Source organism: Malania oleifera, chromosome 6 (assembly GCF_029873635.1).
Source record: "Malania oleifera isolate guangnan ecotype guangnan chromosome 6, ASM2987363v1, whole genome shotgun sequence".
Taxonomy (NCBI): domain Eukaryota; kingdom Viridiplantae; phylum Streptophyta; class Magnoliopsida; order Santalales; family Ximeniaceae; genus Malania; species Malania oleifera.
The window spans coordinates 99,825,443-99,886,490 of record NC_080422.1 but is presented as its reverse complement, the minus strand read 5'-3'; the positions used below and the strand labels follow the sequence as shown (position 1 = coordinate 99,886,490).

The following is a 61,048-nucleotide window of genomic DNA, read 5'->3' as shown; positions in this document are numbered from 1 at the left end:
TTACTCATCCTTCCTTTTGTGTGTGTGTGTGTGTGAAGAATACTTAGTTGGCACACTAAAATCTAAGTTTAATAATATTATATATACATATTAAATACATATGTATTTAAAAAAGATGCTGCACTTATTTCCAAATCTTATTAAAAATTTTAATTTGTTAATAATAATAATAATAGTGACTTGTTTGGCTTTGTTGGTAAATTGCCAAATGCAACATCAAGGAAGAGGATCACACCATGGAGACTGTGCCCTAATGCACCAACAGTGCTTGGACCGTCTTCCCCACCACATATGATTACCTCTTTTATTCTTTCTTCTGAAAACTACATTCCACATACTTCTTTTATATATATTGCATTTACTATCCAAACAAGTCCCAACTTGGCTGATCAACAAAATTAATGAACTTATCCTTCTTCTTTTTTTGACAATTTTTCTTAGTTAATTTTATTTGCGTCTTTTTCGACCAATCTCATGAGTTCATGAGATAACGGACCGTTTTCTAAATAAATATTATTTTAGTCACTTTCAATGGATATAATGGAGTTACCAGATAAATTAATCGTTCATTTATTAATTTTTGATAATTTTTTAGTTGATATTATTCACATATCTTTTAATGGATTTGATATATTTGTCAGATAAGTTGATCGTTCATTAATTTCTTTTGTTCGTATCCGTATTAGTAAAACTCGAAGAAGTTAATGTGTAATTGACTAAAGGTTTATTTTGCTTAATACTTCTAACTTGTTTTTGAAAGTTTTGTACCGTATATAAATATATATATGACTTACATAAATTTAAATAAAATGTAACATAAAATACTCAATTTCATCAAAATTTTTTTAAAAAAATTGAATATAAGGTCACAAATATATGTTTCCAATCACAACCTTAATTTAATATTAAGAAACAAATTTTAATCATAATTTGAAGGAGTTCTTATTAATATTCATGAACCTAGCAAGTCAAATTTAGCTAATGCAAATTTAAATCATTTATTAAATAAAATCTATATATTACGCTAGAGTTTAATTTTTTTAATTAATCAAAAGAGAAGAAATAAATTTTTACTTAATTAAAAATTTTTTATTATAAAATTAAATATAAAAAAGTATAAATTATTAATTAATCATAAATCTGAACGCATCGGAACAAATACAAAAACAGGACTACTCTGCCGACGGGAGTAACCTAAAATCACCACAAACGAAGTAGTACAACAAATTCCGCGAACAACGTAGGGAAGACAACCATGAAACGTTTTTGAACCCGAATATTATTATAATTGAAAGGGAAAAGGGATGATATTCCTTTATTTATTTTTCATTTTCGCGAAGCGTTATCTTCTTCAAAGAGTTGCGCAGCTTTTAAGCTTCCGAACGAGCAGGTCGAGAAATTTTCAAGAATCTTACTGAAAAAGTTTCAGCTTCTGTAACTCTTTGTGGCTCCTGGGGGTCTCTGGTCTCGCATTCATGGCTCAGACCAATTGGGAAGCGGACAAAATGTAAGATTATCTGATTAATCAGTTAGTAATTTGTGCTAATTCATCTAATCCCTCCTCATCTTCTCTCCTTTGGTTCTCATTTTTCTTTCGATTCCCTGTAAAATTAGTTTTTCGGTCTCTGATTTATTTCTATTTTGTGATGGGATTTTCTGGGTATCCCATTTTATTGTGGGTGCCATGTCATTTTCAATGCTCAAATATGATTTGATGATTTAAGAAATTTTTTCTTTTCTTTTTTGAGGATGGAAATCCATCTTTTGAGTTTTGGTTCTGGGTCTTTGGGTTTTGGACATTTTTTAAAGTGGGTTTTGATTTTGGTTCAATGATGTTGAATTATTTTTGTTTCAAATTAATCTTCTTTTTCTTCTTCTTCTTCTTCTTCTTCACTGCTGTTTAATTGTTTGCATCAAGGTTCAATTAGTATGATCTTTCTCATGGTCTCGCTTGCTGGGGTAATAGGTTGGACGTGTACATATACGATTATTTAGTGAAACGGAAATTGCACGCATCTGCGAAGGCATTTCAAGCTGAAGGGAAAGTATCTACAGACCCTGTCGGTATGATTAATGGGACATGATCAGCATTTCTTGTGGATTTTTTTTTTGTTGTTGTTTTTTTTTTTTTAAATATTTTTTTGCCCTTTTGAGTGGATGCTTTGATTTTCAATTGTGGAATGCACTGTTTTGCAGCCATTGATGCTCCAGGTGGTTTTCTTTTTGAATGGTGGTCTGTGTTTTGGGATATATTTATTGCTAGGACAAATGAGAAACACTCGGAGCCAGCTGCATCTTATATCGAGGTGAGATTTTTGGCCATGCACTAGAACATAAATATTTTTGTATGGTTAACGCCCTAGACCTTTTGTTTGTTGTCTACCTTGATCTCGTGCCCTTTTTTAATTTTACAGATTTTAATGTTTGTCTTGCCTCTAGGTTTTATTTAATTGGCCTCATGTCCAGCTTATACTTGCTGTATTATGGCAAGAATTTTTTAGGGGTTTGTAGACAAATTTTATTTGTTGCCTGATATTAATGAGGTCTGCATAGTAGGTGAGTGAAATTTATGATGGGGAATGTAGGGTGTATGCGCTGGATTAATTCCTATGGGCCATCCTAGCACTGAATAGGGAGCCCCCCAATACACCAGCTGCGCCTAACATATGAAATGGGTTATTTTATTTTTGGAAATCGTTGCTTTGGTTCAATTAGGATCTTTGGATTTAGTTTGCTTGCTCCCCAAGGCAAATAGCCTATTATCATATTTAGTGCACGATTTTTATCAGTTTTTGGGAAATTGAAATTAGTTTTGGAATTACCTTGTTTGGCTCTTTCAGTGCGCTCTGCTTCATTTATTTATTTATTTATTTTTTGGATTTAATATTCTATCACAAGAATCATTAGACATTGTAGCAAGAAGTTCAAGTATATTTTCTATGGAATTTGGATTTTGTTACTTAAAGTGTAATTTGCTGGTGGTAAAATTTCTAGGTGTCCAACAAATATGCCATATTGGGTTTTCTAGTTTGAAATTTTTCCTGATTTAGCATTTACAGTAACCATGCTATCCTAAGAGTTGAAGAGTTAATATTTCTTAGTTATTGCTAAAAATGCCATTTTGTATGGAATGCTAAAAGTTTGCCATTTTATTGATATATAAATCAATGTTTTAGAAGGCTCAATCGAGGCTCGCCTTGAGGCTCAATCTAAAATACCAAAACTTGAAAAGGCTAATTGATGTAGGACAAGAACCAAAACCTTTGGAAGGTCCTTGTCCGAGAATGATTAAGAAAAATTGGGTCAAAGGATTTTTGGATTTAATTAGTAGTTAATTAAGTGTTTAATTTAGGAATGTGTATTTGGGGGCTTTTTGTAATATTTGTGTATTCTAAGGATATGTTTGTAATGTAATATAGTTTTAGGGGTATATGTGCAATTTCATCTGTGGAGGCTTTCTTATGAATAGTGTGTGAAAGCCATATTCTAAGTAGATTGATGAATTTAAATTTGACGTGTGTGATGTTGATGTTGTCATCGCATCATGCATTAGAAGCTGAGGCTTATGCATTTGTACAAAAGGAGCGCCTTTTTTTTGTGCCTACTTAGTTGAGGTTTACGCATTGAGGTGTGAGATTCTAAAGTTAGATTTGGTTAGAAAATTTTAACTATGGGTTTGTACAAAAGGAATGTTGTGATATGAGTATATTTCTAGAATCCTCAACTCTCAACTTTTCCTAAATAATTGAGAATTGTATCTTGGATCTTGAAAATAATTTGAACTTTTTAATGTTATAGCTATCTCTATCTCTTGTCATGATATACGTAATGAATTCAAGTTAGCAATTTTTCAATGGCCAACAAGTAGTTTATGTTTGATTTTTATTTGTGGTTTTTTTCTTAATTTTTATAATATATGTAATTTATTTACACATTTTTATCTAAAAATCAAATTCTCAAAATGCTTATGCCTCGCCTCTTAAGGGTTAAAATGCCTCGCCTTACGCCTTCGCCTTTTAAAACATTGATATAAATAATGTGTACTTAATCAATCTTATGTGGCATAATTCCTATGGACATCCAAAAGTTCATCTAGAATAATTTTTATTTTGGACTTTATTTTATTTTTGGAAACTGTTGTTTTAGTTCAATTAGGATTTTTGGAGTTAGTTTTCTTGCTCCCCAAGCGGGTAGCCTATAACCATACGTGCAGGCTTTTAATCAGTTTTTGGGAAATTGAAATTAGTTTTGGAATTACCTTGTTTGGCTCTTTGAGTGCGCCTTGCATCATTTATTTATTTAGTTTTTGTATTTAATATTCTATAGCAAGAGGGCGAGCCTTGGATCAACGATAAGGTTGCTTCTTTATTAGTGGTTGGTCACGGGTTCATGTCCAAGGAAACAGCCTATCTACATAATAGTAGGGGTAAGGCTGCGTCCTCCGTGAGAACCCTCCCCTACCCTTGCAATGCTGGGAGCCTTGTGGCCAGGGGACCCCCTTTAATATTCTATAACAAGAATTGTTTGACATTGTAGCAACTAGCGAGAAGCTCAAGTATATTTTCTTTGGAATTTGGAATTTGGATTTTGTTACTTCAAGTGGAATGTGTGGGTGGGGTAATTTCTAGTTGTCTGACAGATATACCATATAGGGTTTTCTAGTGTGAGATTTTTCTTCATTTAGCATCTGCAGTAACTATGCTAGCCTGAGAGCTTAAGAGTTAATATTTCTTAGTTGTTGGTAAAAAAACACTATTAAGGAAAGCTAAAAGTTTGCCATTTTAAATTACATGCAATCAATCTTGTGTGATGTTTCAATTGGTATATTATGCTGCTTCTATGACATTATTAAAAAAAAATAATCAGCTTTTATTTATTTCCCGTATTCATGAATGACATGGCTGGTCTCTTGAGTTCTATTCCTAAGCGCATAAAAGGGGGATGGGGTGGCAGGAATTTCCAGGCTCTGTAGGACATTTCGTCCCTCTAGTCATTATTTGTCTGGATTTTGGTGCGTTAAATAAGCTTACAATTTATTGGTTCTGAAAATGGTAGACCCAGCTAATGAAAGCACGAGAACTGCAGCAGCAGCAGAAACCTCAGCAGCTGCAGCAGCAGCAGCAGCAACAGCAGCAGATGCAGCAACTCTTGTTACAAAGGCATGTTCAGCAGCAGCAGCAACAACAACAGCAGCAGCAACAGCAGCGAAGGGATGGGACTCAGCTTCCAAATGGCACTGCCAATGGACTGTCTGGTAATGATCCTCTTTTGAGGCAGAACCCTGGAACTGCAAATGTCTTGGCTACAAAGATGTATGAAGAAAGATTAAAGCTTCCGGTTCAGAGGGATCCTTTGGAGGATGCGGCTATGAAGGTATTCTATTTTATAATTGGTGTCCGACAAAATTGCTTCTTTATGTTGATCTCCACTTGTACTTTTTTAACATATTCTGGCAATCTATGCAGCAAAGATTCAGTGACAATATGGGCCAGCTTCTGGATCCAAATCAGGCCTCAATGTTGAAATCAGCTGCAATAGGTGGCCAGCCTCCAGGGTATAACTCTTTATGTTTCAACATCTATTACTGCAATCCACAATGTTATTTTGTCTGGACATGGTCTATTGTCTGCTTTGGCCTGTTGTTAGTTTGAAACCTTTGGAGCTCATGTATTTCAGGCCAGCACTGCATGGTGCACCAGGAGGTATCTCAGGGAACCTTCAACAAGTTCAAAATCGGAGTCAGCAACTTCCGATGTCAACACAGGTACATGTTTAGTTTTATTTTTATGCCATCTCTGTGTTTTTTTTTATAATTTCCTTACGTTGTTCTTTCATAATTTTTGTACTGAAGCAGGATATGAAGAGTGAGATGAATCCAATGATGAATCCTAGAGCAACTGGTCCAGAAGGATCCTTGATTGGAGTTCATGGTATTGATTGTGCATATTTTTTTTATTGACTTGGATTGGTATTTTCATGCTCATACTGATCTTATACAAACAATTAAAAGGGGAACGAATAGGAGACAATAGGTTTTTTTGCATATGGAATGTTGATATGTTTTTGTTACTTGACCTCCTATGCTTTTGTTATTATTTTCAATGAAACATTTTCTTCTAAACAATATAACATTATTCAAGTGCCAATATTAAGTATGTCATGTGCTAGGAAAACATTTTTTTATTCTTATTTTTCATTTTTTACTTGGAAGAAGTCAAAATTTTAAATCTCCTCTGTGAACTTTTATGAGCTTTGAAATACAACAAGAACAACAACTACTGCAACCAAGCCCAAGCCCCGCTAGGTGGAATTTGGCACTTGAATCTTCATCCGTTGTTTTGCAAGATCTAGGGCAATATCCTCCAGCAATTGGAGTGCTGTCAAATTCTTACTATGTCATATCAAGTTCTTCTATCTTACGACTCTTACCTTTCCCCCTCTTACTATGGCTAACATTAAAACTAGCTCACTCTAGGTGTTATTTGGTCTTGCAAGTGCCTAAACTATCTTAATTGCCCTTTGACTATATACAGCTGTTACACCTTGTTAAGCATCCCGTGGAGTATATAGAGTCCAAAGGGGGGGTGAATGGACTCTTTTCGCGTATATTAAATTTCTTTACGAAGTAAAATCTCTTGACAAGATACAAGAAATTATATCACAATATAAATATAAAACATGCACAAGATATAAAGTAAAGAGTGTAAGGGAGAGAAAGAACATCACCAGTATTTTTCCGTGGTTCGGCACTAAGCCTACGTCCACGCCTTAGCACCTTCACTAGCGGAGAAGCCTTACAACTCGGGAACAAATCCCTACACTCGGGAATAAATCCCTACCGCGCTCACCAGGAGCCACAAGGATCACCAAGCTTGCAAGTTCGGTTCACAAAGAACCTTCACCAAGTTGGTTCACAAAGGAACCTTTACAACGAAGATGATATACAAAGAAATGCTCCTCAAAATGAGCTGATATGAAATACAATCAAATCCTCACTCTTATCTCTCAAGGAATGATTCACACAAGATCAATGAGCAAGAGAGGATTGAGTACTTTGTGAATGAGTAACTAAAATGCAAGTGCAAAGTGTTAGGTTTCGGATTCAAAGTTATTTTTCACAAATATGATCAACAATAATCAAAAACCTCTTAAACAAGTCTAAGAACTTGTATTTATAGGAAAAAATGGGCTACTAGCTGTTTTATGGCTATTGAGGGGGGGGGGGGGGTGGGGGTTATTAAAATACGATTTTGAAAACTAGCCGTTTTTCACCCGTTGGTGTTCTGTCACCGTTCCAAACCGTCGACGGTTTCCTGCATACGTCAACGATTACCCCAAATCAAAAAAGTCATCAACACGAAAGTTGTGGGATTTTTTCGTAGCTTTCCATAGACACCAGGATCTTCCTTTTTGGAGTTTTCTATCAAAAGTTATGCCCCAAATACCGAAGGGTGTTCAGGACTCGAGGTAGCACTATGTTAGTTGACGATTGCTCTATGTTTTCTTGTCAAAAAGCCTTTTAATAACTTAAAACATTCTTGGACAAAAGTATATGAAATATATTAAGTCTAATGAAGAATAAAACTTGTCCAAGTGAGTTTCCACTCAAATATAAGATATCTTCATTTATGAAAACATATTTGAAAGATCATTTGATATCTTATATGCTTAGAATGTCCTTTATAAAAAATATTCGACTTCTTTGAAGTTTTAGGACATTAACCATGCTTTGATAAGACTGGGACCAAGTATGAAAATGATTATGAAACCAAGATGTTGAAAACTTGTCCCTTTGGAAAACAAAATTGAGTTTATGATTGTTTTGACAAACTCTTTGAATTATATTTGAAAATTATAAATTTGAGTTTGTGACTTAAGTGAAAACCTATAAACTCAAGTGTCCTAATATGCATATGCAATTTTGCTCAACTCTTGCTCAGAAATCATGCAAGAATCAAAATCGCAAGAGTTACAAAATACACTACCTCAAACACACACCCATTACATATAATTAAACAAAAAGCTTCCTTTGGTTGTGCTTGAGTCCTTTTCGAGTGAGTGTCATTTGATCTTCCTATTCGAATGTCAATTCGGTCCGATTTTTGCCTTTGATCCAGTACTTCATGTACGTTTACCTGTATTAACATGATCTGCAAAGATGGAAGAACACTAGGAACGACATATAGGTTAATATCATCAAAACATATAAACCATGATAGTGTAACCCCCAAAGCTAACATTCTCTCCCTTTTTGATGATGTCTAACCTATTAAGAATCTACTTAATCTTTGCATTTGTATTTATACTAACCATGGCTTGATATGCAAAGATAAACTTACCTAGAACCACTAATGGGTTGTTATCATCAAAACAAGACAATTAAGTTCACGTAGCCTAAGACTATCGTTCTTCCCCTTTTTGATGATGGCAAACCATTGGTGTTCTTCTATAGGGTATAATTTAAAGCTCCCCCTTAATTTATGCATATTCTAGAATCGGACTAAAATATGCTCCTCCTTACTATATGCATATCTATAATTTGCTCCCCCTTACATTATGCATATAAGGTTTAACTATATTTTTTCATATCTATTAGAGCTTTAAACATGCACACCATAAAATAGAAAGTTCATTTAAGATAAGACAAGTAATAAGCAAGTTGAACTTTCATGCAACCATATGCATTCTTCCCCACATGCATTTCACTTCTCCCCCACACATCTTGTTCCCAACAAATGGAACACCAAATATTCTCCCCCTTTGATCATCATCAAAAGGAGAGGTACAATTCATATAGCTAAAATAATTTCTCCCTCTTAAAATTAGTTTCCATGGTGGTGAGGTGAGTGTGTGCTAGACAAATAAACCAAATTTTGGTGCTAAACCATAACAATTGAAAGCCTATATTGGCTTCCTTACTTACACATGAATGATGATTTTTAAGAAAAATACTATATGTTGATTGATCAAACATTCAATGTAAATTTTCCAATTTTTGTTATCATTAGCTTTCACTAAAGCTCATCTTCATGAATGGCATATGTTATGTTATGCTTATATTTTCTACAATGTATCTAAACAAGAGCATATATCATCAAAACAAATCATAGCATGCTTTTGAATCAATAATTTAAAACCTTAGTAATTCATATGAGAAAAACAAAGTTTTTTATTTACTACTCATAAATTTAATTCCAAACGAATAAGCTTTGAGCACATGCTATTTCATCCCATTAAGCAAAAGCCAACATTTTCAAAAAGAAACCAATTGATAAAGATATGTATACAATTTAAGCATCACATTGGTTTTATCATTTCGGCTCAATAATATTGGCATGATTCAAAAAAAAATTCCCATCTTATTCCCTTTTTGTTTAATATTAAACAATTTAGAAAGCATAAGCTAGGATTTTATACCTTGAGCACATCTTATTCCTTTTTTGTTTTTACCTAGGTATCTACCTAAAAACCTATTTCCTAATCCTAGGTCCTAAGGAAGCACAATTTACAATTCATGTAATTCTCCTTGGTACACCCATTCTTCCTTGGGTCCCGATGGGTTTTTCTTCACTACCCATTCTAACTTCTTTTGTTTGCCTCTGACTCCTCTATAAGGGCAAAAGTATCGTATGTGACCCTTTCTTTCACAATATAAACAAGTTTTGTTTTCGTGTGAGGGTCTTGACTTATTTGCACTATTTTTGCTTGTTGAGGCATAACCTTGTGATTTATAAGAGGATTTTGAATTCTTTTTGAAAACATTTTTTTCTTAACTCCCAAAGATTTCTTGGAGTTTTCTTTTCCTCTTATGACTTTGCCATGATTTTCATTTTTCTTTTTCAAGATAGCAGTTTCCTTTCAAACATTTTCAATTTGACTTTTCAAAATTTTTACCTCAACTTGAAAAGATCCATGGTCTTTTTTAGCCTTTTCTATAAGCTTCTCAGTTTCCTTTTTAAGGAAAACATTTTCCTCTTTTAAGGTAGGACAAAGACAAGGTTCCTTGCCTTTGCATTTTAGCAATTTATCTTCAAGGCTCTTTATTTTTACTTCTAAAGTTTTGTGCTCTTCATTTTCCCTTTTTAGGATTCAATTTCTTCGTTCAAAGAGAATTCTTTTTGTTTTTACAAAACAAGTTCTTTCTCAACATTTTTGTTCCTTCTTTTTGCTAAAACAAGTTCATCATACAATTTAGCACAATTTTCTGCTACTTCGTCATAAGAAGGAATATATTCATTATTATCATCCGAATTTACATCCTCTTCTTGTTTGTTTGCCATGAAGTAAGGATGTGCTTCTTTCTCATTTTCATCATCGGTGGCTAATCCATTGATTTGATCCCAAGTAGCACCATTTATGGCATTATGATCCCCATTTAGAAAATTTTCTTCATTTTGTTTTAGGGGGCAATTTTTCATATCATGCCTAGAGTTATTGCAAAAATGACATTCAATGCATGACTCTTCTTTTTCTTTTTGTTGCATTCTTTTGCTTAAGATTTTTTTAAGTTTTCTTGTGAAGAATGCAATATCATCCTCACCTAATTTTTGGTGATTAGCACAAAGTGTATCTAAGGTAAGACCATTTCCTATCTTAGGTTTTTCTAGATTTCTATTTTCTTCAATGGTCATTGATGACTTGGGTAAAGATTGGAGAATTATTTGAATATAATCTTCCAATGAAAAAACTCTACCATGTGCCTTTAAATTGTTTATGAGGTGTGTGAACCGAGTGAGTATGGATGAAATTTCTTCATCTTCATTTAATTTAAACATCTTATATTCTTTAACTAGCATGCATATTCTTGATTGTTCATTTAGTGATGTGTTTCCATAGATTTTTTCAATTACATCCCACATTTCTTTTGCTGTTTGACATTCGCAAATAAGACTATGTACATCATCATTTAAACCACAAAAAATAATATGCTTTGCTTTAAAGTTTAGTTCAACTAACCTTTTTTCGGTTGGTGATTGTTTCAATAAAGCCTTTGGAATATCCTCATTTTTCTTTGTGATTGCAAAGTCTCCTTTGGAGATGATCTCCTACAAATCCAAGTCGTATGCTTGAATGAAGATGGCCATTTGATTTTTCCATGCGTGGTAGTTTGTACCTTCAAGCAATGGTGGTGCAAAAATGAAACGTCCAATGGAAGTGGAGGTGTTTACCGAATTCGCCATTTTGATTGTTTATGCTCTGGATTTTACTCCGATAAATTCAAGCGCCTCACTTTGATACCACTTGTTAAGCATCCCGTGGAGTATATAGAGTCCAAAAGGGGGCTGAATAGACTCTTTTCGGGTATATTAAATTTCTTTACAAAGTAAAATCCCTTGGCAAGATACAAGAAATTATATCATAATATAAATATAAAACATGCACAAGATATAAAGTAAAGAGTGTAAGGGAGAGAAAGAACAACACCGGTACTTTTACGCGGTTCGGCACCAAGCCTACGTCCACGCCTTAGCACAAAACCAAGGATTCCACAATCCACTATGATCTCCTTCACCGGGAGAGAAGCCTTACAACTTGGGAACAAATCCCTATCGCGCTCACCAAGAGCCACAAGGATCACCAAGATGCCTTGCAAGTTCGGTTCACAAAGAACCTTCACTAAGTTGGTTCACAAAGAACCTTTACAATGAAGATGATATACAAAGAAATGCTCCTCAAAATGAGCTGATATGAAATACAATCAAATCCTCACTCTTATCTCTTAAGGAATGATTAACACTAGATCAATGAGCAAGAGAGGATTGCGCACTTTGTGAATGAATAACTAAAATGCAAGTGCAAAGTGTTAGGTTTTAGATTCAAAGATATTTTTCACAAATATGATAAACAATAATCAAAAACCTTCTTAAACAAGTCTGAGAACTTGTATTTATAGGCAAAAATGGGCTACTAGCCGTTTTATGGCTATTGGGAGGTTTTATTAAAAAATAATTTTGAAAACTAGCCGTTTTTTGCCCGTTGGTGTTCTGTCATTGTCCCAAACCGTCGACCATTTTTTTGGGCTCTCTGAAACCGTCGACGGTTTCCTGCATACGTCGACGATTACCCCAAATCAGAAAAAGTCATCAACACGAAAGTTGTCGGATTTTTTCTTAGCTTTCCATAGACACCAAGATCACCATTTTTGGAGTTTTCTATCAAAAGTTATGCCCCAAATACCGAAGGGTATTCAGGACTCGAGGCAGCACTACATTAGTTGACGATTGCTCTGTTTTTCCTTGTCAAAAAGCCTTTTAATGACCTAAAATATTCTTGGACAAAAGTATATGAAATATATCAAGTCTAATGAAGAATAAAACTTGTTCAAGTGAGTTTCCACTTAAATATAAGATATCTTGATTTATGAAAACATATTTGAAAGATCATTTGATATCTTATATGCTTAGAATGTCCTTTATAAAAAGTATTTGACTTCTTTGAAGCTTTTGGACATTAACTATGCTTTGATAAGACCAGGACCAAGTATGAAAATGATTATGAAACCAAGATGTTGAAAACTTGTCCCTTTGGAAAATAGAATTGAATTTATGATTGTTTTGACAAACTTTTTGAATTATATTTGAAAACTATAAACGTGAGTTTGTGACTTAAGTGAAAACCTATAAACTCAAGTGTCTTAATATGCATATGCAAATTTGCTCAACTCTTGCTCAAAAATCATGCAAGAATCAAGACCGCAAGAGTTACAAAATACATTACCTCAAACACACACCCATTACATATAATTAAACAAAAAACTTTCTTTGGTTGTGCTCGAGTCCTTTTCGAGTAAATGTCCATTTGATCTTCCTATTCGAACGTCAACTCTGTCCGATCTTTGCCTTTGATCCAGTACTTCATGTATGTGTACTTGTACTAACATGATCTGTAAAGATGGAAGAACAGTAGTAACGACATATAGGTTAATATCATCAAAACATATAAACCATGATAGTGTAGCCACCAAGGCTAACACACCTAACTTATCACAAATGTGTTCATTTCTTAATTTGTATTTTAGAGTTATACCAGCCATCCATCTTAGCATTCTCATTTAAGCAACTTTTACTTTTTTGATATGCTGTTTCTTAGTCGTGTCCAACATTCTAATGCATATAGCATAGCTGCTCTTATGGTCGTCCTAGAACTTTCTTTTTAATTTTATCAATATTTTCTAGGATCACACAACACACCCAAAGCACTTCTACATTTTACCCAACCTACTTTGATTCTTATGTATTACACTACATCTTCTTCAATTTCTCCTTCATAATCAATCCAGGGTATAAAAATTCTTGATCATCAAATTTAATCTTTTCTTCAATATTCCTCCTAAAATGACTAAAATCACATTTCATGCATTTTATCTTCTTTCTGCTCATCTTAAAACTTCTAGATTGTAAAGCTTCTGTCCTTAATTCCAACTTAGATTCTACTCCTATAATTTCTTCAATCAAGACAATATCATCTGCAAACAACATACACCATAGAACCTCATTTTGGATATTCCTAGTAAGTTCAAAAGACCTTTGATGCACACCTATTCTGATTTGTGATTGAAATTGCCTCGACTCTTCATTTCTAGTCATAACACTAGTCATTACTCCATTTTACATGTCCTTAATGACATATGTATATGTTTGCCTTATTGCATACTCCTTTCTTTCCCCATTTCTCTAGAACCCACCATAGAGCTTCTGTAGTATTCTATCATAGGCTTTCTCTAGGTCTATAAAAACAACCATGTGCAATTCCCTATTTTTCGTTTAAACTTTCCTATTGATATTCTTAATAGATATATGACTTTCGTTGTTGATATCTCTGGCATAACCTAAATTGATTTTCTGAAACCTTTGTTTCTAAGCTTAGTCCTTTTTCAGTTACTCTTACCCAAAGTTTCATTGTACGACTCAGTTTAATCCCATGATAGTTATTGTAATTTTGAATATCTTCTTTATTTTTGTAAGTAGTTACTAAAGTGGTTTTCCTTCCATTTATCTGAAATTTTTAAAATTTTTATAATTGTGTAAAATAAATTAGTAAATCGTATTATTTTGTTATCACCTAGGCATTTCCAAATTTTAATTCGGATGTCACCTCATTCTTTAGCTTGCCCATTTATTATCTTCCCTAATTCATACTTCTTTTGTATCTTCTTCTTTAACCAAACAGTATCATCCTTATTTTTTTTTATACATTTGCTCTTGCCTTCTAACTCTAGCAAGTTTAAAATATGCCATTTCCCCCCTTCTTTGGTATCTAGTCTAGTATATATTATTATATGCTCTATGTTTAGCATCATTGACACCTTTTTTTCTTTTCTTGTCTCTTTATATTTTCATTGTTTTCCAAATTTCCATATTTTTTTTCCATGTTTAATTAAACCACATTTTTTTTTTTACTTACTGTTTTTTGGACATTTTGATCCAACCACCCTCTTTCCTAGCCATGCGTGATTCACCTAAAACCTCTTCTGCAATCTCTTTAATAGAACTAGCTGTCTTACTCCAAATAGTGGGTATGTCATCACAATATTTTATCATTTTATCTTTTTATTACTCTATCTAGTTCTCTTACATTAATCTATGTTTGCTTTTAGCTTCAAAATGCTAATACAAAATCTTTTATGGTATCTTAGAAATCAAAAGAAAGGAGGATTAAATCATATGAAATATCACTATTTGGTGGGATTCATGTTTTAAGTTTGTAGTTTAGACCATGAGACCAAACGTTTGTTCTTCATTGCATTTGACTCATTCAGTAGGGTGTCAAGATTGATTGTGGATTTGACAACTGTGCACCTCTTTGTTTCAGGACCAAATCAGGGTGGTAACAACTTGACTTTAAAAGGATGGCCTCTGACAGTAAGTCTTTTAACACACTCAATATGCCAATGGTATTCCCGGCTTGATTAATGGTCAAGTAGTAAGGAATATTGTTATGTTAGTTTGGATATTATCGTTTGAGGCAAACTCTGGTTTTTTGTTTGTTGCTCAAACTTCTATTGATGTTTATGCATCACATTTAAGATGGGCAAGAATGATTGGGCCTCTCCACTCGCACCATTTAATGTTGAGCTCTGGTGATCTGGATTTGTTCTGTTACTGACTATGTTCTGTTTTGCACATGTGAACTGGTAGCAGTTCACTTTTTTTACTTCTCCATGTGTTGGATAGCTTGATATTTTGTTGGGCCAATTTCCAACAGTTTAAGTTTTTTGGATGAGTGGTTACTTAGCACTTTGGATTCTTTTTTAGTGTGAAAAACCTCATTGATCAGTACCCTTGTGAGTTTTAGCAAATCCTGCTGCACTGGAATATTACTTATTATCATTTCCCAGTGAATATGATTCGATAGAGTTGAAAAAGTTCTTTTTGCAATTGTGGTTGAAGTAGCTATGATTGGATTATTTACATAAACAAAAACTGCTAAACCCTTCCTGATCACCAACTCTCAGATTCTCTAACTTCAGAGGGAGACCTGGCTAATTGGTAAGAATTTACATTCAATAAATCTTCTTAACAGCATATCCCTACTGCTTTAAAACTGTTGAAGCTATTTCCCCACCAATGCTTTATTGAAAGCATATAACTCCCCAAATCCAAGCCCCTGAGCCCCTATTTCCTTTCCAGAGTAAGTGTCCCGTCACATCAGTCACCAGATGATATTTAAAGCAGTCAATATCTTTGCTGTACAAAAAAAACATTCTGCAATCTTTCAAGGCTGCTCGCAACTGGCACTGGCCGTGCTGTGTAACTCAATATTAGATTTAGACATGCATGGACATGGGGTGTTGGACATTGCGACTCCCTAAAATGTAGGCATAGCTATATATACTGTCTTATGTCACATCCTTTGCGCATCAATGTGTGCATTATGAAACCTGTGCTTTTTTCATACATATTCATCCCTTATTAGGGACTGGACCAACTTCGACCTGGGTTTTTCCAACAGCAAAAGTCGTTGATGCAGTCATCTCAGCCCTTGCATCAAATTCAATTGCAGCAACAACTTCTGCTTCAGGCACAGCACAATTCAATGTCTCCTGCTAATGATTTGGATTGCAGAAAACTAACAATGCTTTTTAATAACCAAAATGTGGGACTTGGTAAGGATGGCTCGTTAACTTCAGTTGGTGATGTAATTTCAAATGTTGGATCGCCGATGCAAGTCGGAAGACCAGTTCTGCCTCGTGGAGATGCAGATATGCTAATGAAGGTGATATCTTTTAGTAGTTACATTTGGTAAACCCGTGTAACTTTTTTTTTTTTTTCATTATTCCTTCTGTTGGATTTAAGGCCTCCTGTTGGCTGGAAATAATTTTTGTTCTTGAAAATATCTCGGTTGCAACAGCAACAACTGCAGAACAACAATCAACAGCAGCAACAGTACCCACTTTCAAGTCAACAGTCTCACAATTCAAACCACAGTTTCCAGCAGCAAGATAAAATGGTTGGTGCAGGCAGCATCACGGTGGATGCTAACATGTCAAACACTTTTGGAGGAACTGATCAGGTACATTATTTTCACAATGCATGATAGTTAGATGTATAAGCCAGTGCCTTTGGTAATTAGGTGTCCATTCTGCTTGAACTTGACTGTTGTTGTTTGTAAGAATGTTCTCCAAATATTTTAAGAAAACAGTGCATGGTAGATGTATAATTGATTGCCTTTTGTCATTTTATGCTCATATTGTCTGCTTGAACTTGACTTTTGTAGGTTTAGGAACATTCTCCATATATTTTTTAAAAAACTCTAAACCGTATTTGCGTCATTGTTTAGTGTTCGTGGCTTAAATCTACCCCATTTAGATATGAATTATTGGTATAATCCTGTACTGCATGGAGGGGAAACTTGGGCTTGGAAAGGCATCAAAGCCACCAAGGAGAAGCGAAAGGCTTTGAATCTTATCCCTCTCACCATCTTTTGATGTGCTTGGAAAGAAAGAAATAAGAGAGCCTTCAAAAATACAGCTATGTCACCTCAGATTTGCAAAGAGCAGTGCATTGCTGTTGTTTGCGGCTGGCATAGTTGGTAAATTATCAATAATCATAATGTAATTCTTGATGTTTGTGACACTGTGCAGAGTGGTTGATGTTTTGTACTACGGGGTGGCATCCCCTTCATGTCCAGCTAATAAAAGTTTCTCTTTGCCCTTTTACTGATAAAAAGGGAAAAAGAAAAACACATCCGCTGCATGACTATTTTGAGAATAGTCCGTGAACTATGGACCATCAATATCAAGTATGAATATTTAAAGAATGGCAGTTTTTGTTTCATTTCTACTATTTATTTTCCTATACTGAGATTTCTGCCTCCATTAGACATAATCTTTAAGTATTAACAGAAACATCAGCTTTCACAGAGTGAATTACTGGAATGGACAAATAAGGATTAATGTGGCTGAGAAACCCAAGTAACTGCAATGAGGGGGTTGAGTTTTAATTTATGCTTTACCTTTTTAATAGACTATTCTGAGCTGATGTCCAACAGTCCAAGTATGGTTGCTGGCTGTGGTTTTCAACTTCAATCATGTGTTTTCTCAGTATATTCCTGAGTCAAAATTTATTTTCACCATTAACTGATTTTGAAACCCTGAATTTTTCTATGAATTGAATGGCATCTTTAATTGCTTTGTGCTGTTATGAATGCTTATTCAGTTCTTTTGGCTGTTTTAAGGCTTCAAAAAATCAAATTGGACGAAAGAGAAAGCAGCCAGCATCATCTTCAGGTCCTGCCAATAGCTCGGGAACTGCAAACACTGCTGGACCATCCCCAAGTTCAGCACCCTCAACACCTTCTGCTCACACACCAGGAGATGTTATCTCAATGCCTTTGCCACATAATGGGAGTTCTTCTAAATCTTTGCTTATGTTTGGTTCTGATGGTATGGGCACACTCACATCAGCCTCAAATCAATTGGTGAGCAACTTTTTAATTTTTGTATGGCATCTTCTTTGGGAAGCATTTTGCACCTAATTCCAAGTGCGAAGTATGCACTCATGAGGGCCTTGACTTAATGCAAATTTTTAGGACTTATTATGGATCTTGATACTATTGACTGAAAATCTTCTATATATGAAAATAATTATTTTATCAATCCAATTTTAAAATTTTCAGTAATTCTCTGTCTCGCTCTGTGTCTCTGTCTCTCTCTCTCTCTCTCCAAATAAAATGATTTAATCAATCATTTTAATTCTTTGCGATAGAGATGGATGATTTAGATGGTAAATTATAGTGTCACTGATCAAGTGAGGTCATGTCTTGAGCCAGTAATATATTCTCCACTCTTAGCGATGACGTTTGCTAGCATTTCCCTTCCTGGTGGGTCTAGAATGACCTTTGGTAATGGTCACTGTTGTTCACTGTCCTCAATGAGGAATTCCATAGTGTTTACTTGCAATGTATTCGTATGAGCACTTCAGTTGGCGGCAGATTGACATAGTTTGAATTGCAGGCTGATATGGATCGTTTTGTTGATGATGGTTCTCTGGATGATAACGTTGAGTCATTCTTAGCCCATGATGATGGAGATCCTAGAGATGCAGTTGCTCAACGTGTGGACATCAGTAAAGGTATAATTCAGGCTGTTTTGTTTTTTGGTATGAACTTCAGTTAGTAGTCAATGGAATATTCTGTTTGTATCGTTCTGTAATTCAATTTGAGGGTTTAATGCTGGTGTGATCTAAGGTTTCGCTTTTACGGAAGTTGCACATTTTTGTGCAAGTACAAGTAAAGTTGAGTGCTGTCACTTCTCATCAGATGGAAAGCTGCTTGCCACGGGTGGTAATGATAAAAAGGTGACTCTGGGTAAACTGAATATGTTTAATTTAATTTTAACTTCCAATTCAAATGTGGCATAGACTGATTTAGAGAAACTTCTTTACTGCTTGAATTGAATCTTTGAATTCCCATTAAGATGCTTGAATCTGATTACTCATAAATTTGTGCTGCAGGCTGTGTTGTGGTGCACAGATTCTCAAACTAAGAAGTCTACACTTGAAGAACATTCTTTGGGGATTACTGATGTCCGTTTCAGTCCAAGCATCCCACGTCTTGCTACATCTTCACATGACAGGACTGTCAGGGTTTGGGATGCTGATAATGTTAGTGAAAATGCTCTCCTTTTTTCATGGATCAACTCGATATTATATTTCATTCACTTGTTTGTTTCATGACCTACCAATGGTTCAAATTATGTTTTAGATCCAACCCAATGATGCAGATATATATAGATTGATAGACCGATAGACAGATGCATGGATGAATAATGTTGTTTCAATTTTATGTTGCCATTATGATTCTTTTGTGTGTGTGTGTGTTTGACCATGTTTTAAAAGGTCCAATGTCATGGCCATTAGCGACCAGCCCATCCAATACTGCTTGCAATATATATTTTCAGAGAACTGATGGAACCATTTTGCCGGTCTGAGACAGTCTCCACTGTTTGAAATCTAACAGCCCTGGTGCCAGATTCTGATTGATGGATTGGATTAGGATCTAAGAACCTCTTGGTTGAATTTCCCTTTTTCCATTCACATTATCTATTGACTTGCAAGTTGGTAATTGGCAATTATTCTATGCTTTGTCTCCAAATATTGTTGTCCAAAATGTTGCTTGCTTCTTGTTCTTTTGGTAAAAAAATAGTCTTTTTTGTGTTTTTCTTCCTTGTCAAATAATAATAATAATAATAAAAGGTGGGGCTTACAAGTTACAACAGAAGGAATGGGAATTGATGGAGCAGAACATTATATATGGATTTTGGGCGTGATTAGGCTAACAGCTCAACTGCTTCTGCATTAATATTGACCTTTTGACTTGATTCGTTGGAAGCTGGCATGCCTGTTGTACAATACCACTATAGCTAATTAATATTTCTTGCCCCAACTCTCTTGATATTTGTCTAAACCAGATAGATGACTCCACTGTGCAGCCAGGCTATTCACTTCGAACATTTATGGGACATTCCACCTCTGTTATGTCACTGGACTTCCACCCCAATAAAGAGGACCTTATCTGCTCTTGTGACAGTAATGGTGAGATACGATACTGGAGTATCAACAATGGTAGTTGTCCCAGAGTGTCCAAGGTATAGATAAAGGAGCAAAATGCTCTATATTCACCTGTAAAAGTATTTTTTGTGATGGAATTATTATTTTTTTTTTCAAGCTTTTTCTCTTCTCGCTTTAGTAGATTGTGATCTTCTCCATTTTGCTAGGGTGGCATGACAAATGTGAGATTTCAACCTCGTCTTGGAAGGTATCTTGCAGCTGCTGCTGAGAGTGCTGTATCCATATTTGATGTAGAGAGCCAAGCTTGTCGACATTCATTGCAGGTTGGTTATTACTATTGACATCATTATTTTTTTTCTCAATTTTCATAAGCATAAACAATTTTAAGTTAGTAAGGACTTAAGAAATGTAAAACGTATAAAAAGTGGGGATGATATTGTCTTAGGTAAGGACGAAGAAACAAAATATAGGTGGAAGTTACTTTAGTAAGTTTTTTTTTTAATGAAAACCAAATAGAAGGCTCAAACTTAGAATTGAAAAATGAGGAAAAAGACTAAAAATATGAGATTTATACGAAAAGTTAGAGTTAACAAAGTTAAGTTTGCACAAAAAAAGATGAAAAATGGAAAAACTATAGAACCGGATAATATCTCAATTGAAGTTTGAAAATTGATAACAAAATTATATGGTTAACTAATTTATTTAACACCATTATAAAAACTAAGAAAATTCTAGATGAATGGAGGAAGAACACTTTAATACCTATATACAAAAATAAATAAGATATTCAAAATTGTCATAACTATCGTAGAATTAAACTTATGAGTTATATGATGAAACTGTAGGAAAGAGTAGTTGAACAAAAACTAAGGCTAGAAACGAAGGTCAGAAAATCTATTTGGTTTCATGCCTAGGAGATCTACCATAGAAGCTATATATTTTTTAAGAAGATTAATGGAAAAATTTAGGAAAAAAAAGAGGGACTTGCATATGATATTTATTGACTTAGAGAAAGCATATGATAGGATACGTAGGGAAGTTCTATGGTGATTTTAGAAGGAAAAAAAAGAAGGAAAAAAAAAAGTGTATGTAGTAGGTATACTGATGTCATTAAGGATTTGTACGATGGAGTAATGACTAGTGTAAGGACTATAGATGGAGAAACTAAAGAATTTCCAATCACCATAGGTGTACATCAAGGATTTGCCTTGAGCCCTTATCTTTTTGCTTTAGTGATTGACCAATTAACTAAGAGCATTCAAAATGAGGTTCCATGGTGTATGTTGTTTATAAATGATATTGTATTGATTGATGAAATTAAGGACGGAGTAGAGACTAAGTTAGAATTATGGAGAGAAACTTTGGAATCTAGAGGCTTTAGCACAAGTAGAAATAAGACAGAATATATGAAATGTAATTTCAGCAATGGTAGGAGGAATATTGGAGACAAAGTTAAGTTTGATGATGAAAAAATAAATAGCACTTGTAGATTTCGATACCTTGGTTCTATTATGCAAGTTGAAGAAGAAATTGAAGGTGATGTAATGCATAGAGTTAAAGCAGGTTGGGTAAAATGGAGAAGTGCTTCAAGTGTGCTTTGTGATCATAGAATACCCTTAAAATTAAAAGGAAAGTTTTGTAGGACGGCTATAAGACTAACTATGATCTATGGATCAGAGTGTTGGGCAATAAAGAAACAAAATATTCAAAAAGTAAAAGTTGCCGATATGAGAATGCTTAAATGGATGAGTGGTATAACATTGAAGGATAAATTAAGGAATGAACATATTTGCGCTAAGTTAGGTCTAGCTCCTATAGAAGACAAGAGAAGGGAGGGACGGCTCATATGGTTTGGGCACTTGCAACGTAGGCCATAGAGTGTGCCAATGAGGAAGAGTGAGTTAGTTATTGTGGGGGACAATAGAAGGGGTAGGGGTAGACCCAAAATAATTTGGAATGAGATAGTGAGTAAGGATTTAATAACCCTGAATTTGTCAAAAGAAATTGTCCATGATTGCATAAATTAGTGGAAAAAGATTCATATAGCCGACCCCACCTAGTGGGACTTAAGGCTTGATTTTTTTGTTGTTATAAAAAAATTTATGTTATATGATGGGGGCATTTAGGGATCTCTTTTTTTGTCAATGATTGTTGTGGTTACAGGTTTGATTCATATAAGTGGGGCCAATGGCTTTGGTAGAACAATCTTCCTGCTTGAATAAAATGCTTAGAAGTAGATAAAATCTATCCCTGCTCCTATCCCTCTGATGAGGGAGCATGTGTGCGCAAACATGAAAAGCAATAAATAAATAAATAAATAAGAAAATCTTGAAAGTCATGTGGCAACCCTCTATTGACTACTTGGAAGATGTGAGAAAATAAAAGAGACTTGAGGTTGCAGTGGCTGTTGTTGTAAGATGTCCTTTTCAATATCTGCCACATTCTCCACCTTAAGCATTTCATTTGAATTATAAATGAGTCAAACTGTGGTAATCTTGGCACAAATTTGCTTTTTTTAACCTCTTTGAGCATTAGGGATGAACATTAGTCAATTTGGGTCAGTTTTATTATGAAACCACAACCAAATCCACCTTCGAGAAATTACAAAATGTAACCAAACCATGAACAGTTCAAGCTGATGGTTGATGGTTTGATCAGCTTGGGTCAACTGTTCAGACATTAAAATTGATTTTTAATTAATTAGGGTTTTTAATTTTAATATTATGAAATTACAAAGCAAACAAGTAAAAATTTTTTGATAGAAAAAATATGTATATATATATATATTGAAGAAGAATGAATTTACAAAAAAGGAGCATAAGTAATCCTACTTATTAGAGAAAAGAAAAAAAGAAAAAAGAAAAAATATCAAAACAATGCTTACATGTACTGTGCATGTTTAGATCAGAATCCATTCTACACAATTTTTAATTTGGATGATATAGGCTCCATTTGGTTTAGCATCCAAATTGTTGTCTTTGAAAATGAAAATACTAAGTTGTATTATGCATATTTTGTATTAGAAAGAATATGTTCAATTAAATTTGAGTTTTGTTTTCTAAAAATGTAAGAGAATGTGTTCAGATAATTTGGAGACAATTTTCTTCTTCCTGTTTTCTTGTTCTTATTCTTCTTTTGTTTTTTGGGTGGCTGGTATTTGACATTTGGCAGTCATGGTGGTGGTAGTAATTGTTGAGTGGTGGATCATTGGCAGGGGGGGGTGGTCGTATTCAGTGGCGGTGATGGTGAACTGAGGTGGTGCTGATGGTGGAGGCAATGGCCATGTCTGTGGTAGCAGCTGGTGGTGGGTGCGGGTGGTGTTTGGAATATGTGAGTGAGGGGAGTTTCAGATTGTATCTAGATTCATAAAAAACATCATTTTATATATAATCCATAGAAAAGGGGGTGTTTTCAGGATAATTTTTTTTTTTAATATACAGTATATTGAATTAGACGAGAAAAGAATATACAACAAAAAATAAAAAAAAATGGAAAAAAATAAAATAAAACAAGGAGAATGAAAAATCCTCCTCCTAGAAGAAGAAGAAAACCAGCTACAAGATCACAGAAAGACACAAAAACAATTCAATGAAGCAGAGCCAAGGAATCCTACTATGAATCTTCAAGGAAACATGTCTAAAGAAACCACTTGCACCCATAGTGACTCAAGATAAGCCATTCTACTCCCAAGAAAATTGCTAGTAGTAGTCACACCTTTGAAGATTCTAGCATTTCTCTCCAACCAAACACACCAAATAATAGTCGTAACAGTGCACTGCCACAAAGCATTCCTATCCTTTCCTTGCCAAATCCCCTAAACATAATAGTACAAAATCCTTCAATGTGATTTATTCATTCCTGGCACTATATTTTTTTGGGGTGGGGAGGGGTTCTTGGATTCATTTCTGAAAGACCTGTGATTGAGGAATGATATTTTATCCACATCTTTTCCTTGTCTCTTCTGGTTGAGCTCAGGGTATAATGATGTGATTCCCTTCTTTGTGGTTGATTTGGTTAGCCCTTGGGTTTCTCAGAACTTTCATTTTTCAGAAGATCTCTAAACAATAGAGAGCTAGTGGAGCTATCTTCCTTCTTGTCGTTATTGAATAATTGTCATCTTTCTCCAGATAGGGATGTTCAACTGTGGTCTTTGGATCATTTGGGGGATTTATTCTTATAAGTCCTTTTATGAGTTTTTGATCTGCTCCAACTCATTTTTTTTTTTCGCTATATTCAATTATTTGGAAGGCCAAAGTTCCCCCAAAAATAAAAGTTTTCATTTGGATGATTGTGATTAATAAAATCAATACCAATAACCTGTTGCAGATTAGGAGACCTTTGAAGGCTATATCTCCAAATGTTTGTGTGTTTTGCCTTTCGAATCCGAACCAGTGTATCTTTTTATTTTTTTTCACACTATGATTTCGTTTGGAGGATCTGGAGTAAGTCATTTGGTGTTTTGGGAGAAAATTGGGTATGTCCAGCATTGGTGGAGGAACTGTTAACTAGTTTCTTTTGAGGGTTTTGGAAGAAGGATAGGAATGTACTTTGGAAATGTGGTGTTTTTGCAGTATTGTGGGGATTATGATTGGAGCGTAATGCTTAGATCTTTCGGGGTAAAAATTGAATTGGCAGCTGGTTTGGGAAAAGATTCACTACTTGGCCTCTTTGTGGTGCATTGGTTTCGGGTGTTATAAGGAAGTTTGCTTTATGGAAGTTCAGCAAGATTGGAGGAATCTTCTGAATTGATTTTTCCTCTTCTTTCTTTGTTAATTTTAGTTTTTTCTTCTTTTGGTTTGTTCCAGAATTTGGATGGGAGATGTCTTATTCTCCTCTTTATAAATTCTTTTCCTATTAATGAAATCTCTTCCTTTGTTATCAAAAGCCTTCACCAAAGATACCAAATAATTTATTCCAAACGGACAAAGTGATAGGGCAATGAGGAAACAAATGTGAGCAAGTCTTCCCATTCCGCAAACAAAGGACACAAACACCAAGCAACAGGGCATTATTAGATCTTTGCTTTTGAAGCAAGTCATTGGTGTTGATTTTCTCAAGTATCGCAGTCCAAATAAAAGCTTTTATTTTTCTTAGGAAACTTTAGCTTTCCAAATCCAAGAGTACAGGGAAAACAGAACTGCATTAGGATCACAAGTTGCAAGAGAACTCAAAAAGATCTGAGCCCCACACCAGTCGAGCAAGTTGGTCAAAAAGAGCCAACTCATAATCTCTTTCTCACTAAGATTTCTGTCAAAACGGAATTCTCAAGAATGGCCATTGTCTTGCCCAAAAATGAGAAGAAAAAAAATTGAGTATTATGAAGATTTGATAACTGAAAGGGATGAGGATATGCAAGAGACAAAGGCATTTCCCCCTCCCAAAAGTCCTCCCAAAAATGAATTCTCTCCCCATTACCCAGTATACACTTGACTTAGAAGAAAATGGTAATAAATCTGAGACGCAAACTTCCAAGGACTCGATAAGTAATATTAACTCCCACTTAGCATCCCACCACTTTTGTAGCTGATCAAATTTATTGTGAATTACCTTATGCCAAAGAGAATTAGGTTCTAAAGGAAAATGCCATAACCACTTCCTCACCAAAGAGATTAGATCCAAGCTCCCCTCCCTTTTAGATCTACTCAGTGTCTCCCAACCTGTAGTCTGTACTGCCCTCATCACCACTTGACCATAATAAAGCCCTCATCGACTTCAAAACCCTGTGCTCCACTCTCACAGGAATTCTAAAGAGAGAGAGGTAATACAAAGGGATGGAGGACAGACAAGTGTGGATTGTAGTACAAGTGCACGACTCCCTAAAATGAAGAATGCTCCACCCATCTAAATCCCTAGCCACTCGCTCAAAAACCAGGTCCTAGAAAGAGTCTGCATTGGGGTTAAATCCAAAGGAGACACCTAAGTAGGTAATAGGTCAAGTCAAAACGGCACAACCTGCTAACCAAACAAAAGGATCCACATTGATACCTAGACCCACTATACTATTAGGAAAGTTAATTTTCAAACGATTCTTCCCCCAACTAACGGAGAGATCTTGGCGGAATTGCCACATGAAATTAGTAAGCTCCTGATTGTCATTGTCAGCATAAAGGCTTTTTTTTTTTTTTTTTGTTATCTATGGATGCTGTGGCGTAAACAGTGATCATTGCAGGGGAACTCTACTCTACCTTCTCTGATCCATTCGACACATCTAGAAATTCGTTTATAGCTAGAATAGGTTCATAGACTGGGGTGACTGGCTTTCAAACCTGATACTTTCTCAAACACCTGATGATCATTAAATTACAGAAGCAACCCAGATTCTCTGAAAGGGAAAAGGATAGTATCATCTTTGAATTGAAGATGCGAGATGGTACAATCCTCGTACCCTACCCTAAGCCTGTCCACCAAACCTCCATCAACTGCTCTATCAATCATCTATTGAAAGCATCAGCCACAAAACTAAAAGGGGATCTCCCTGTTTTTGACCCTTGGATGCATGAAACCAAGGCTTGGCCCCGCCATTCTCTAAGATTAAAAAGACAACAGAAGATAAACGCCCCCGAATCCATTTCCTCCACCTCAAACCAAAATAAAATGAATCAAATCCTAACAAATATTTATATTTATCCTTTGAATACTCATATATATATGTATGTATCCTATGAATTTGCTTTTCTAATTCGTAACCTTGTCCAAGAAACTTCAGCTCACCTATCATAAGCTTTCTCAAAGTGCAATTTTAACACTAGCCCTCTCTTTCTCAAGATACAATCATACAAACAGTTTTGTGAAAATGACATATATATATATATATATATATATATATACACACACACACACACATACATATGTGGGTAATATATGTTGTATCCCTAGTTCTAGAGTACTATCTAAAAACTTAACCAAACATGTTTATCTTATGTTTGGGAGATTACTCAAGAATGGAGCATGTGGTACTCCAGTGTGAGGGTTTCACCAGGCTATTGTAGACAAGGCTTCTGAATTAAGCTTTTTGGTTTTCTACTAAGCTTTTTCCAGACTGTTTTCCCCAAGGATCAATTGATGTGCAAATTTTGTAACTAACCTTTGATTGAGTTAATCTTTTCCATATGGATTTGAGTCATTAAGTGATGATTGTCAATTGACTCTTTGAAATTTCGTGACCAATAAAGAAAAACATTTCAGTCTCCCTCTTAGGAAAAGAACTGGATCTTTTATCTTCTAGAACTGCTTTGTTTCACTCCTGCATGATTGTAAAAATATAACTCACTTATGGAGCATACGCTCTTCATCCCTTGCCCTTATTGTTTAGATATTGTGTTAATATGTCAAAAGGATGCCAAAGAGTATACTGCTTAAATCTTGCTAATGGAATGATGAATTCTGTTTTAAGTGGACCATTTATTTAATATGTTGGATGTTGGCTATAAGTGTCTTCTTTTAGCTTCTCCTCTTTTCTTTGCACATGCATTAAACAGCCCTGATATTCACAGTGCTCTTGTGTTTTGTTGGTTTGTCATTGTAGGGTCATAAAAATGTTAAGTCTCTGTGCTGGGATCCTTCTGGCGAATATCTGGCGTGTGCGAGTGATGACTTAGTTAGAGTTTGGAAAATTGGCTCTAGTGGTGAAGGAGAATGCATTCACGAGATGAGCGGTGTTGGAAAAAAACATTATTGCTGTGTTTTCCATCCCAGTTACACTTCTGTGCTGGTCATTGGCTGCTACCAGGCATGTTATATCTGTAGTACTTTTTCATGCAAGTTTATTTTATTATTTGGATAGATAATTTCCTGAGGCACGTCCTTCAGTTATGTATAGTATGATTTAGGCTTTAATGGGAAGTAGCACTAGGCTCCCATGACTTACAATTGGATGGGGAGACCTTTCCTACTGTTTCTCAAAGAAGACTGACCTCTTTTGAAACTGTCTTTTTCACTTGCGTCCCCTCCAGTTGCCCATAACATATGGCAAATTGCTAGTGGGAGAAAATTTGCTGTGAAGTTACAATTTTGAAAGCATTTGTTCCCTGAATTGCAAGTAAATAATGCAAATCACCACAAGTTTTCCAGGAAAAATAAAAAACGCTCCCAACTACAGTGGGGAGCAGCAATTACAAGCAAGTTTTTACCTGAGTAGCAATATTGCTGAAAATTTATCGTAAAAATTATTTCACTTAACAGAGGGAAATTCACTGATAGGACTCTGGTCTCATTCTAAGAATTTTTAGCTCTTGTACATTTTCTAACCTTTGATAATTTTCTTTTTGATGTGGAATTATGAAATGGATCAAGTCTTTGGAGCTTTGGGACATTACCGAGAAAAGGCCTTTGCTGATTCAAACTGCTCACGACGGTCAAATTGCTGGCTTGGCAGTATCAAGTATTACTGGTTTGGTAGCTTCAGTTGGTCACGACAAATTGGTCAAGCTCTGGAAGTGACTGTTTCTTTTGTTACCTTTTACATCATGCAAGCTGTGAAACTTATTTTCTGTGTTAGAATTGGCAAGATTTCAACGTAAGCTTCTGCGGTGGTCGTTTTTGTTGGTTCATTAACTGTTAGACCCTGCAGGTGCTTTGGCAATTGTGTCAAATACATGCAAGTCATACAAGAAGAATTAGAACGTTCATTCTGCTGGATGAACTTTTGGACAAGCCTTAAAAATTATATTCTTAGATCTGTTTTTGCAGGACTAGATCAATACTGAATTTTATTAGCTTTTCTTCCTTTGATTTTCTTATTTCTTTCTATCTTTTCCCTTTCTCCCAGCTGCTTGGATGTGTTATTGTTGGTTTATACGTTGGGTTGCAAAACCTAGACACTACAGTGCAATAGAACTGTGGACACAGTAAGTGTTTAAATTTCCAGCATGGGTGAAAAAATTTAAAACCATATGCGGAGAAGGAAACTAGTAAAGTTGAATCAATATTGAATTGCAAAAGATGGAACATGATCATCCCAGACTTAGGATTGAGGAACTAAATTATAGCATGAATGGTTATATTTCATGGCTTCACGATAAGATACATCTTATAAATGTAACTACACATTTGGTAGGTAGGAATAAGATGGAATTAGTTGGAATATAATTAAATTTATTACTTTATTTGATTGTACATTTTATTCATCATTACATTCCACAAACCCTTGGTATAATCTTCATTTCACTGATACATAACAGAGAATTCATTCTTCAAAATATGTTACTATACAGACATCATAATTCACCATTATACTCCGATAAATAAAATTGAAAAAAGAAAAAGTATGTTTATGTGGGCTGTGAATGCAGCTCTTCTAGTACACCGTACATATTTCCGTGGCATGCCAATCCACCTCCTCATCGCTTTTGGAAGTTGAATGATTTTATTGCAAAAGCAAATATCACCGCGAACATCACACAAAAACTCACCACCACACAACCAGCGACGCCCAAGAAATCATGTCTGAATCCAAAAACATCCTTCAGTAACTTCCTTGTGGGCACTCTAAATCCATCGGATAGCTGCACGAGTCCATCCTTGTCAGCATACTGTGAAGTCAGAAGACCATATAGGCTCCAGGCTATGGGGTTCGCCCAGTAGTACCATCTCCACCATATGGGGATTCTCTGATATACATATAGAGAACCGATATAAGATGAGAAGTAATGTTCATGAGAGATAATAATGAAGGGACAAGCATGTGGGCTAAACTGCTAAACATCTCATTGCCTTTTAAGCTTGTAATGCAATAGGGCTGATGGATAGTTGAACACAACCCACTAACCCAACGACGGGCTATCAGATGGTGTCACTTTAGAAACTTAGCAAACAGGGTCTTATAACGCAACTCATATAACTAGATTTGGTGCTTTTTCAGTAAATTATTTTGAAAATCAATGATATATCCCAGTGCTATAAGAGGAAACCATAACACAGAAGATGGAAGAAGTTTAATTGCTTCATTACCTTGTAAGCAATCATGAAGCCACTGAAAAGGTTCCAGAGCATATAAAAAGGAGCAGCAATGATAGCAGCAACATTATGATTAGGTGTGACGGCTGTGGTCATCATTCCAAAAAAGGTGAAGTATAGCATGGTGAAATACATGAAGAATATGTACCAAATAAATTTCACAGCAGTCCACTCAAATGCGGCTATGGAGTAGAATATTGAGCAGTAAATAAGAGCCTGCGCAAACACGTATGGGAACTCTATGGCAACCTGGACAGAAGATAAAACAACTTGTACATCATTTCAACTTGTCAAGAAACTGGTTTCTTGAACATATATGGGTTCAACCTAGGAAAGAAGATTAAATGCCAGTCCAACTGGTAAAAAACTTGCTTGATGTGCATATAACATGAGGAAAAAATTAATAATTTGGAAAGAAAACCTGAGCAAATGCAAACCTGAGCAAATGCAAATGGAAGTGCAGAATACATCCCTGCTGCTCTCTCTCGATATGAGACAAACCTTTCCACAGACACAACAGGCTGAACAGCAGTGCCATTGGTTACTCCAATGAATAGAATTGCTGCATACATGGATCCCATGGCATTAAATACGTCTTGCTGGGTTTCTCTGTAAGATTGAAAGAAAAAAAAAAATGAAAAGTTAAAGACAATCTAATGGTAAAACAGGGCAAACGGGGAAAAAACTGGTATAGAAAATGATTATGTAGCAATCAGAGTAAATCCAAACAAAATAATGCAGCAATCCACAGTCATTTCGTAATTGGCTATAATTTCTCCCTCACAACATGAACAGATTCCAAGTGCACGAGGCTTCTGTTGTTCTGCACCGTATCAAAGTCTGGAAAGTGCATGATGTAGGCAGCCTTCATTCCACAATTAAAGAAAGTCCTTGATTGGACTTGTAAGCTTCAGGTTTGGGTTGTTCCCCCTAACATGGAAAAATACGAAGCACAATTAAAGTGCATTACTCAACTCAAAATCACCCCAAGAAAGTTATGTCTGACATGAAGTGCATCATCCAACATGAATCCTTACTGATCATTTTGCCATATTTAGTGCAATTTCAACATGTCACCCCAAAAAGGGAATGTGCCTCAAGTCAAAGCCTTAACTAACAACCCTTTTCTTTTTTTTCTTTTTTTTTTTCTTTTGGCCTTCTCTTCGTGCTTCTAATTCTGCTAAAGTATTCTCTACTCTTGCTGATGCCACCAAAAAGCACAGTACAGTAATTGATTTATTCCCTAGTTGCTAAACTAGCAGAACTGTGGGATATTAAAAGTGGGTGTTTGATGGTTCTAGTTCCCCTCTCTTTTACAACTTGTGCACATGAGTAAATCTATCATCAATTCAACTTCTCATTCAGTCTTCAATGGCTTGGTACTATCTGAAAGAGCTAGAAGTTCCTAATTTTATTTTATTTTTAGCTTGGTAAGTCATTAATTTTATTTACTATTTTAATAGGTGTCTCATGCCAGGGTGTCACGTGAGCTTCACTGAAGGTCCTCGTGTTTAATGTCAGGCATTTGACCTACAAATTGTTAATGATGGAAAGGATCTTATGGATACACTTAGGCATCCTTGTTGGGTTATTTCCTTCCATGTGGAGGAAAACCCAAGTGGACTTTATTAAAAGCCCAAAGCCCAGCCCTTTTAGTGTGAAAAACCTAAAAAAAGTTATAAAAGGAGAGGGGAGAAGAGAGGAGCCGTCACTTCTCAAAAGAAAGAGAGAAAAAGTGATTTTTCTCATGCTGCCCAGATTTCATCAAGACTCCGATCTCGCTTCGTCTGTCGTCCGATCGAGCTGAAATTTGGAGGAGAGGTTCACGATTCAAGGAGCTACAATCTGAACGGTGGAGATCGGATTTGGAGCTCGGGAGTTGGGGTTTTTGCCGGTAAACAGTAACCGCGAATTTGGTATATTCTCTCCATTCTCTTTGTATTTGCCAAGCTTGTAAATATCTTGATGAGATATATTTGTATCCTCTAATTACGATTAGAAAAGACTTTGTGTACCCATTATTTGATTGATAGAAGAGATTTTAATTGGACTAGATCCCATAGTTTTTCTTCCTCACATTGGGGAAGTTTTCCACGTAAAAAAATTGTATGTTTTCTTGTGGCTTGGTGTGATTGATTATTTCTCTTATTATTTCCAGTACATATAAAAGTAGAGATACACTATATTTGCTTGCATATAGGGAGAATAATTATTCCGCTGTGGTTGTTTATTGATAGCTCTCCCAACAAAGTGGTATCAGAGCCAAGTTAACAGATTATCAGGTTGGCAGTTTGAGTTATGGAAGCAAATACTAATAGAATGATTAATCTCAATGGTTTAAATTATCACATATGGAAAGGAAAAATGGAGGATCTTCTTTATGTGAAAGATTATTACCTACCGGTATTTAGTGCTGAAAAACCAGAAAAAAAGTCTGATGTGGAATGGACTTTGTTACATCGACAGGTGTGTGGGTATATCAGGCAATGGGTAGATGATAATGTTTTGAACCATATTAGTGGAGAAACAAATGCACGTTCTCTTTGGAATAAGCTTGAATAGTTATATGCTAGAAAGACTGGAAATAATAAGTTGTTTCTGATTAAACAAATGATGACTTTGAGGTACCAAGATGAGACTCCTTTATCTGATCACTTGAATACATTGCAAGGAATTATTAATCAGTTGGTTGGAATGGGTATTAAGTTTGATGATGAGATACAAGGGTTATGGTTGCTTGATTCATTACCGGACTCGTGGGAGATGCTCAAAACTTCATTATCTAACTCCACTCCAGAAAGTGTAATCACAATGGATATGGCCAAGAGTTGTTTACTAAATGAAGAGATGAGAAGAAAAACACAGGGATCCTCTTCATAGTCAGAAATCTTAGTTACAGAAAAGAGGGGGAGAAGTAAGAGCAGAGGTCCGTAAAATAGAGATAACAACAGAAGCAAGTCTAACAAGTTTGCAAATGTTGAGTGTCATCATTGCGGGAAAAAGGGACACATCAAGAAATATTGTAGGCAATTGAAGAGAGAAAGCAAGAATGAGAAAGGGAAGGGAACGAAGAATGGAGATGACAAAGATGGTGATGATAGAGTTGCTACTACCACTCCTGCAGAATTCCTCATTATTTATGATGATGAGATGATAAATGTTGCATATCATGAGACCAATTGGGTGATTGACAGTGGTGCCTCCATTCATGCTACATCTCGGAAGGATCTCTTTACATCCTATAGATCTGGTGACTTTGGAACAGTAAAGATGGGAAATGATAGATTGGTTAAAGTCATTGGAATTGGGGATGTGTATCTGGAGACAAATAATGGCACGAGTTTAGTTCTTAGAGATGTGAAGTATATTCCTTACATTCGTTTGAATTTGATTTCTGCAGGTAAACTTGATGACGAAGGGTATTGCAGCACTTTCAGTGATGGCCAGTGGAAGCTCACCATAGGTGCCATGGTTGTGGCTTGAGGCATGAACCACTCTGCATTGTACATTCTGCAAGCAAAGATCTCCAACGACATTATTAATGCGATGGAGGATAATGGTATAGCAGAGTTGTGGCACAAGAGACTGGCTCATATGAGTGAGAAAGAATTAGCTCTACTAGGGAAGAAAAGTCTACTATGTGGACTGAAAAGTACACTTCTGAAAAGGTGTACTCATTGTTTGTCAGGGAAGCAGAGCAGAATTTCCTTCAAGAATTCCCCTCATTCGAGAAAGTCAGAGATACTGGATTTAGTACATTTGGATGTGTGTGGCCCTATGAAGATGAGAACACTTGGTGGCTCCAGATACTTTGTGACCTTCATAGATGATCATTTAAGGAAGTTGTGGGTATATATCTTGAAGTCAAAAGACCAAGTGTTGGCTGAGTTCAAGAAATTTCAAGCCCTAGTTGGGAGACAGACTGGGAAGAAACTGAGGTGCATTCGGACTGACAACAGGGGAGAGTATTCTAGTCCATTTGATGAGTATTGCAAACAGCAAGGTATTCGGCATCAAAAGACTCCTCCGAAAACTCCTTAATTGAATGGCATAGCAAAAAGGATGAACAAAACACTGCTTGAGAGAGTGAGATGTTTGCTTTCACAAGCCCGGTTGCTAAAATCCTTTTGGGGGGAGGCATTGAGCACTATTGTTCATGTGTTGAATCTTACACCCTGTGTTCCTCTACAGTTTGATGTGCCAGACCGAGTTTGGACAGGTAAGCATTTGTGCATATTCTAAAAGATGAAAGGTCCAAACTTGATGAGAAAACGCGACAATATATATTCCTTGACTATGGTCAAGATGAATTTGGATACAAGCTTTATGATCCAGTTGAGAAGAAAATTGTGAGAAGCAGAGATGTCGTGTTTGTAGAAGATCAGACGATTCAGGATATTGAGAAGGTAGAGAAATCTATGTTTCAACAGGGTGACAGTTTGATTGATGTGGATCCAGTTCTTTTGAAGAATTTTTCATCTCATGTTGAGAATGATGTTCAGGATGACCACTAGGGTAGAGGTGATATGGATGTTCCGTTACAGATTCAGGGAGATGTTGAGACTATTGAGCAGTTGACAGTGCCAGAGATTCCACCAAAAATTCCATCTAGGAGGTAAGCTAGAGACCAACATCCTTCCACTCGGTATTCAGCAGAACAATATGTGTTATTGACTAATGGGGGAGAGCCCCAGTGTTTTGCAGAAGCCATGGAAGATGAACACAAGACCGAGTGGGTTGAGGCCATGCAAGATGAGATGTAGTCATTGTATGATAACCACACCTTTGAGTTAGTGAAGCTACCTAAAGGAAAAAGAGCTTTGGAGAACAAGTAGATTTACAAGAAGAAGCCAAATGAGTTCTCTTCACGACCACGGTACAAAGCTAGATTGGTTGTAAAAGGGTTCGGTCAGAGAAAATGTATTGATTTTGATGAGATCTTCTCTCCAATTGTAAAGATGTCATCGATCCGTACAGTACTCGGTTTAGCAGCTAGTCTTGACTTGGAAGTTGAGCAGATAGATGTGAAAACTGCTTTCCTTCATGGTGATTTGGAGGAAGAGATTTATATGAAGCAGCCAAAGGGTTTTGGAGTGAAAGGGAAAGAGGATTATGTGTGCAAGCTTAAGAAAAGCCTATATGGTTTGAAACAAGCACCAAGACAGTGGTATAAGAAGTTTGAGTCTGTTATGGGGGAGCAAGGCTACAAGAAGACAACTTCAGATTATTGTATATTTGTTCAAAAATTCTCTGATGATGATTTTATTTTCTTAATTGCTTTATATGGATGACATACTAATAGTTGGCAGGAATGGTTCAAGGATTGACTAGTTGAAGAAGCAATTGAGTAAGTCATTTGCTATGAAGGATTTGAGGCTAGCAAAGAAAATTCTTGGCATAAGAATCAGTCATGATAGGAGTGCTAAGAAGTTATATTTGTCATAGGACGAGTACATTGAGAAAGTGTTTCAGAGGTTCAATATGGACAAAGCTAAAGTGGTTAGCTCTCCTCTTGCTACCCACTTCAGACTAAGTACAAAGGAATGTCCTTCTACAGATAAGGAAAAGGAAGACATGGAAAGAGTTCCTTAAGCCTCAACAGTAGGAAGTTTAATGTATGCAATGGTTTGCACAAGACCAGATATAGCCTATGCAGTTGGTGTAGTAGGCCGATTCTTGTCAAATCCGGGAAGAGAGCACTGGAATGCAGTAAAGTGGATCATGAGGTATCTTCGAGGCACTTCCAATTTGAGACTTGGTTTGGGAAAAAAGAAAACCATTGTTAGTTGGCTACACAGATGCAGATATGGCTGGGGATGTGGACACTCGTAAGTTTACTTCGAGCTATTTGATAACTTTTGCAAGTGGGGCTATAACTTGGCAATCGAAACTTCAGAAGTGCATTGCTCTTTCTACGACAAAGATAGAGTTCATTGCAGCAATGGAAGCGACTAAAAAGTTGTTATGGGCAAAGAAGTTCTTGAGAGAACTTGGTTTCGAGCAGCAGAGGTATGTGTTGTTTTGTGATAGCCAGAGTGCTATTCATCTTGCTAAGAATTCCAGTTTCCATGCAAGATCGAAGCACATTGATGTACGATACCATTGGATCAGAGATGCGTTGAACGATAAGTTATTGGAACTTGAGAAGATTCACACTGATGATAATGGTTCTGATATGTTGACAAAGACACTACCAAGGGAGAATCTTGAAGTTCGTTGTTCGATCGCCGGGATGGCGATTCCCTCCACATAGTTGAAAAGGGGGAGATTTGTTAGGTTATTTCCTTCCATGTGGAGGAAAGCCCAAGTGAGTTTTATTAAAAGCCCAAAGTCCAGCCCTTTTAGTGTGAAAAACCTAAAATAAGTTATAAAAAGAGAGGGGAGAAGAGAGGAGCTATCACTTCTCAAAAGAAAGAGAGAAAAACGTGATTTTTCTCATGCTGCCTAGATTTCATCAAGACTCCAATCCCGTTTCGTCTATGGTCCGATCGAGCTGAAATTTGGAGGAGAGGTTCACGACTCAAGGAGCTACAATCTGAACGGTGGAGATCGGATTTGGAGCTCGGGAGTTGGAGTTTTTTCCCATGAACAGTAACCGCGAATTTGGTATATTCTCTCCAATTCTTTTTGTATTTGCCAAGATTGTAGATATCTTGATGAGAGATATTTATATCCTCTAATTACGATTAAAGAAGACTTTGTGTACCCATTATTTGATTGATAGTGGAGATTTTAACTGGATTAGGTCCCGTGGTTTTTCTTCCTCACACTGGGAAAGTTTTCCATGAAAAAAATTGTTTGTTTTCTTGTGGCTTGGTGTGATTGATTATTTCTCTTATTATTTCCAGCATGTATAAAATTAGAGATACACTATATTTGCTTGCATAAAGAGAGAAGAATTATTCCGCTGTGGTTGTTTATTGATATCTCTCCCAACAATCCTTACTTCTAATAGTGCAATAAAAGCTTCTGCGTGTCCAAAATAAAGATAAGGGGCCCCCGGGGGGTGAGGGGGGAAGAATGAAAAAGAAAAACCCTATCTTCCACAATAAAGAAACCTACTTAAAGGGTACACATTCATGGGGTTGGAACAAGCTACCCTGCCAAAATGAGTCACATCAAAGAGATCTATTTAATTGACCATTAATTATGCACGGTTATCCTCATGTTATTCACAATCTACCAGGACTTTGAACCAAGTGAAATAATAGAAAACACTAGCATGCAGTTTGGTGAACTATGTAGTACTGACTGATATCATTGATGGCAAGGGAACAAACTTTTTCAGCAAAGAGTTTATCTAAGTATGGAATCATAAAGTTGCCAAAAAAAAAACAAGTTAAGCTCTTATTGGAAACCTTTTAGACCCAAATCTCCAGCATATTGTTCCAAGCATCAAAGAAATGACAACAGTGTAGAAGAAGCGAACTGCAGTGTACTGTGGGTTCCGCCAATAAGACAGGTTTTGCTTCCAAAGGCAAGCTAGAAACTGGTCAAAAGATGACAGAGAATACTTTGTTGGAAAATTCAGATCTTTCGAAGAGCTGCTTGGCTTGCTTAGGATTTCAACTAGCTGTTTATTACGTCTGAAACAAAATTAGGCACAATTAGATATAGAAGAAGAAGATGAGAAAACTCAACTTCCAAAATTCTCTGCAAGTGCACATACTGAAATAGGTCTGATCTTCGGTAAATTTCTGCAAAATCAACACCGAGACGGTTTTCTTCTGCAGAAGAGGTAGCTTCTAGCATCCATGTAGCAGGATTATATCCTGGCTTGATCTTGGGCACTCCTTCAACTGCCTATAGAACAGTATATGTGGTGCCAAAATTACAAATAAAAAAAATCATAACCAATATGATTATAGTCAGCTATAAATCATGTCTTGGGAATCAAAAAATGCACTGTCTAACCTCAAAAAACTGAATCAAATCAGAAGACTTTGGGCCAAGTGGACCAGCATAAATGAGCTCTCCACCACGCTTCATAAATAAAAGCTACAATAATATACAGAATTAGGGAGACAGTGTGATAACAATAAAAAGTTCTAAAGAAAATGCAGCAGAAAAAATGATGAGCATATCTTCCACAGATGGGAGCTAAATCACCAGTTACAACCTCTATTGAGATCCAATAGAACAATATACTTATGTGTGCAACACACACTGCCCATATATGTGGCTGTTATGAAAGATGATGAATGTATTTGGCTCCCAGACTCTCTTGGTCAATCTGCATAACGATATCATTGCCAAAGCTACATCATGGCCATTGACATGGCATTTTGATTCTCAGACAATTATCTGAGTGTTTTAGGTACTTCAAATGAATCCTCATAGATTCTAGAGTCTATGGTCAAGAATTAACCAGGGACATGCATAAGTCAAGGGCCCAAATGCACGCCAGTTGTTAATGCAATATCATCATATTTGTTAACTGCATAACCATGGAGACAATCCATGTGCCATAACTCGATCAAAACAGATAAGATCGTCTTTTTGCAGAATCATGTGGGGTCCCATAAAAAGTGATTTGTAGCTAGAAGTTTTACATCATGTTATTTGAATGCATTCTGAGTGTGCACATGTGTTGATGAAAATCATGTTCAAGAACCTATGTACTAAAGAAGGGGAAGACCTCATCAAAGGATTCAAAAATGTCTATGCTTGGCTGATGGATTGTGCATACAATTGTTCGCCCTGTATTCACAATATTCCTCACTGTCCTCATAACAATGGCTGCAGACCTTGCATCCAACCCTGATGTGGGCTCATCCATAAATACTATAGAAGGATTGGCAACCAATTCAACAGCAATAGTTAATCGTTTTCGTTGCTCTGTTGACAAACCATCAACCGCAGGTAGACCAACCAATGCTCCACTTAATGAAGTGAGCTCCACAAGTTCCATAACTTCCTCAACAAAAGCCTGAAAATTCAAAACATCAAAAGTCAATCCATGCACTCTTGGCATGTACAACAGAAAAAGGTTTTGTGTAATTACCTTTTGTGTTTCCAAGTTAACATCTAAGGGTAGCCGGAGCCAAGCAGAGAATAGAAGTGATTCAAGAACTGTTAAGCAAGGAGAATGAATATCATTCTGCTCACAATAACCAGAAACTCTAGCAAATGTTTCTTGCTTTTTTGGATAACCAGATATATTTATGCTCCCTTCTATGATGCCACCAGTTTTCCTACCAGCTAATACATCCATGAGGGTGGTTTTACCAGCACCACTTACTCCAACCAATGCTGTAAGCACACCAGGCCTAAATGCTCCAGTAACATTAACCAGCAATTGCAATCTGTCTTCTAATATCCCCTGTTGCTTTAATTCCTGAAGTAATATTTAGATGAGAAAGACAATAGTCCAAAGAATTCCAAGATGAACCTTGTAAACAAATGGAGCTAGATACACACCAGAGGCACCTCCACAAAATAATTGATATTGCTGAAAGACATTGAAAGTGGTTGGAATGGCAGAACCATGCCCCTAGTCTTAAAACTCTTTCCTGATGAAACGTTAATGATGAACAAAAACATTGAGATTCAGTTGCACTTTGATGAATTAATTTTAAAAAACAAAAAAGAAGAAAGGCATGAAATGAAAAGCCCCTATAGAACATATCTCCTAACCAGTTAGAGATCCTGAATGTTTGAAGTACTGTCTCAGCTCAACAACACTTTCACCACTCCTTCTCCTGTCCCTCTCTTGCAGTTCCTCATCAGAGATGACAGCTTGTCGCTTTCCCAAAGCTGTGGGAAGCAGGAAAACATAAACTAGATTGGATATTTTTTTGCTTCTTTTTTGACTAGACTTATTTTGGCATGAAAAAAAGAACTTACGGTTAAGGTATGTCAAAAAGAATGTGAAGAGGGCATTGAACAACAGGGTATATCCAAACAAAGCACCAACGCCGATCCAATACCAGTAACTCTGTGGAAACAAACTGCGCGCTTTCAATACTGCCTCACCCAATGTTATGTCAGTGAAGTTCCCAGCTCTCTACACAAATAATGGAACAAAGAGCTATAAGATTCCAAGGATAAAGAATGCTGAAGTATAAAAATCCATCCAAACAAGCACAGATTTTAAGCTGCTAATAATTATGCAAGGCCATATTAATAAAACCAAACTACACTTCCCCCTTATATATAGTCTTCAGATGAGTTAGTCCAAAGACATGCATAAGGGATGTTAAGAGCTCCAAACATTTCACTTAGAGGCATGGATAAGCTCATTGCCCTTACTTTTAGTTTATAAAAAGATAATGGAAAGTCAGCATAAAAAATAAGCTTGGAATTTTAGTTTAGATGTAAACTTAGGTTGACAACATGGAATTTGGTGGACATATAAAAACCTATACAGCCCAAAATGGAAGGTTCTAGATTTCAATCATAACTTAGGACTGCACATGGTGAAAATAAAAAGGTTAATCTGATTGCTTTTGCTCCATGATGGCCAGGCAACCCTGTAAAGCTAATGTTCTAATAGATGTAAATGGTTTAAAATGGGTTTACAATGCATACAAAGGTTGCATTCTCCAGGGCTTACAACTATTTCCGAGCATGAAGCATAAGTTATTTTATACATCTAATGCCCAAAAAAAAAATCATTCCATAAATCGAAGAAAAATTGCAAGTTTGAAGGTAAAATATGCAACACATTTGCAATTTAATGTGTGCGTCTAACCATGATTATTAACCGTCAAAGATCAACTGCAGACATATACCAGCATGCTAAAAATTGTATATACTAATTACAAATCAATTATTAACAAGACAAAAATGCTATCATTTTCACATTACTGTATCCTATTACAAATATTAAAATAGTGGCACCACAATGATCACAATGGAATACATGACACCGAAATTTATTTAATAAAAGCATATATTGTAACAAATTTAATTATCACCATTGTTATTGTTTTAAACTATTGTAAAGTGCAGTTAAAACAGGTAGAAACTAATGGAATATGGACTAGTGTTTATTCATGTGTTTATAAACAAAGAAATCAACCAGATCACAACCAAAATGATGCATTTTGAGTCCATCTGACACCTATATCAGAAAACCCATTACAAACAAAGTTATCAAGTGGTTCAAAAGGTCTTCCTCCAGGGAGATGACAACATGTATTGTGGGATCTATGCAGCAGCAGATTACTTGCAATTATATAACATTTAGAAAACTATGACCTTCAGTTCTCTATCTCAGACATGACTGCGGCCCTAATACAGCTTGGTATCAATGATGTCACTCATATCACCTAATAAGCAATGATAAATAACAACAAGAGCATAAAAATTTAAAAACATCTTCAAACAGTAGGTTCTAAATAAGGAGAAATGCAAAATATAATTTAAAATACATATAATCACCATCCCAACTGTGAAGCTTATCTCATGTTAGCTAATAACCTTATTTTTCTTTCCTCATCTAATGGCTTAAATTTTTAGGCTGAGTGGTTCTTCAATATGATACCAAGGCCTCTCTGACCTAGTGTTTCAGAATTCAGAATTTGAATCCTAGGCAACCCGCTCTCATAATTAAATTTCAACATGGTGGGTCTGTACTTAGTACACACTTTATTCCCCACATGTTTGCATATGAGGGACCACTTCCAATAAATAAAACCTATTCTTAGGCCTTCACATAATGGCCTTAGGTTTTAAGGTGAGTGGTTCAATTTGCAAAGATTCCATGCAATTTTAGAAGCCACCAACATGAAACTAAAGGAATGTTTCAAGATAGAACCATTTGAAACAACAGCTTCTCACTCACAACATAACAGATTACGCCCATTATTTTTTGGAAAATGGAAAGTACTAAAATCTTCCATTCCATAATGCCAATAAATTAAGGTCTGTCAACAACATGGTAAGACATTACTATAACTATATATTCGTTGATAGTTCTTGAGGTCTGCATTGTAATTCATTGAGTGATCCTCAATACCTGAAACAAGAATTTGTTTGATTGATTCATTAATGTACATATGACAAATCAGGAATAGAGCCCAATAGTACCAGGACATTGTGGGCAATACATTAGGCTAAACCATGCTCTTTTGAGATGTCACCACGTGTATGATATAATGTTGCACTATTAACTCCTAAAAAGATTTGTGGAAAGCAAGCGGTAGCCAAACTCCAGGATAACTTATCCACTTGATGGGGCAGATGTTGGAATCGTTTCTGTAAATGCAAATGTAAATGTAACACCCCAGCACACAAGGCTCTCATGCTATCAAGGGTTAATTGAAAAGAGTGTTTCTGTGATTTGAATCTCTAACCTTCACATTTGGATGCCCTGCTCTTACCATTGGGTTAAGACTACCATCATTGGAATCATTTCTAACATCATTAAATATGATTTTGACAATTCACTAATATGCTTTTCAATTCCCCCCTCCCACTAAGTTTTGTTAGCTGTATTGTACCATATACTAAAACAAAAATCATTGTTATTCAAATATAAGTAATTTGGAAAGTTGATCACACATTCATAATACCTTATCCCAAGAGTGACCTAGAAGTTCATTTACAGAAGCTGCATTTTGGGCGTACATAAGAGGAGAAAACCAGAAACCCCAAAGCCACCAACTGGGGATACGGTCTGTCACATAAAAATGAAAATCAATAAAAGTACAATTGAAAATAAAATGTTAAAGCTTGACATACATTGTTGGCCCACAACTTAACAGCTTAAACTTTTAGTTGAGGTGGTTATCTACCATGGTATCAGGGCTATGGTTGCCAGGAGGTCCTGCAATCTAGTCTTTTTGCCCAGTTACCTGTGTTGCGATTAAAACAATATTATTCCCTATAATGGGTGTTATTTATCTTTGTTTATCCATCCACTTGCAATTGGGCTGCATGTGGTGGGGAGTGCTAAAGCTTGATATACATTGTTGGCCCACAACTTTTACATGTTAAGCTTAAGGTAAAATAGTAATCTAACATAAAGCAAACAGAAATCAAAAGAAGCATTAATTTGACCTCTTGAAATGATGTATCCTCCAAGGGCCATGACAACCAACATGGCAAAAGATCCAAAGGTGTTGGCAACTATCATATTTCGACCCAAGGATCCCATTATACGGAAAAGGGCAATAGACATCTGGTGCAGAAAGAAAAATAACAGGAACTGCTGAAAGAATCTGCAGATTTAAAAATAAATAAATAAACTAACAAATTTCATCCAAATCAACTGTCAAAGTCGTGCTAAACTCCATGAGAGCACAAACATTACCTCGTAATTTCAGGATCAAATCCAACCACATAATATGTAACTGCCACCCAGAAACCAGATTCTACAAGCGAGGTTGGAATGCTCAAGGCCCAGGAAGGAAGTGTGTAAACCCAGCATGGGTAGAAGTGCAAGTCCCTATGCTTGTAAAGAACTGGAAGCTTGGCTACCAGCATTGAAACTTCCGTGAAGCCATTAAAAAGTATAATAACCATGGCAAAGTACAGTTCACCAACATATAAGCCTCCATCATCAATTGCATTATGATGCATTGTTGTCCGGAAAAAAACACTCATTGTGATCAAAGCAACAAAAAGAAGCTGAAAAAATGGTACATAGGACTCATCATTTAGTATTAGTTTATTTTTTCTCAGATTATTGAAACATAAGAAAAATGAAAACACCATGCAGAGTGACATCATAAATCAATTTTGAGTCATTAACAACCCCTGCCAGCATCCAAAAGTTGACATCCAATCATTTGATATTTTATTGAAGTAGTTGACAAGTCTTGGCATACACAGAATGGCAATTTTACCTGAATGAATTTGAAAATATAGATAAATGAATTTCTTTTCATCAATAGCCACTGCCAATTAAAGCTTGTCTTGAGAAGTTCGCTTCTCTTTACACCATAACGAGAAGTTGACAATGCTGCAGGATGGTTATAACGTCTATCAAAAGGGACTTCTAGTTCGCCATACAAATTCCTCCCAGCATGGTATGAACGAAAAGCTTCAGCAAACTTAACAACAGGTATGTACTCGTAAGGACGGTCAGGAACAGACCAATACTGCTCTTGGTCCTTCTTCGATGTAACCTGTACACAAGAATTTGAAAATGATATCCTACAATATTATTAAAATTCACTATACATTGTGCTACTTACTTCTTGCAAGAAGTCTGCTACATTCTTTCTTTCAGGACATCTAAATCCCAAAGATGCAAAGAACTGGGGAACAGCATCACGAGGACCCTGGTATACAATCTGGCCCTCACACAAAAGGATAACATCATCAAACAACTCATATGTTTCAGGAGCAGGCTGCAGCAGAGAGATTACAGTGGTGCCATCAAGGGCACGAGTTGCATGCTTAAGATACTTGATGATTTGACAAGTAGTTGAACTATCAAGCCCAGTTGATATCTCATCCATTAACAGCACTCTAGCTGGACCCACCAGTAACTCACCTTCGAAAATCGTCCAACCACATCAGTATGAACAAACACATTCAGCTTTCTTGGGCCTTGTAGAAAAGAATAGTGTCTGATATATACCTGTAGTAAGCCGCTTCTTTTGGCCCCCAGAAATCCCCTTTAGCATTTCATCTCCCACCAATGTATCCGCGCATATGTCCAACCCTAAAATCTTTTTCAGATAAATTTTGGTACTTCAGGCAGATCTTTGGAAATTAAGAAATTCCTTTTGAAGCAATTTCAATGGGCAGTGGCATACAGTAAAAATCAAACCTATGCAATTGGATAAAGTTAGAAATCCAGCACAATACCATTTCATATGTTTTTGTGAATATGAATTTTATCCTAAGTTATCTTTTACAAGCCAGCTCTCCCCAGTCCACTTGCTCAACTTCAATATCATTTTTGAATTCTTGTCAAACAGAATTCTATAACTCTAAAATAGTTAAATTGTAAACTCTGCATATAATCCAGCTGTTTGCCATAAATCTGTATGCCCATCACTTTATGTTCTTAGAATCTACTTCTAGTCATATCTAGTGAAGGATTTATAATCGTTCTTAGAATCTTCTTGTAGTCATAACTCATAACCAGTGAAGGATTTATCATTGTGCTTATGAAATACGCGATCCTAGTATCATCCCCTAAGGCAAAAAATCTGCAATTGCCGCCACCAAAAAATGCAACACAGTGGATGAGGGAGGGAACTACACGATCTGTGTACCTTTAAAAATAGTGTCAAATCTGCAACGGCTTAACATAACTAAGTTTTTCGACAATATTATGCCAAATTGCGCTTGAGTCCTAAATCAACGCAGCTAATTAAATCCGAAAGTAGCATAGTCTATTACTAGTCCTCAAACTTTCAAGTCCTCCATAGACCTTATCCTTCGCACCACCTTGATTTGCTTATCAATTTTTGGCTTTTCCCCCAACTTTAGTAAGCCTTTACAATTCAATCCATACAGTGACACTGACTGGGCTTCCCTTGCATGAAGCCACACTATTTTAGACAACCTTTCTTTGCATTCTCCTCAACCAATGCTACCTCTAGATTTTCACAAGCGCATTCAATTCTTGCTCCATTTTTACATGCAATATCCATCATTCATCTCAGTTATGCAAATAAATGCATTCATTTCAAGAATGCTACATTTCTAGATTACCAAGGGCCAAGCATCTCTTATGATAAAGCATAGTTAGCCTTGTAATGCCTTATGTCTCCTCTGTTTAACAAGGAATTCACAACTATGTAAGGTTCCTATAGCACTCACCTCATCCATCCATTTCAATTCTACATACCACACCCTTGTTCAATCAAACAACCCTCGCTCCCTCCCAACTCCCTAAAAAGAAAAAATTACTGACTCAAAATAGCAATTTTTTTTATTTTTTTACTCTTTATTTATCAGCTGCCCGTCGTTTTTCTCATTTACATAACACATGCTGTCAATTTCAAAATAGGGTCTTAGTCAAGCAAATAAAATAGACTAAGGGCATGCTTCATACTATTTTTCAAATCTTTCATTTTTAGAGAAAACTAATCACAAGCTCTCAACCATAAACTCTAAAATTATCATGAGTTCATTGTCAATATATAGAAACAAGAACAAGAAACCTTAAGTTCTTCTAGGTGGGCTCCGCTACATGAATCCTTTGTTACCAATTCACCTAATCGTGGGGATTTTCCTCCACCAGTTTAAAAGCTATTAAGTCCTTCCTCACTATCTAATTCCAAGTTATTTTAGGTCTACCCCTACCCTTTTCATACAAGAAACAATAATTAACTCACTCCTCACAAGTGCACTGCTTGGCCTACATTTCAAATACCTAAAACATCTAAATCACACCTCCCTTATCTTGTTTTCAATTGATGCTATGCCTAGTCTATTGCAAATATGTTCGTTCCTTAATTTATCTGTTAATGTTATAACACTCATCTATCTTAACATTTATATTTCAAAAAATTTTACTTTTTGTACATTTTGTTAATTTGTTTCTTAACATTCTAATCTGTAGAGCATGAATGGTCTTATAGTCGTCTTATAGAACTTTTCTTTTAGTTTTAAGGGTATTCTACGATCACACAATGCTTTGACTCTATATATTATATCATCATCAATTTTTCTTTTCTGCTTGCATAGTAGATCCCAGATATCAAAATCTACAAGGGCAATTAATTTTTTGATGATCAATTTTAATCTTTATCTTCCTTTTTATGTACTGAAATTACATTTCATACATTCTATCTTATTTATACTTATTCTAAAATCTTTAGACTCTAAACCGGTTCTCCATAGTTCTAACTTAGATTCCAACCCTCTCATTCCCATGTTCTTCAATTAAGACAATATCATATGCAAAAAACATACACCATGGGATCTCGTTTTGGATATTCCTAGTGAGTTCATCAACTATTAAAGCATAAAGATAAAGGCTCAAAGTAGAACCTTGATGTACACCCATTGCGATTGGAAATTCTCTAGACTCTCCTCCTACAACCCGAAGGCTAGTTGTTACCCTATCATACATATCCTTAATGACATCACTATGCTATATTTATTGAATACTCCCTTCTTTTCTAAAACCCACTAATGAACTTCCCTAGGTACTCTATTATAGGCTTTCTAGGTCCATAAAAACTATATGCAAGTTCCTTTTCTTTTTTCTAAATTTTTCCACTAATCTTCTTAAAAGATAAATAGCTCCTGCTATTGATCTATCTATATATATATATATGAAGAAATTAATAAATAAATATTGCAATTTCTTATGTTATATAATACATGCACATGCACCCAAAAAAAACAATGTGCTGCACTTCTCAGTTCTTATTAGCTTCCAGCCTTCAACGCGTATAAAACTATATAAATGAAATTTCTGCCTGATATTTTCAAACCTAGCATGGTAAAAACTAAAGAAAGTAAAGGAGGAAATATAGACTTGAATCAAGCTTATAAAACTCAAAAGTGCAGCTTAAGTCATTCTTGAAGTGCATTAATTGATTGACTAGGATGCACAAGTTTAGGATTTTGAAAGCCATTACAGCGTCAAGGTTCTATATATATCGAAGAGTAGTCGCTATCTAAGGACCTTTAAAATGTGCTCAACCACAAAGCTTGTCTCCTGGCCTCCCAGAGCTAATGCCTATACAAAGAAATGACAACAATATGAAGAAAATTATTAATTATCAACTTTAAATCAATAATGATGATATTAAGGCAATGAAAGAATAGCACTTCTAACAATTGCACTTGCCTTCATAAATATATCAAGATCTTCATCTGGTTTTATCCCAGCAAGCTTTTCTCTTCTAGAGAGTTCCATAAGCATATCTGTTGTGAATATTCACAAGTCAGCAACAAGAAGACGCATGCTTACATGCATGCAAACAAACATGATTTTGTAGTGCTTACCATATTTTGTTCCAACACCTTGGCAACGTCCTGCAAACTCAATAGTTTCCCTTACAGTCATCTCTGCCGCATGCCAATCTTGTTGACTGACGTAAGCAGAAGTCCTTTGAGGAACAAACTCCTTTAAATCATGTCCATTATATGTAATTCTCCCGGACATCTTCAAAATGGACAAGACAAACCAACAATGAGCAAATGAAGAATCTGACAAGGAAAATTGGAGCAAATCCTTGTCATTTAGTCTGCGAAGTACTTGATAATATTTGTGTTATCTAAGACATACATGGAGAGTATCAACAATAAATGTGATACTCAAAATTCTTCAAGGACGGAGTAGTGCAACTATATGAATTGGCGGAAGAGCCACATCAAAGACTTATATTCTCTACTTAATGTTGATCAAAATACAAGGTAGTAAATCAATTAAATTAGAAGATCCACAGCATTTACCTTACCAGGATTAGGAGGATTAGAACAAATCATGCAGTAAAACTAGATAAGTTGATAATCAGGGATATAAGTACGGTCTGCTTATAACCATGGCCAATGATATCTCATGCAGTACCTGCAAATCAGATCCAAGACGCCCAGCAAGGGCCAACAGCAGTGTCGTCTTTCCCGAGCTCGGTGGGCCTAACAGCAGTGTTAATCTAAAACAAAAAACATTACAGCTCAAAAATAGCAATAGCAGTAGCAGGCCAAAAACTCACCCAACGATCCCTAGTAAAACTCAAGCATACCTGGAAGGCCTAATTACCCCACTAATATCATCTAAAATCACCAATTTCCTTCTTCTGACTGGGTATAACCACAACTGCCTTAAAAAAGCCTGGACAACATCCACCCAAATTAGGTTAGTGTAAATTGATGTAAAATCAGATTAAAAAAAAAACAAATTATTGAAAGAACTTGAGACACTAATCAATTGGGTGCCAACCTCAGTCATGTTGATAATGAAATTGGGAATTGTGGGCAGTGCCCTGCTTCCAACATGCACAAAAGATTCAACTGCCAGATGCTGAAATCGAACCTCAATCTTTGGAAATTCCAAATCGACTCTGCATAATAATGTTCAAGCAAAGGCTGTCTCTCAGAGAAAACCGGTGGTAGTGAAAATAAGGAGGTCTGGTAATGAAATCATCAGACCACGCACACAAAATGAAGTAATTCTTACGATTTAGAATTATCAAATACTATGTATAACATCAACAGATAACGAACAGCTTAAAATGCATGTTTCCAGTTACAAAAATACAATTTTTTTTTTTCAAAAAAATTATGTGAGAAAAGCATAAAGATATCTCGAAAAATAGTAAAACCTTCATGCCACAATTAGATTTTAAAGATCTTAATCCTCCCTTTGGTCGGTGAGAAAAAAACTGAGGAAAATGAAAAAAAAAAAAAACTGCAATTTTGATTCCTCTGCCTCAATTCGATTCAGCCATATAGTTAATTCAGTATCACTTGACCGTATGTTCAATTTTTCTTGCGATAATGGGATCACAAATAATGAAAAATAGAATGTTCAAGCTTTAAATTGCTTCTTACGCATCGTCAGCAACGGGACAGAACCTACTTAAAATTCTCAAAGTTACTCATAAACCAGAATAACAAAAATCATCAGAGAAATCAGAACATTACGCTTCAAATCTCTGCCTCATTCGATCGAAAAACCGTCCGTAATCCTCATTAACCGAGTTCGCCAGGCGATCCAAAATGATCCTCTGCTGTTGAATCTCGAGCCTGCCGACATCGATTTCGTTCGCTTCTCCAATTTCGTCCCTGAAAATGCCTCTCCGTACTCGATTGTAGGTAGGCAACCTCTCTAGAGCTGCCCATCTGAGAGCCTCCTCGTCCTCGCCGTCTTCCCTGAACGACGAAGACCTCGCGAACGCATTCTCGGTGGAGTTCCACATCGAATCCGAACCTTGTTGCCGATAAAATCGATGGATAATGATGATGTTGATTATTTAGACCAAGACTGGCCCTGAATTTGAGGCCAGAGAGAGAGAGAGAGAGAGATCGGCAGAGATAGGAGTTGTGTAGTTAAATTGAAGGTGAACAAAGCATTGAATTGAGAACTGTGGGTGGCATTTCTTCCTAGCTAACCATAACTACTCGTTAGGGTCTCAGCTGGTAGGTGAGTTCAGCAATAATGGCGTTCCCTCTCTCCTCATTCCCTCTCTCTCTCCCATTTCTCTCTATCTCTCTCTTCTTTCCCCCTTCAGTCTGGTGATCGTTGGCAGCGCTACGGCTTTGCAGAGTTATGAGAAGGAACGGAGAAGCATTTATTGTTCGCGGGAAAGACAAATAGTGGCGCGGGGGTTCTCCTCAACGTAACTCTCTCGCGTGCAACGGAAAACTACTCGCTAAATCAAAATGACAGCTGTCCCAGTTACGTAAATTAAAAAATGAAAGCGGGGGGCGAGTGGAATCAAGCGGGAAAGGCGAGTGTGTAAGGAATAGGGCGAGGGAGGGATTTGAATTCAAACGGTTGAGAGACGATGTGTGGTGTTTGGCTGCGATGGGTAAACTTTCCATATCGAGGCCAAAGAGGAAAGAGAAGCGAGGTCGCCGAGGTGCAGCAAATCGGGAAAATGAAAATATAAACTGGGGCAGGCAACTTTTCCATTTCCCTTTTTACCCTCTTCCCTTTTTTTGCCATAAAGAACAAAATGGCTATTACTTTTTTTTTTTTTTTTAGATAACGCACTGGGTTTTCACGTGTCCGTTTTACGGTTCACATGACTAATCCTGTGCCCCTTGAAATTGACCTCACAACTCCAAAGGAAAGGTAAATTTAAGAGTTCAATGGCGGAAATGAATCCGGGAGGGTTTGAACACCTAATCTCGTGAAAGACACTCCCGCAACCCGCACTATTACCTGAACCACACCCTAGGGGTCAAAATGACTATTACTTTTGCATCGTCTTTGTTTGCTACCGGGCACGTGCCAGTGGCACCAGCTACTAGAGCAACAATGAGGTTGGCATTAAAGTTTGGAAAAAACTTAGTGGCCCACTTTATTAAAATCACGTCACACAATTTGGCATGTTAATCCTTTTTTTATTTTGTGATATTTGTTGTTGAAACTCAAATATAATATAGAGCTTAAATTTTAGAATATTCAAATTATGGATAAAAAGATCATTTTAATGATAAATTAATTTAAATTATATTTTATGATGATTTATATTTTAAACTTTGAAGTTTATTTTTATTGGTCATCTTGCAATTTTTTGGGCTAAAGAGGAGCTTTCAAACATATTGATATATTATTACGACGTGTTTGATTAACTTTTAAGTTGTGGGTCAACATTTTACATTAAGTTTTAACACCGATAAAATACACCCACGACAGGGAATACATTTTTTTTTTTTTAAACACTACAAAATAAACGCGGGCAACAAGATTAGAACCTAGGACCTCCTGGAACTGGCTCTAATACCATGTTAAATTACCATTTTACTTAAAAATTTAAGTTTTTAAGATTTTAGACTAATAATGTATATCAAGTTTTAATAGGATGAAAATATATAGGAATAGAATAAGATTTGAGCTGAATAAAATGATTCTATGTTCTACTAATTTTTTATTTTATTTTGAATTGTAAATTAAATGTAAAATAAGATTTAATGGGTTTTTAGAACCTAAGAAATATATTTTAGGATTAACCATAAAAAATAACACATTAGAGGACAATTAATGGAATGCCAAATAAATTGATAAGGTTGTGCTATCTTTATTTATTACTTCATTGAATGAAGATCATTTTCTTAAGTCTTAACCAACATTTTGTGCGCATTAATTACCACAAAGAAAAAGCATCCACCCTGTTTGGATACTTTTTCTTCTTCGAAGTATAGTCATCACCTGTCCACCTAAAATGGTTGTTTACTGAAAATAGAAATCATCCTGCCATGGAGATGTTGAGTTTTCAAAAAACGAAAATAAAATAAAAAAGAAAAAGAAGAAGAAAAAGTCTCCTTAGTCTCTAGTGGGCTTGACCATCTAGACTAGAGTCTTGTTAGAAAGTACTCCTAACTTATGTGTTACAACAAGATGGATATGAAATATGACTACTCAAGGAGGACAAGGTTGTATTTTTTGTTTATCGTGTTAGCCTTTCTGTAACGATTTGAAAATTCTATTATATTTTTTTTTTCCCTTTTTCATACTACTAAAAATTTTAAATTATCCTAATACCAATAATAATATCCACAATGTCATCCTGGATCCAAAGTGGGTACTGGGGATACCTGTCCACAAATACATAATATCCATGTAGCGGAAAACATAATATACTTGAACCTTATATACAATATCAGAATTCTACTATCTCCATAAATATACATGTGCATCCCCAAAAATCCTAAAACGTCTTAAGGATTATACAAAACACATCTCTCAATTCAACACTTACCCTGCATCTAGGACTGTACCAACACCTCCTCTACCTTGGAGCTCGCTTCATTCGCTTGTCTAGATTTCCTAAAATGTTTGAATTATGGGGTGAGATACTCTCAGTAAGTGGGATAGATTATCATCAGTGTGTGACAACAAGAGTTCTATTGTGTATCATAAATATATATATATATATATATATATATATGTTGTATATAATTAACTGTAACATAATTATCTATATTTGATTAATCGGGTAAAACGGTACTCATACTTATGTAATTATGGAGAAATCATATTTTCGACATAAACATACTGTGTTATAATAAATTACTAAAGACATGTAAATCATCGACTATAACTATATAATATTGAAATTTCCCCCTCGATGGATAGCTAACTAATATCATGTATTACCCCCACATGATTAGTTGTGTGGCCTGTAGGCGAAACTTAGCAATGACTAATCTACCACACTAAGCCAAAACTGACTATTTTGTACGTACGATTGGCCTGCCCAGCTTGACCCGGACTACCAGGGGGCACACTACTCTTCTTTGGGCTTAGTCGACTATCTAATCACTAACATTCTATCTGAAACGTGTGCTGGCACTAATATGAACAAATAGATATGGTACCGTGCTCTGAAACTAAACTAGGCCATCAGGGTTCTATTATCATATAGTATATTTCATAAATAACTGTAACATAACTTATTTCATGTTTCTGTGTAAAATTTGTCATATAAAAATTTCTAAATAAACTGTTATATATATATATATATCTTATCACAGCACTGGGCCAACTAAGCTGTCACAGCACTAGGCCGGCTGAAATATCACGGCACTGGGCCGACTGAAATATCATGGCACTAGACCGACTGATCTGTAATAGTATACTGCACAATATCATATTTTATGTGATGGCTATGTCATCTTGAAAATCATTATCAAACTGCATTTATTCTGTATATCATAAAATATTCTAGTCTGTTTATACATACTATAAAATAATCGCACTCATTCCACACGAGTGAGTGTCGCCCTATAATATACTAATTGCATGGGTAAAACATACTTTTACTTAAAAATAAGATTAATTCTGCTTCTAGAGTTTACTCAGTTCAAACATTAGATTTTCCAAAATATATACTAATTCATAAATATCTTTCCCACATGCCTGAATATCCAAAAAAATCACATATATAATTTCTGAAATCAAATACTATTTTTTAACTGGTAAATTTTCTAAAAATACTTGACATAATCGATCCCCTTACCTAATTCTTGGAGAAAAGCCTGTAGGGATCCTAAAATCGTGCCTGCGGCGTACACACAAAGCCCTGTATCCATAAACCCTACTTTAATCAACTCAACCCTAGAATAACAGCCATTTAACATTCCTAGACTCACATACTTCCAACAACTAACTAAACTTTAAAAACAACTTTCTTACCCTAATTTTGGAGTGGTGTCAAGAATGCTTGATTTATGAAACCGCTCCAATTAAATTGCAGGAAATCGTCGCCAAGATCCCGAAATCATGTTTATCATTCGAGTCGGGCTCAAACCGAGCTAGAAATTGAAGAGAGAGAGAGAGAGAGAGAGAGAGAGAGAGAGAGAGAGAGAGAGAGAGAGTTTGATTTTTAACAAATAAAATAAACTCAAACCCTTTATATAGGCATGCTGGCGCAGGGAAAACCGTCGATGGTTTGACCTTTTTAACCAAACCATCTTTACTATTTTACCTTTTAATGAGCCTCTGTAACTAAAATTGTCGACGATTTTTTTAGCTCCTCCAAAACCATCGACGGTTTGACCTTACACCAAACCAATTTCTCCTTTTTCTTTCTTACTATTGTTATTATTATTATTATTATTATTATTATTATTATTATTATTATTATTATTATTATTATTATTATTATTATTATCATTTTTCGGGTCTCTACATTCTCCCCTCCTTATAAAAATCTCGTCCTCGAAATTTGCTATTTAGCACTTATACTAACCTTTGGGAAAAATCGCTGAAATTTTATTAATTACCCTCACTTATGGCGGAGGAATACAATGGTTGCATTTACGGTTCTGGGAGATTACAATAACTAAAACAAAACTCTCCCAAAACCACTCAAAACTCAAACTATTACATGCAAATCTACAGTTAAATACACCTAAACCACTTAACCTGCACAAAAGCTACTTATATATAACGAATACTTACCTGAACTATTACCTTTTATGGCTAACGCTAGGCCCCATCAAATAGATGTGGGTACTTCTGGCACATTTCCTCCTCTACCTCCCACAAAACTTCCTCAACTGCATGGTTCCTCCAAAGTACTTTTACTTTCTTAGTGCGTTATTCTTGTTCTTTATGATCTAGGATCTAAAATGTTACTTCTTCATATGATAGTGTATCTCCAATTTCCAGTGTCTCATAACTTATTATATGTGATGGATCTGGGACGTATTTCTTCAACATAGACACATGAAATATCGTGTATTCTGAATAACGTTGGGGGTAACGCTAACCTGTAGGTAATTGGATTGATCCTTTCCAATACTTCACAGGGCCCAAAATACCTAGGGCTTAGCTTACCATTCTTTCCAAATCTTATCACATCTTTCATCGGTGCAATTCTAAAAAATACATGATCTCCTAAACCAAATTCCATCTTCCTTCGGCAAGTGTTTGCGTAGCTTTTCTGTTAACTCTAAACTGTTTTAATTCTTTCCTAAATAAGCTTGATTTTCTCAAAAGTCCTCTTTACAATCTCCAATCCCAAAATCTATTTTTCACCAATTTCATTCCAATATAATGGAGATCGACACCTCCGACCATACAATGCCTCATACAGGGCCATCCCAATACTAGTCTGGTAACTATTGTTATAAGCAAACTCTACTAGTGCTAGATACTGAATCCAACTTCCCCCAAAATCCAACACATAAGCCCATAACATATCTTCCAGTATATGTATGGTCCTCTCTATCTGTCCATCAGTATAAGGATGAAAGGTCATGCTAAAAGCCAAATGGGAACCCAAAGCTCTCTGTAAACTCTTTCAGAACTGAGACGTGGATTGTGGATCCCGATTAGAAATGATGGACACTGGCTTACCATCCAGTCTGACTATTTCCTGGATATACAGTTCTGTCAATCTATCCATGAAGTAGTTAACTTTGATGGGAAGAAAATAGGCAATCTTTGTCAAACGGTCCATGACTACACATATGAAATTTTTCCCATGTTGTTCTGGTGGCAATACTATGACAAAGTCTGTGGAGATATGCTCCCACTTTCATTCTAGGATATGAAGTGGTTACAATGATCCTGCTGGCCTCTGATGCTAAGCCTTTATCCGCTGACAGGTCAAACATTACTCTACATATCGGGCTATTTCTCTTTTCATACAACTCCACCAGAAGGATTTCCACAAATCTCTGTACATTTTTGTACTTCCTGGATGTACCATATACAGAGAACGGTGCACCTCTTCCAAGATGGTTTTTTTAATTTCAGTGTCATCCGGTACACACAACCTGCTACGAAACCTTAAAACTCTTTCATCTGAAATATTAAAATCGGCTCCCTGTCCACTTTGAACTTTATCCCTAATCTTTACTAATTCAGCATCTTGCATCTGCGCAATCTTAATCTTTTCCAGTAAAGTAGGTTGTAGTACTAGATTAGCAATTAATGCCTGGTGATTACCCTTTACCAGCTTTACACCAAGTTTTCCTAAATCCATTTTTATGTGATGTTGTGCCACTACTTCTGATATTGAGGCACTCCCTAACTTCTGGCTCAAGGCATCAGCTACGACATTAGCCTTTCCTGGATGATAATTGATGGTACAGTCGTAATCTTTAATCAATTTCAGCCACCTCCTTTGCCTCATATTCAACTTCTTCTGTGTGAAGAAATACTTCAAACTTTTTATGATCTGTAAAGATCTCACATTTTCCACCATACAGATAATGCCTCCAGATCTTTAATGCATACACCACTACAGCCAATTCTAAATCATGTATAGGGTAGTTCTTCTCATATTCTTTAAGTTGACAAGAAGCATATGCTACAACTCTTTCCTGCTGCATCAAAACACACCCCAGCCCTTTTTGAGATACGTCACTATAAATCACAAAACCATTATATCCTGATGGAATGGTCAACATTGGAGAAGTGACGAGTCATTGTTTCAATTCCTAGAAACTTCATTCATAATCGTCATTCCACTCAAACTTAACACTCTTCCTTGTTAGTCATGTCAGAGACCCTAATAGCCTAGAAAATCCTCTATGAACCGGCGATAGTATCCTGCCAAACTCAAGAAACTTCTGATCTCTCGAACATTCATCGGTCTTACCCAATTCACTACTACTATCTTGTTCGGATCTACAGAGATACCATCCCCTGATATCACATGCCCAAGGAATGTAACTTTCTCTAACCAAAAATCACACTTTCTAAGTTTAGCGTACAATTTCCTTTCTCTCAACTCCTACAACACCATCCTCAAATGATGTTCATGCTCCTCATAACTCTTCGAATAGACTAGAATATCCTCAATGAAAATCACAACAAACTGCTACAGGTACTGATGGAAGACCTATTCATCAAGTCCATGAATACAACAAGAGCATTCGTCAATTCAGATGGCATAACCAAAAACTCATAATGGTCATACAGAGTTCGGAATGCTATCTTTGAAACATCTTCTACCTTGACCTTCACTTTATGGTACCCAGATCGAAGATCAATCTTAGAGTAAACTCTTGTTCCCTGGAGCTGATCAAACAAGTCATCAATATGGGGAAGAGGATATTTATTCTTAACTGTCACTTTATTTATCTCTCTATAGTCAATACACATCCTCATCATCTCGTCTTTTTTCTTTACAAACAGAACTGGTGCTCTCCAGGGCGATACATTAGGTTTAATAAACCCCTTATCTAATAATTCTTACAACTGATCTTTTAGTTCTTTCAACGCTGTTGGAGCCATTCTATAAGGTGCTTTAGAAATCGGTGCCATCCTTGGAAGTAAATCAATGACAAATTCAATTTCACGATCAGGAGGTAATCCAGGTAACTCTTCTAGAATGACATTTGAAAATTCCATCATTACTGGAATATCAGTAAGTTTTAATTCTCCTTTACACAAGTTATGTACCCCTGGCACCTGTCTAGCAGTAGCCTCCTCGCTTGAATAGCTAACAATAACTGTGGCGAGGAGCGCACACACGACCCTGCAAATCTGTACACATGCTCCCCAAGAGGTTTGAATACTACCTCCTTCTGATGACAAACAATGCTGGTGAAAAGTAAGGTGTGCTCCCAAAAGGGGGGAGGGAGTGAATTGGGTTTTAAAATTTTCTTTGTAAACTTTTAGTTAAGTATAACCCTTCTTCAATTTTAGTTTTGATTCAACAAATATATATTCAACAATCACACTCTTTACTCAATTCTTATCAATAAGAGATAATATTGCTAATTCAACTTTTTTCAATAGATGAATATTCAGATCAGATTTTCTTTTCAGTATACTTCAAAGACAATGTTAATATCTGAAAGTTATCTTGAGTATCTTGTAATTTTGTTTCAATAGAATAATTTATTTCACAAGATTCATATCAGCTGTGCATTCAACAATTTCAGCTTTCAAGGCTTTATTTGAAAATTCAATCCAATCAATCTTTTATATTAAAGACCAGCTTGAGCAAAAACTTAGATTTTCTTTAATTAATGAATGAAGATGATGTCAAACTGAGTTTCAAAATATCAAATAAATAAGTCTTAGCTTTAAACACTCAACACTTCAATATATCAATTTCAAGTTCAAACCTTGATGTGAATACACAACCAATATCAGATTTTAGTTTTGCTTTTGACTATGTCAATCCAATAAACAAATTATTATGCTAATAAAGAATCACTTTGAAATTTAGCAGTTTTTAAAATTCAGTCTTTGATATCTATCAATCAACACACTTCCTTTAATAAAGGTTTTCACAAAAGATTAATCATCGTACTCCCTTTGAGGTTTCCACAAAAGATCAATTAAAGTGCTCTTGTTACAATTCCCAATCACAAGTTAATTTTCACAAATTAAACATTCATCCATGCAATTTATATATGTGCAGGAAATTAAAAAGATTTGGGGAAAGAGAGAGAGACACCGAAATTTTTACTAGGTTCGGCTATACCCGCCTACGTCCTCGCCTTAGGCAACACACCTAAGGATTCTACTATACCACTCCTTTACGAGCGGAGCAAACCTTACACACTCCTTTGTAGGTAGGAGCAACCTTTTACAATCCATCCTTCAACTAGGGTGGAGCCCCCTCTCCAAGCGATACCCTACGCTCGGTACAACGATTCAACAATCCTGAACTATCAAGAAAAACACGAAACAAATTTATATCACTGGAATTCTTTAGTTTTGAAAAATCTCAGTTTAAGTAGAAGAACCTCAAGCTTTAATTCGGTAAATTCATAACAATAACTTTCAGCAAAGTATGGTCAGTAAGAACTCTTTGAATGTGGAAGAATTTGAACAATAGCTGATTTCTTAATTGTTGGTGTATAAAATCCTTAGGTTTAATATGTATTTATAGAGTTAAAAAGCATATTTTCATGTTGCCCGAGTTGCTTGAAGTATTCCCCAAGTTTCACAAAGTTTGGTGGCAAGAAATCATTTTTGGAAAGTTTATGATATTTTTAAAATTAGAATTTTCGAAGATTCCGTCGCCTGGGTATGAAGAGTCAGTCACTTGGGTCATTTCGGGTTTTTCTAAAATCTTTCTATCCACATGTCAGTCGCCTAGGTCAACATTGTTAGGCACATGACAACTTCAACTATCTTTTAGTATTTTGATCATTTTTCTATACAACTCCAAATTAGACTTTCTTGGTATTGACAAAAAAGTTAAGAGAACATCCCACAACTCTTATGTTGAACACTTTTTAAGATAAGAAGTTTTTGATAGGAAAAAGTGCTCATCAATGCACATATAGAAAAAAGAACAAAATTTGGAAAATCTTGTTTTTGTGCTTTTCATTCCAAAAATAATTTTAACCTTTTTAAAATAACTTTTGACCTTATAAAAATATTTTTCAAGTATTTTAAAAGGTATCTAGGTCCAAGAAATTAACCTAAGAGTTTCATATATTCATATTGAAATCGCTTGAAATACTTACATGAGACTTCTTAAGACTTATACATTCTAAGCACTTAAGTCTTCATGCTTTTCCATATCTTGAGTCTATCTTGACTTCCAACTTCAATTCACTTTAAGTTTCATCAAATCATCTTTGAATTCATGCTTTAATAGTATAAAATTTATGAGATCATTTTTTTTTTTTTTTTTGAGTATAAGCTTTCAATAATCCTTGTGTGCACTTGACCTTGTATTCACATACTTGAGTTTTGAAATATTATCACTTAACCAAATATGTTAAGTTCCTCTGATTTGTTATCATCAAAACAAGATTTTAAACCTTGTAAGGCCAATAATCTCTCATTTTTTTATGATGACAAACAAGGAGCAAAAATGAGTAAGCTTTAAAAAGGCTCTCCCTTACAATAAGCATTAACTTAACAATATTTGCAATATCAAGATCAATTTCAATAAGCATATCAGAATTCACGATCAAATTTCAATACCATTCTCATATATCAAGATTAGCTTAATATCACATCATGTCATAATTCAAGATCAATTATCATGCTCAATTCTTGCCCAAAACTTATCCCCCATTTGACATCAATAAAAAAGAGTAAGATATCAAGAAAAACATATAAATATTAAGGCAAAAAGCAATCATAAGCAAAAGTATATATCCAGTGAAGGTACAAATCAGAAACTTTGCATTAATCATGCATAAAAATAGACAATAAGTCCCAAAATAGCATGAGAAAATACAAAAGATTGTATATCAGAATTTTCAATAATTTCCAGTAATCATGATATCATTACTTAATAAGTATAACTCCCCTTGAATGAAATGTATTTCATATTCAATAAATTCAGAATTTCATTCTTGAAGTATAAACTATGTATTCATGAAGGTGTAAAGATTACTAATCATGCTTTTAAATTTATCATGTCATGCTCAAATATCAATTAATTTCATGTAAGTTTTCATGGATACTAATATCAAGAATAATACCAATATCATATCAATATCATTAATATCATAACATGCTCATGTTTAGCAAGTTATTTCAATTTTGCAACTCAATCTCTCTCTTTTGATTTATCATTTTATCAAGCTTCAAATGACTTTCTAAATTGGCTTTTTTTTTTTTTTTTATTGAAGAAAATGACTTCCTTGATTCTGAAGATACGCCTTGTACAATCCAAGCTTTCTTGATTTGTGGCCAACAATACCATTTTTGTATTCATTTGTTCCAATGTTATAGTCATTAATAAGCTCATAAACTCTTCTTTAAGATTTTCCATTTCAACAAGTTCAATATCCTTATATTAAATTGGATTAAGTAGCTTTCCATATATTGAACAAGGAGAAATTTTCTTCTTATATTTGAATTGGCTATCTTGAATCTTGTAGGCTATGGAGGCATCCCTATTCATTTTAGTATAAATTTGGCTTTCTTAATTTTTAAAAAGGAGATGACTAATCCTAACATCTTTGGAGTCCTTGGTGAACTAGGTTTTTTATCTAAGTACCCATACTTTCTTGGGTTTGGATGGTTTTACAAGATTTGATTCTTTTATTCTCCAAACTTGTCTGATTTTTGCACCCTTAATTTTTTAATGGACATTCGAACTTAATGTGTCCTT

General features: G+C 35.6%; 2 protein-coding genes across 3 annotated transcripts; one reads left to right on the top strand and one right to left on the bottom strand.

Annotated features, from left to right (window-relative positions):
• Positions 1-1,136: 1,136 nt before the first annotated feature.
• Positions 1,137-28,734, top strand: LOC131158114 (transcriptional corepressor LEUNIG-like). Of its 2 annotated transcripts, none has more exons than XM_058112725.1 (18): positions 1,137-1,507; positions 1,967-2,064; positions 2,197-2,306; positions 5,056-5,373; positions 5,466-5,554; positions 5,677-5,764; positions 5,855-5,930; positions 14,812-14,861; positions 15,952-16,215; positions 16,351-16,512; positions 17,677-17,919; positions 18,455-18,572; positions 18,688-18,797; positions 18,954-19,103; positions 19,931-20,086; positions 20,216-20,332; positions 27,535-27,738; positions 28,302-28,734. In XM_058112725.1, exons 1-18 carry the CDS (start codon positions 1,476-1,478, stop codon positions 28,446-28,448), a joined length of 2,532 nt encoding a protein of 843 aa, XP_057968708.1. In that variant the 5' UTR covers positions 1,137-1,475; the 3' UTR covers positions 28,449-28,734. The 2 variants fall into 2 exon arrangements, with proteins under 2 accessions (XP_057968708.1, XP_057968707.1); XM_058112724.1 differs by having other exon boundaries at positions 15,916-16,215.
• A 347-nt stretch (positions 28,735-29,081) lies between these two features.
• Positions 29,082-50,407, bottom strand: LOC131158113 (ABC transporter G family member 32). The gene is made up of 24 exons (XM_058112722.1): positions 49,473-50,407; positions 48,769-48,889; positions 48,572-48,660; positions 48,397-48,481; positions 47,832-47,991; positions 47,674-47,750; positions 47,509-47,562; positions 44,497-44,587; positions 44,108-44,409; positions 43,757-44,038; positions 43,222-43,538; positions 42,969-43,129; positions 42,482-42,585; positions 39,810-39,969; positions 39,600-39,719; positions 39,384-39,475; positions 38,968-39,300; positions 38,602-38,892; positions 37,878-37,961; positions 37,633-37,766; positions 37,322-37,549; positions 30,401-30,572; positions 29,958-30,212; positions 29,082-29,617 (listed from the first exon to the last, which is right to left on the bottom strand). The coding sequence occupies exons 1-24, from the start codon at positions 49,745-49,747 to the stop codon at positions 29,348-29,350; spliced, it is 4,257 nt and encodes a 1,418-aa protein (XP_057968705.1). The 5' UTR covers positions 49,748-50,407; the 3' UTR covers positions 29,082-29,347.
• Positions 50,408-61,048: the final 10,641 nt, after the last annotated feature.

Excerpts from the sequence above, each read along its gene's own strand:
- LOC131158114 (XM_058112724.1), top strand. The coding sequence starts at position 1,476 with ATGGCTCAGACCAATTGGGAAGCGGACAAAAT. Across the intron at positions 19,104-19,930 it reads GGGTTTGGGATGCTGATAAT|CCAGGCTATTCACTTCGAAC; the intron begins GTTAGTGAAAAT and ends TCCACTGTGCAG. Across the intron at positions 20,333-27,534 it reads CTTGTCGACATTCATTGCAG|GGTCATAAAAATGTTAAGTC; the intron begins GTTGGTTATTAC and ends TTGTCATTGTAG.
- LOC131158113 (XM_058112722.1), bottom strand. The coding sequence starts at position 49,747 with ATGTGGAACTCCACCGAGAATGCGTTCGCGAGGTCTTCGTCGTTCAGG. Across the intron at positions 47,751-47,831 it reads AGGTGTTGGAACAAAATATG|ATATGCTTATGGAACTCTCT; the intron begins GTAAGCACTACA and ends TATTCACAACAG. Across the intron at positions 43,539-43,756 it reads ATATTTTCAAATTCATTCAG|CTTCTTTTTGTTGCTTTGAT; the intron begins GTAAAATTGCCA and ends CCATTTTTTCAG.